General features: G+C 39.0%; 1 pseudogene across 1 annotated transcript; it reads right to left on the bottom strand.

Moving 5' to 3' along the window:
• Window positions 1–8,434: 8,434 nt before the first annotated feature.
• LOC308416106 (eukaryotic translation initiation factor 4E transporter-like) lies at window positions 8,435–48,585 on the bottom strand (annotated as a pseudogene). The gene is made up of 5 exons: window positions 48,403–48,585; window positions 14,136–14,238; window positions 10,657–11,806; window positions 9,109–10,451; window positions 8,435–8,526 (listed from the first exon to the last, which is right to left on the bottom strand). The product of its transcript is annotated as a eukaryotic translation initiation factor 4E transporter-like (transcript).
• Window positions 48,586–54,021: the final 5,436 nt, after the last annotated feature.

The raw sequence follows: 54,021 nt of genomic DNA, 5'->3' as shown, positions 1-54,021 counted from the left end.
GAGTAGATAACAACTAATTCAATAATAATTAGATAATTAAATAATAACTAATGAGACCCAGATAATAACTAATTTTTATGTTAGATTTTGATTTAATTATAAAAGGGTGTTTTGGATGTATTTCAATCAGAATTAAAAAATAGCTAAGAGTAGTCAATATTTAACAGTTCAGATTAATATACATATATTTTTCAAAAACATCAGAAATCACAGAATGTGATATTTAATGTTATTTAATCATTTGGCAATGAAAGATATCTGCTCCTGACACCTCCCCCTCCTTGGGTAAAACAAGATATTGAACATCTTCATTTTCAGGCAAGGTTGCTTTTTGTAGCAGGGTGGCAACTGGGCAGAAATTACCTACTTCATGTGCACACAGGATACTGTCCAGGAAAAGCTCACATTATGTAGAATAGTTGACTGTTGGCTCTGCCAAGACAGGGTAAGCAGTCATTAATATATCTGCTTTGCAAAGGTTTGTCAGATGAACCTGGGCCAGAATGCTGAAGATTGATGCTCCAACATTTTGAGGAATTAGAAGGTTGTCCAGGTAGCTAGCTCTCTACAGTTGTTTAAGATTGAGAACCTGCGTTTGGTGCTTTCTATATTTCTAGGAAATATTTAAGTAATTTTATGATTTCTGCCGGGGTTGAAGACTAGTTTTTTTCTTATAATCAAACTCAAGTTTTTTTAACATTGAGAGAGAGGTTATAAAATGGAGGACATGGTTTACAGATGGCATAAAAATCTAAACATAATCTAGGAATAGAATCATAATTCTTTCAGATAGAGATGATGGTACTTTATCTAGCTGATAAAATGTTTTGTTATTGTTGTTGTTTTTTCACAGAAAAGGTGAGGTGTAGGGGTGTTTTTTCATGCTAAGATCCGGTTTCCCAATTTGTTCTTGATCTATTAGGACAGCAAGTCACAGGCCAACTGCTGAGTATAAATTACAGGTAGGACTTCCTTGTCCCTGGAGAAAAAAAAGAGACACAGAAAGGAAAGAAGGAGTTTTTGCCATTCTTTGGAGGGAGAAAAACCCAGCAGCCCTGTGATGTCTTGTTAGGAGCTGGGGTCAGTGCCCTCTGCTACAGATGGGTGATCAGGGATGTTTGGCAGAAGCTAGATGGGACTTTCCACGAAGTTTAGGGCAGGTGGCAGGAGCAGAGCTATAAGTAATGATAAGGGCATGTTTTCCATGCCAAAGATAGCACAGACCAGCAATAGTGTCCAAAGGCAAGTTGAAAAGGAACAATTGTGTGTGTGTATTTTATCCATGGATTCAAGGGAAGCCAGTTAGGGATGGTAGTGCAGCTACTTTGTGGAGCAAAGGTGTGCAGTTCAAAAGTACACACAACAGCATGCTACATTGAATTTTTTCCTGGAAAAATCTATTCTACATTCATCTTCTGATGTCCAGACACTTCAGAGAACATTGTTACCTGCTTGAGGACAGGCCTAAGGATCCTGTTATACTCCACCAATCCCTAGCATAGAGCAGGCATTTGTTGCATACTATCAAGTTCCCATCACTGAATTTTGTTATAAACCCACTCATAAATTTCTCTTTTCAACATCAGTGTGTTACTTATGGTAATATTGATTTCCTACAAGATACTGTTATCAGGAATTCTTTATAAATGAAAAGTTTGAAAATTAAAAATATGCTAACACATAGCACTGAACTTCTTGGAAATTAGTGATAAGTGAAGGAACATGGTTGCTGTACTGTCCATCCTACAATTTAGTATTATATACTAGCTTTTCTCCTCCTATAGAAATTAGTAATGGTCCCAAAAATAGCTTATATGAATTTTTCCTCCGGGTGTTATTATAACTCTTGAAATACACTTTTTTCACAGCAATCATTTTAGTATGTAAGCTTGCTCAACATCCAGGAGTTCCCATGAGTGTGCCCACGGCCCTGCCTCTGGGTCCTGCTTCAGCACCTGACTCCATCCTCCAGCATTGGTGCGTCCAGGGCCATTCTTTTCCTGTGTGTTCATCTGCTCCTCAGCTTTTGCCATCACATGGGGTGGGTGAGACTAGAAAGAGGAACCAGCTGAATGTGTGTTCTGTTTTTTCTTCCCCTTCTGTATGCAGAACAGCCCCCCTCCTTTTCTGGTTGTTTATGCCATAAGCCTGTAACCCTTTATCCAAATAAAACACTATCAGTGGCCAATTAGCAAACTGTATTTCTCTGTTTTAGAGTCATCTTCAAAGTGTGTCTAGTACTATCAACCTTAATGACTAGAGAGTTACACTATTACTTCTCACCTGGCTTTATTCATTTTTTAATTATTTAAAATTTCTTTCCAAACATGATATATTTTGACCATGTTATTCCTGTCTGTCAATTCCTTCTGGATATCTCTACCTACTTACCTTATGTTCTTTCTTTCTCTTTAAATACACATGTAAATAAAACCACAAAAACCAACACACATACACAAATGGAAGTCAAAATAAACAAGCAAAACACCAATAAGACAAGGTTGCTCAAACAACTCAAAATGAAACCAAAAAGTCCACAAGAATACCATTAAATTAATTTTGTGTTGTCCAACTACTTTTGGGAATGGGGCATGCCCTGGAGAGAGATTCATATAATCACCTCAATTTACTTCTTTGGTTTCCATTTTCTATTGCTTTAATCCAGAATTTGTTCTACTTCTCTACAAGATCTATTCAATTAGTTACCTTGCACTGTCAAGTACTTCAGCCATTTCTAGTCTTTACTTTGAGTTAACTGTAGCATGTGACTCTGTTGGCCTTTCATCCTTTAAACATTACCTTCTATTGTACAACTGTGGTGCTTTTTTTTTTCTTCCTGTTATCTACTTCTCTGACAGTTCATCCTTCTAAGTCTGCTGATCCTTCATCATTTTGACAGCATCATTTGTACAGAGTGCTTCAAATTTCAGTGATCATATCTTTTTTCCTCTGTTATTCTTCAATAATCTTCTATTATTATTAATAATAACTTCTATTGACATTTATGTGACTTTAAGGATAATGTGCTGTCTGTCTAAAAATAGCCAGAACTCAGAGAACTCAGAACATAGCCTATAAATCTTGGTGGGTACAGAATCCTCAAAATTCATCTCTGTCATTCTTTGATATGGCATGAATAAAGATGTATCACCATTTGGTTATTTATCAAGCTAACTTAGAAAAAAAGACATTGTCTTTTACCTGCTCAAGCAAGGAACAAATTTCATCCTTAACTGTTCTGTGTGCCTTCCACATTCCATACAAATATCTCTTTTACTTTTTAAAGATTTGTTTGTTTATGTTATGTATGGGTATATTGTTGCTCTGAGGGTACTGAATCTTAGATGGATGTGCCCCATCATGTGGTTGCTGGGAATTGAACTCAGGGCCTCTGGAAGAACAGTCAGTGCTCTGAATAGATTCTTCTTCAGGGATGCTGAAATGACCAGTGTTCCAGCTTCCTGCCTAATCCTGCCTCAACTGATGCTGTTTCCAGAGACTTGTTTTGAGAACAGCTTTAGAAGGGGCTGCTAATCCATGCTGACTGCAGTTCATCTAGACTTTCAGATGCTCTAAACTTTTATATTTTTGAACTTATCCTGTGGAATGTCCCTTTCCTACATTTTATTATCTCTCATGACTACAGACAGAGTGAATTTCTAAACTTACTTTTATTGTTTAACCCTTTCATAGATTTGTCATCCGGAGCATAGAAAAAACAGACTTTACAGGACCTTCATTCTCGCATTCTCCATTTGCCTTCCCAGCTTCCTTTGTCTGGATATATTTGTCCCTACAGCCTATGCCACCCTCTGCTTCATGCTTCACAGTTCCTAAAGTGTTCTCTGACCTCCATTCTCTGCCCGTGCACATGTTGTTCTGGTGTCTCCAACTTAACAACTAATTATTTAGCCCATATTATTACTTCCTTGCCATGTTCCAGCTATGTGCCCCAAAGGTTTCCCTCAGATGGTAGCTCTGAACCTATCTTACAGCTGTTGACCCTTTCACCATACTAAATGCATGTTGAACACAGGAAGTCAATGTGTTTGTCCACTGTCACAAAAGATGTGGTACTGTAAGTTGTGGACAGAATATATGACTAATTATCGGGTTACAATAAATTTTGTGAACTGTGTTGGAACATGTACATGTTTTTAGTCTAAAAAAATAAGGTTTTGTCATTTTTCTTAGTAGAAATAACTGCGGTGTTGAGACAATTTTCAAAATAACATTTCTCCAAATCTTCAGTTTCTTTCTTTCTCTCTTGTTGTCTTCCCTGTGGCATTTCAGGACATGACCTGCTGGTGGTCTAGCTTGGAGCTCTTTCAGTAAGTCCTGAAATTAAGCTGGATCTCTTTTCAGTTGTGGGTCCAGAGAAACAAGAAACTTTCTAGTTAAAGGGATGGAATACCGAAGTTGAATTCATGAAGGAGAGCCAGAAAGAGGGATGATGAGAGCGATTTTATTTGAATATCTCCTGTCTTTCTTGGGGAAAGAAACCTCAGGTTTGTAAAGTTAGTTTTGAAAAGATTACAGATTAAGTTTTTGCAAACTTTTTAAATATCTAACGTGAAGGAACAAAAGTGTTGAACTTTGGGAGAAAGTTGTTGGCTTCATGTTTGAGTACTGCAACAATAAAGATAATAGAGTCTCAGATTGAATACCACAGAGGCCTCCTCTGCCAGCCAGCAATGTGTCACCAAGGCTATGCCACCCCAACTCTGGAAGATGGCGGGGCCGCAGTCACCTAGCTCTCTGAGATAGCAGCCCCTGTGCAGTGAGCCTGGTCACATGTTGGATGGGGGCAGGGCAAGCTAGAGGGAAGTGGAGGCGAGACGAGGGGTGGAGCCCGCTTGGAGGCAGGAAGCTGTTCCCTCTGCTGAGGAAGCTGGGGATGCTGAGCCTTGCTGTTCTGAGTCCAGCTGCCTGGCTACCTTTTCCCAGTTTCCTTCCGGCCTCGTTGAGAGTACTGAGTGGCGACGGCGAGACCCAGGTATGGTGTGTAAAGGCAGCCCGGAGGGTGAGGGACGCCTTGGCTGGCGGGTTTGGAAATGGCGCTGAGCCTGGAGGTCTCAGTCCGCTGCGCTTCCCTTTGTACCCCAGGCTCCCGAATTAAGTAATCCATGACCTCGGTTCCCCTTCCACCACTGCATGGCCATTCCTGCTCTCCCATCTGCACTCCGTCTTTCGCCGACCTGTGTGCCCACAGCCCTGTCTCTGAGTCCCGAGCCTGCGTAGCACCTCAGTCCTTCCTCAAGCTCAGGTTCAGGGCCATTCTTTCCCTGAGCATTGGAGCATCTGCTTCTCATTTTTGCAGATCACCGCAGGGGTTTCAGGGACCGGCTTCAAGGTTCTCCTGCCATGCTCTCAGCCATCAGGTGTTAGTATACCGAGGAAATGTTTTCCTCGCTCCTTTTCTTTTGCTACTTATCTGTCACTTTTGAATGCAGAGCACCTGTTCCCCTCCTTCTCCCCTTCCCCAACCTCCCCCCTTTTCTCAATATGTGCTGTGTTGAAACTTGTGTGTGCTGTAACAATAACAGTCAGGCAGATTCAGAGGGTCACTTGTCCCAGTTTGGAAGCACTTTCTTTCTGTGGTTGGTTGGAAAGCCCATATCATCCTGTAGGAATTTGTTGTTGTTGTTGTTCTTCTTCTTCTTCTTCTTCTTCAAATTCTTTTTCTTCTCTTCTTATTTTTCCTCCTCCTCCTCCTCCTCCTCCTCCTCTTCTTCTTCTTCTTTTTCCTCTTCTTCTTCTAATTCTAATTCTTCTTCTTCTTCTTCTTCTTCTTCTTCTTCTTCTTCTTCTTCTTCTTCTTCTTCTTCTTCTTCTTCTTCTCCATCTCCTTCTTTTTTTTTCTCCTTCGTCTTCTGCTTCTGCTTCTTCTGATTCTTCTTCTTCTTCATCTTCTTCTTCTCCTTCTCCTTCTCCTTCTTCTTCTCCTTCTTGTCCTTCTTCTTCTTCTTCTCCTTCTTCTTCTTCTTCTTCTTCTTCTTCTTCTTCTTCTTCTTCTTCTTCTTCTTCTTCTTCTTCTTCTTCTTCTTCTTCTTCTTCTTCTTCTTTTCTGTTCACATCATTGCAATGTGCAACTTTTAATAAAACATATGGAAATGTTTCAATATACAAGTGAAGAAAATTTAAACAGTTTATAGAGGCTTAACTGATAGTTACTTTATGTACAGCTTTGTAAGTTCAAATAATCTCTTCTATTTCTTTGTACAAAATTTTATACACAGGTCTTTTCATAAGGGTCTATACATTTTATCTTCTCAGAACCCTTAGGTGTCACTTCTAAAAGACACCAACCCTTCACTCACATTTTATAAAAGAAAAATTTCCAGGACTGACAATTTTGTATTTGAACCATGTAGGCTCTATTCGATTATTATTATTATTTCAAATAAAAGTTTTTTTTGGATAAAAACAGAACCACCTCACAAACATGGGAAAAGAGCACAAAACTTCAACTGATACAGAACAACTGAAATTTGTAACAATCCAATGTAGTTTGCTATTACTTTTCTGTTTCATAAACAATTTCCCTTAGTAAAACACCCTCAAGTTTTCAAGGAGTTAAGAATTTCGGAACAGGGACCTGCTTTCAAGATTAAGAAGGTGGTAATAAGAGCATCCTAGTAGGAACGAATCTACCTAAAAGTTATTTTAACAGTAACTAGTGAGTGGTGTAACAGTCTACATATCTCAGATCAAAAGGGATGTATCAGAACACTGGTGTTGATGGTCCAGTAAACATAACAGCCACATTTCTTGTCTGAAGAGTTCTTGTAAGAAAATTAGGGATAAACTGGAAAAAATATACGAAATAGCTGCTCAGAAAGAACTGGGAAGTTAATTCTAAATACTATACAAATCAAACAGTGTGCAAGTTGATGCATTAGAGAGAAATGGGCAACTTAAAAAAATACAGGTAGCTGGCCACAGGTCTTTGAGAATTCAAGAAAATGATAGTAGACATAGGAGGCCCCAAGTCTTCTAAGCTGAAGGCACCCTTAATTGCTCCGAAAAGACAAAGATAAATGCTAGTTGAGAAAGCACTGAAGTTCTAACTTAAAAAAAAAAAACACCAAGACAGCCTGCTTCTCTGCCACAATCAATTTCTTTCATGGAAAGAGAAACCAGAAAGCAAAGCAAACCCTTCTGGTGATGAAGAAGGTCTTTACTCACATTCTGAATTTGAAAAGCAGTATTTCTTTTTTTTTTTTTATTTTTTGTGTGTGACCATGTGTGTGACCAATTTGAAAGACACTTCCCTGAAAAGCAGGTCTCCTATGAATGGCTATGAGAACTCTTAAATTCAAGCTATTAAAGAAAAAAGAGGAACATAGAACTTGAAGTTTTCTAATAGGGAGTGTGTAAGGAAGACAAGAGAGAATCATATGTTGACTTTCTTCAAGTCAGGAGTAGCATGAGTGTAAAAAAAAAAAGTGAAAAAACCTGGAATGATAGAAAACCTCTGATAATTGACAATCCCCCCAAAATAAAGACAAAACAATCCAAACATCTAAAGACTGATGAAAAGCAGCTGGTACATTTTTACTCCTGTAATTCATAAAACTTGTTTGCTGATTTTGGTCTCCTGTAATTTTCATACTGTTCTCGGTTTTAATAAAAAGATCTTGGTTTTCCCCCTCTTACTATGTTCTTCTAGTACAAGATAATCAGCAATTTTTCTCTTTTATCTATTTTAATAAGTTCATGTTAAGCAGCACAGCGAATTTGGGGCTGTCTTGTGTATACATCCCAGAGTCATAATGGGAAACTTTTAGGATGTAAATACATAAGTTGTGATGGAAGGAACTGTCATCCTATCTGAAAAACTTGTTTCCCAATAAGGTCTTTCCCCTTCAGTGTAACAGAACAACACAACAATGAAAACTTATTTTTCTTTTCAAGGGAAACCACAAAATGGGTGAACTACTAAATCCAGGGTGGTTTTTCTACTTGATAAATACATCCAGAACTCTGTACAGTAATAAAATTTTCATGCAGTTTAAGTATCTTTAAATGACTTTTCGGCAAATAAACCATTTGCTTTATTGATGGTGTATAAGAATCACCCTCTCCTTTTAATGGCCGTAGGGATCTCTTACCCAGTTTCCAAAGGAATCTTGAAGACCCAGGTACTTTCTTAAAGAGTTTTCTGCACATCATACTAAATAACATGCATAGAGTTTCAACAACATTCTTGTTAAAGTTAAGTATTACTTTTTAAAATAGGTATGTTAACCACTGAGAAAAGTCCACGCAACTATTCCCATTACACTGCTTCATTTGGTCATCGGAAGTATAAAAGAAGTCAAATAACATGAGATTCAACAAGTTAGTTTATCCATTGGCTATGGCATGATGGCAACAAATGTTCCAAGGCCAACATTTATTTAACAGCCTTCAGTCATAATGTAGATCCAAACTATTTAGCGAGGCCCACAGGGATGCTGCCTCTTTGGTTGGTGCGATGGTCCAGCTGGAAGTGCATATGGGAAGGCCAGCTCCCAGGGTATGCTAATGAAATACTGGAGGGTGCACCAATCAGGAAGCGGTACGAGTCTTCTGGGCATATTTAAGCAGTGCACTTTTCTTCCTCGGCAGTCCCCTGCTCAAGAGTACTGCACAATAAAGGTTTTTGGCTGAAGAATCGTGTTGCCACGCATCGTTCTTGCTGGTGAGACTTAGAGTGCGCGACAAGTGGTGTTGAAAATCTCAGGAAGCCTTAACATCTCTGGCGCCAAGGGGAACCTTCAGTTCATTGAAGTGAAATCAGAATTGTGAAAATGTACATTAAATAGGTAAGCTCTGAGAGGCATGTTTCTCCTTGGATTCTCTCTGGCAGTAGAAGGGTTATTGCTTGCATTCGTGGTGACTGTTGTGACAATATTGCTGTGGAAGTTAGTTAGATCATGTTAGTGGGATCAGAAATGTGAGGCCATGATTAAGGCAGGACAGAAAGTTATCACACAGCACCAAGAGGGCATGTCAGAAACAGAGTGGAGTGAAATTGGGGGCGTGCAAGGAACAAAAATTAAAACAGGCAGGCCCCGAGAGGCATGTCTAGAGCATGTCAGAAATGCAGAAGAATCCTGTTGCCGCGTGTCGTTCTTGCTGGTAAGACGTAGGGCGGGCGACACTGCATCACTGCCAAATGCAGAGAGGTCCCAGGGTTTAAGAGAGGGTGACTAGCAGCAGAGACCAAAGGGTACAAGGGTTGACCCAGGAGTGGGCCAGATAGTCACTCTAAAGATGTGTATCCCAGGAGAAAGCACACCTTGAAGGAATCTTCAAGATGCTGTGGATGTACCTTTGGACTAATCCGAATAAAGCTGGTACACAGGTTGAACAATAGGAATGTGAGTGCCGAGGGGAACTTGGTGGGTAGGGCAGAGAATAGGTGTTCCTGGGATTGGGGATGCCAGGGTAGGTGTTTTCTGACCAGTTGCTTTAAGTCGGTAATCTTGTTTTTTGTTATAACAGTTGGTCTGGAACAGCGTAGTGGAGCATGAAGACCGTTGTAATGTGGAAAGTTTAAGATTTGTCATAGAAGAGTCTTGATCAGTATTGGGTATGGGATTGGATGACTGCAGGTTCTCTTCATTGCCCTCTGAGTATCCTCTTTACCATCACCAGGAACGACTGTTCCAAGAGCTATTTCCTTCTTGCTCTTCTCTCTGCTTTCATACATCTTGCGGATCACATGTAGGGGTGAAGGAAGGAGAAAGCGTGCTCATGATGGAGGCAGCAGGAGCAGGAGAAGAGGAATTTCTTCGGTGCATGGGTGCTGGTGACTTTCACATTCACTGTTGCGTTTCTGAGCCGAACTCTGGTTCTGTCCACTTGTGGTTTGCTTAAACCAGACTGGTAGGAGGGTGCTGTCTGTATTGGAAGGTCATGTGGAAGAGCCAGCCCCTTCAAAGCAACTTGCTGCAATTCTAGCTGACTCATCTGGGCTGAGACAGGACTCATGGGCTGACTCATGGGCTTGCACATGCCTTGGAATGGATCTCCAAGTAGTTGCTGGGGTCCTGATTGGTGATGATATCCTTGGATGAAGGTAGTCTTTTGAGGCGGCTTGAGTTTGAAACACCTGTAGGATGTTTTGAGAGACAAACTGGCCCAGAATCTAAGCAGGGGCTAACAAGTGACTGACTTTGGGCTGGCTAGGCAAAGTCTCACTTGCCTTCACTAGTTTGTTGAATACACTCGTATCACCATCTTTCTTCAGCTGTTGATTGCTAGTCACAGCATTCAGAGTCTCCTAAATGTTATGCCATGAAGGGAGTTGAATTCTTCATTTTCTGGTCCACCTTCAAGCCCTTCAGCTCAGCTTCTACCTCTTCCACTGAAAGTACAACCCCTGAATGTAAGCTCTGTTTAAGTTTTTCTTCATTTGTAGAAAGGCTAGAAATAAGAGGTTTAAAGTCCACTTTGGCTTTCTGTAGCATTCCTTTCTTAATGTTTTTTTTTTTTAAATTAATTTTATGTCTATGAGTACACTGTAGCTGTCTTCAGACACTAGAAGAAGGCATTGGATCCTATTACAGATGATTTTGAGACACCATGTGGTTATTGGTAATTGAACTCAGGACCTCTGGAGGAGCAGTCAGTCCTTTTAACCACTGAACCATCTCTCCAGCTCTTCTGTAGCATTTCTAAAATGTCTATATTATTTTCAGCATGGTCTTCTGATGGCATGGGAGCAAAATATATCCCCAAGTTCTATCCAGGAGAGAAGATGGCTTGCTCCAAACTGACCAGCCTCTCAAATTCTTCAAGGGGTGTGGGTTCCAGGCTGCTGGATTTTCCCTGACCAGCTTGGGTTAGAGATCCACCTACTGAAGTGCCTGGCATAGATTGTTCCTTCTCCCAGAACATCTTCTATCATTGAAGACATGCATGGCACTTTATCAAGGTTAAAGAATTTATTATAGTCAAATTTTTCTGGGGACTGCTCAGTTAGGTTTACATCCCTTGGAACTTCCACTTCATCCTTTTCAGCCACCCCTCCAATGCACTCCACTATGCCTTTTTTCACAGAGGCAGTCCATTGTTCTTTTTGTTCTTTGTGATCCTCCTCTACAATCTTATCATCAAAGCCAGGCAGCTCTATGGTTTCAGACTGACAGCTAAAAACCATTCTGCTTCTTCCTCAGTGTATGAATCATTTCTTCTATGCTCAGCAAAGACACACTTACTATCTCTAAACTCCCTCCTGAAACACTTGTCCTTGTCTCGGTCTCTCAAGTCACGCAGGTCCTTACCACTAAGATGCTGATCCTTCTCAAAGGCTGTAGCAAAAATTATCCTTGCCGATCCTTCGTCCACCAAGGAGGCGAAGCTCAGCACTGTTTTTCTCCAATGGACTGCCAGAGTGTTGGGAGCCACAGCAGTTGTCACATGGCAGCCACCTGCAAAGCTTTGTCTCTGTGGGCTGACAACAGCATCTAAGTCATCTTTTTTCACTCTCTCTTGTGGATCTGCTTTTCTTCTCACAAGAGACAGTCGGTCTGATTCTGGCTCTTTCTTCATGCTTTCCACTGGTGAGCTCTGCCCTGAAGCTGGGTCCCAGACACCATCTTTGACATATTTTTCAGAGGCATGGTGGATTCTGTTTGGAGTATGGATGGTCTTTTATATCCAAGAGCCCCTCTTTTGTATAGCGATACGGGGGATTTGGAGAGGGGTAGTTTCTTCAGGTCAAGGAAGGCATCTCTATTTTTTGTTTCATCCCCACTTCTCTTTCTCCATGGTGGTGGTGAAGTTTCCCGGAGTAGAGGTAGGACTGGTTGGGCTGCGGGTCCGGCAAGTCAGGCTGCTACAAAGTGCCTGTCACTGGTCAGTGGATGGCACCAACTGCTCCTTATTATCCTCGTGTAAGGGGCTGAGGAACAGGCCAGAGTGCACCTCCCAGCAGGCCACACTTGTGGCCATGTGAGGGGCCTCCACGGGGAGGGAGGGCCAGTGCGGGCCTCCTCTGGGAAACCCAGGTCCCCTCACCCAGATCCGGGACTACAGGCTCTTCCAGAATAAGAGCAGGGACAGTACTTATTGAGGTGGCAGACCTCAGGGAGCAGGGAGCAGGTCCACAAGTATGCTCCCTAGAGCTGGCGTCTGCTGTCTGCTCTATACTCACTTGCCTCCTGCCTCTGCCGCCCCCTGTGCCTGCCCTGCCACCTGATCTGCCACCTGCTCCTTGATCTCACAGTCAGGCCTGGTCCCGCGCTGGCCACTCTCTTGCTCTGAGTGGGCAGGGCCGGCTCTGCACCTGCTCCAGGCTGTCCCTGGCTTGGGCTTGGGGGGGAATCCCCCCCCCACAGGATGGTTCTCCTTAGACACAGTAACCTGCTCTGTACAAAGCTCTTAATTATTTACAAAATAGCACAAGTGATTGTCTAGGATTTTACCGTTTTTCTTGGGTCAGGTGTAACAGAATTACCATTCTTTGAGTCTGCTATCTCACACTGACCGGACATTGCCCAGGGAAATGCTGTCCAGGGCTACTTGTGCTAGACACTTGGAAGTTTATCTGAAGCTCTCCATCCAGGAATTGAGTCTACTAGAGTGCACTTGTCTTACTGATTAGCCTAGTTATTTGCCATTTTTCCTGATTTACTCTGTTTTCTTCTCTGTGTTTTTTAGGTCAGTGTGTACCACTTTGTGTATATGGTCTTGTAACTTTACACTGTTGTATGGTAACTAATGCATATTTATTCAGTTTTTAAGGAGTGGGATTCGCTTTGAAGATTAATTTCTATGTTGTCTCAAGTTGAAAAATACAACTTTTCAAAGTTAATGTGCTTAAATATATAAATTCATTCCCTTAACCCCAACTGAAAACTAACATTATAAATGGGGGGTGGGGTGGATCACTGTTTTTAACAATCAATCACTGCTAATAAATTCCAATGACTAAATATTCCTATAAAGTCAAACATACAGTTTTTAGTGGCTTTGAATTGGAAAGACAAAAGCCTTTAATATAGGTTTGGATTTATTTCTGCTGGTTGTATGACCTTGACTAAGCTTTTCTTTTATATATATTTTTGATTGATACAAGAGACTAAATCAAGCACATAAAAATACTCCTTTAAATTTCATATGCAAATCACTCTGTAAATATAAATATACAGAATGGTGCTCCCCTTAATGAGTATTTAGTGTTCAAATTTGAGCTACTCCTATGACACACCCATTCTTATTCAGACCCTCAAGCAGATTGTTTCTATTCCAGTGGGGAGAAGATCTGTTTCCAGGTGATGAACATAAGAAAATGTTATTTGACACAGTGGATATCTGTGCCATGTGGGAAGGATGTGAGCAGTTGGAAGAGGGACAACAGAGAAACGGAGGAAGGGAGATTCTTCAGGGTATGGGAGAATATAGGAATGTGCCTCTGAGTGTAGGCATTCTTTATTTTTACAGAGTATGTTATTGGAGTTCCTACAACACCCCTTCTTTAATTCATCTTTAACATTTCTCTGTTCCATTAACGTTAGCATCTCATGTAATCATATATCTTTGTTTGCCCATTTACAGGTGTAATGGCATCTCTACCTGAACCAGAGCAAGCTGTTGAACTACTGCAAGTCAAAGGACATTGTTCTAGTTGCCTACTGTGTTCTTGGTTCTCAACCATCTAAGCGATGATAAGAAGGACAGTAGGGAGTTTACTTCAAACACCAGTATTGGTGAAATCTTTTCAGCACTATAAACTCGATTTTCAGAAGCTCATTTCGAACTTTCACAGAGATGATAGAATTTGCATTTTCTAGGAGATCTCAGTGGTGGAAATATTGCTGGTTCTTTGATGACCCCTGATTTTGAGTAGGCACCATATGAGTTCAGAAGCCTCCTAAAGATTCTCAACGTTTGAAACTAAAGATTTCTGCCTTCTCTTCCAGGGTACCAAGTACCCCAGTTTTTTTTAATGATCCAGTTCTTTGTGACATGGTAAAAAAACTATCATCGAAGCCCAACTCAGATTGCCCTTCACTACCATCTTTAATGTGGAATTGAGGTTCTTGCCCAGAGTTACAAAGAAAATGAGATAAAAAAGAACTTACAGGTGAGCAGGGAGGCTGTGGACATCTGGGCTTCTATACGCTATCTCACTGTCTCACCACTATTTTGTTCTTTGTAATCTCTCAGGGCTTTTTTGTTTTCTGAGTCAATCTCCCTAGCATTTCCTAAACATGTGAAATTCCATTCACATTCAGAAGTGCTCTGAACGAAACACAAAAATCAAGTTAACTTGATAGAATTAGATTTAGAGACCACAAAGATTTAGGATCCAACATTAAGTCAGACCTGCACTGCACTGTGAACAAATCCTTTGCAATGGATCTCCTCATTATTTGCTGGAATGAGAATGTAAGTCTGGATAGTTATTTTGATATGATAATCATTGTTACTTTATTTTGCACTTGGCCTGCATAGTTACATATTTTAGTTTGTTTTATTTTTTCTTATTCATTTAAGTTTATGTGTATAAATGTTTTGGCTGCACATATGTCTGTGTACATGTGCATGCCTGGTGCTGGCAGAAGCCAGAAAATGGTATCATATGCCCTAGAACTAGAGTTGTGGATGGTGGTGAGCTGTCCTATGGGTACTGGGAATTGAACTTGCCCAGAAAGAGCAGCTAATACTCTTAACTACTGAGCCTTCTCTCCAGGTTTGCGCTCATACATTTTACACTTGATTGTAGCCAATAATCTGAGAAGTGATGTGCTCACACATTTTAATCTGGATATTTATATTTCGAGTTGCTTCACTGGCTAAGTGCATATTCTTTTTTTGAAGACTTGCCTGTGCAGATCATCTTTTATTTTCAACAACAAGAACTTTGTTTTACTGTTACCAAAAGTAGTTGCAAAATGAATGAGTCCCAACATAGAGCTTTAACACAAAGAGTCTTATTTGGGTTATTAGTTTATGATTTAAAATTCTGCTTCAGTTTGGCCTGAACTCTGAGGCATCTCTAGCCTGAGTTCACTCAAATGTGTTCATAGAATTGTTGCATATGTTTGCAAGTTGATGAGGTCCACCATGAAGTCCAGGATTCAGTTTGTCTCTTAACTGTTGTTCTTCAGCTTCAAAAGATTTCATTCACTAGCCAACTGGCATAGGCTTTAGCTCCTCATGTTTTCTCTTTCACGGCACTGAATAGAAATCTGCAAAGACTTTAAAATTTTGGAGTCCAATTCCTCAAGAATGGTCAGCAGCAGCTTTTAATGGGAGTCCAAGAGTCTAGCAGTTGTTTCGTCCCACAAGGCAAACAGGTGAAGAAAAGAGTTAACTAAGTTTTTCATTCATACTTTGAAGACATCATTTTCTGGTTTTGGGTAGCTGACTAATAAATTAGTTCTTCAGTGAAAAATGTTTACTAAGAATGTGAATCTACAGGTACTATGTGTTTTCTGTGTCATACTCTTGTAGCTGTGTACTGACCAGGGCCTGGTATGCTAGAGAGAATATCACGAGAAGAAAACAAGTCAAGGGGGACCTAAGGAACCTGCTCCTGAAGGCTGGTGTGATTCTTATTGTTTTATTACAATATATGGGATTGTCAATCATAGTATAAACAGCGCTTGGTTATTCTCAGCGCTAGAAGACAGAGGCAGAAGGATCTCTGATCTACACAGTGAGGTGCCAAACAGTTAGGGGTTGTTTAGTTAGACCCATCATAAATGAAGACCAAAATAAATCATATGGTAAGTTTTACAGGATATCGAACCACAAACAACCAAAAATACTTTTTACTTCTTTTTTAGTAACAATAGTGCCAACTGGAACATTAATATAGATATTAATGGATATTTTAAAAATTAATATTTTTTGAACAGAGCTTGAGAGCATGAGAAGAGTGATAATTGAGAGACAAGTGCAGGTTCTTTAAGTACCTCATCTCCTTGTAAACTGTGCTCAGATGCAAGTGTTAAGTTCTAGTGTTATCCTCCTTAGACTGTTTGATTATTGTCCTCGCAGGTGTCCTTATTTTGCTTGCTGTTCCTCATATAACAATCAAAATAATCTTTTGAGAAAGAACTTGGTTTGAACCTTTTGTTCTCAACATCCTCAAATAGCTCTGGATTGCATGCAGAACTGAACCTAAGCTCCTTCTCCCTGTCGTCAGAGCAGCTGCCAACTTAACCTTAGCCTTCCCCATGACTCTCACTACTGGGCTTCAGGATCCTACCCAGACAGATGTGCTGGACACCTCTTCTGATTGATGGTAGTTGTTCTTCTATTACTGTTCTGTATTTGAGAGAATTTCTCCTGGTTCCTAAAATAGAAGCAGGTCTCTCTATTCCTGTTGTTTGACTCTTTTATTTGGCATTAAATTAAATATTTTTCCTTTACTCTTTTGTGTTTATTATGATACACTTTTTACTTGTCAATTATTCTCATTGGACTTTTTGGCTCTTCCTAACTACAGGGTAGAGGTCGTATTAGCTTTCTTCATAATTTTATCTGTAGTACTTAGAACTGTGCCTGGAACATTATAAACTCTTTGTATAAATTGTGAACTAAGTGTATGCTGTAGTTAATTTGAACATTTGATTTCTTAAGTCCAGGTCCTGCCTGCTACTGTTTACTGTTTGCACGATTCTGAACTTGTCAGTGATTTCTGGTGCTTCATTTCATTCAACTGTATATGATGACTATAGTATTACCCACGTTGTAGCATTACAGTGGGTAATTGAGTTAATGCATGCTAAAGAACATAGGTCTGAGTTTTCTATGCTTTGTGTAGAGGCCAGAGGTCTGTTTGATGTCTTCTAGTTGCTCTTTTCTTTAGTTCTTGTGTCAAAATTTATCACTGAACTTGGAGCTTGCCATTATGGCTGGACTGTTTGACTCTTAGAATCTGTCTCTTGTGAGGCAAAGTGTTTCGAGTTAGAGAGGAAGGTTTAGCACTGCACAGATCTTATGTGTATATGGATCTGAACCTAGGTCCTCATGCTTGTGGAGCAGGTACTTTACCTATTGAGCATCTGCCTGACCCTTACCAACCAACCGACAAACAAACCAAACTGTAAAAATTGTGTTTTCCCTTCCTACTTTTTTTTGGAGGCCGAGTTTTCTTTGAATCCCCGGATTTTTCTGAGTAGCCTATAGATCAGTCTGGTTTTAAAGTCAAGTGATCTGCCTACCTACCTCTCTCCAGAGTGCTGGGATTAAAGGTGTATTGCCATTGCTAGTCTTCTGACAACATTTTGATTTGTCATTAGATAAAAAAGGAATTTGTTCTTATTTGGATTTTTTTTGAGTGAAATATTGTTGTCTATCAAAATTTGACTTTCGAAGTAGTTTGTGTGTCTAGAATAAAATAAAAATAAATTGCTGAGAATGAGAAAGGCACCCGAATGGCTTTCCTAGGTTTTGCTTTGATGTTCTACGGGAAATATGATTGTGGTAATGGAAGAAATTACTGGGGCTTCTTGTTCCATACATGCACAATTTAGGTTTCAGGGCCATCTATTTTTTGAAATGTTTGGGAAGGAGAGTCATCTTGTAATCTTTAGTGTGATGTTTTCTACCATTTTGTACAAGGAGTTTTTTCTACATGTTGCATTTTAGTTCTCAGGTTGGAGCACAAAGCAACCTAGAAATATTCAACATATGCATTTTTGCTTTCTTTTTTCGAATGTGTTGTTTCTTCCTTTATCGTTTATGAAAACGAAACCATATCTTTGTAATAATAAAAACTGTGAAGTAATGAGTCAAGTTAGTCTCATAATCTTAAGACTCTGTTTATGGTAATTATATTTTGGTAATACAAGGTATTTTTACTTAGCATTTGTCCTTGACAAAATGGCTTTTTGTAATTCCTCTTATACCTTCATCTCAACTTTAAGTAATAGGATTCTAAGCCTTGTGCCTGACACTTAAAAATGAACATGAAACACTGCTTGTGTTTTTAACATTTATTCCAAAATTTAATCATTATTGGTAAATTACTCCATATGGACTACATTCAAGGACTCTTTGCTAAGTGATTTTGCATTTAATATTTAAAAGCACCACTTAAATTAGACACACTGAGAAAGAAACATATTTGTAGAGATAATAGTATTTGGTTAGGTCACATGGTACATAAGGAACAGTGATTTTTACTTACTTCCCTTAGATTCATGACCCAGGTCCTAGCTCTTCTGTGAGCTACATTTTAAAAGGACAAAGATTTCCATTTTTTGCCATATGTTTGTACATGTATGTTCCTCCAAATTACTGGCTGTTTTTCATCATTTGTGTCTAAAAAGATGTTGTCTGAGTCCTGGAAGCTGTAGTCACTGCTGTTTTCAGGATGCTGGGATTTGGACTGCAGGCCTCATGATTGCATAGCAAGTTTGTTTTACCCTGGGGACTATCTGTCTGGTCCCCAGAACTGTAGCTTATAAAGAGTTTAGTATAGATTTAAACATGAATATTAAAGGAGGAGAAACACACTTGCAAGCATGACAGACGTGAGAGGAGGAGAGGTAGATGTGAGAAAGGGTGCTAAGTAAAACAAAGAAAAAAGTGGGTCTGGGCCAAAAAGTGATGATGTGAAAAAAAATATATATTTACACTAATTTACTCTGTATGTGTGTGTGTGTGTGTGTATTAGTGTGTATATATGGAAGTTAGAGGACAGTGAGTGGGGAGGTCATACTCCTACAACATATGTTCTGTTGATAAAACTTAGATACTAATTTTTGATGGCAAGTGCTTTAACCAACTTTAAAAAAATTATGTTTATTAGTTTTGTGTGTGGGGGTGGAGTTGTATATATGTATGTTGTAAAAATTATTTTATCTCAACTTGGGATTTCAAACCTGCCTTTGACCATTTACTTTCAAGATAAAAGACACACACAACCTTCATATTTACAATAAGCCTTAATTAGCACAAGAGCTGGACAGATATTGATCCTCTGACTATTATGTCTATTTCCCAGCCAATAATCTCACTATATAATTTCCGTTGTTTTGTCTGAGCTGCTCTTAACTCCAATTAACCAGTCCACATGGTTATTATTTCATGAATAACGTAACCTACAGTGGCATCCTTCTCCCTTCATTTTCCTCCCCCCTTGTGGTTCTTCTCTGATGCTGGAAGTCACAGCTAAGAGATAGACTGCTGACAGATGTCTCAGTCTGCAGGAGGTTTGGGTCACTTTGAACCAAGATATGCTATTATTAGGGAAACAGCAGCTGGCAAGAACTAGAAACTGCAAGTTTTTATTCCGTTTCGCCTTTAAAAGTTGAATCTCTGAATAAACTGTGCATTGGCTGGCTGGGCTGTGTACACCCCATGTCCAGGTTCATGGGAACCTCACTTTGGACCTCATTATACCAGATTGTAGCCGTGAATCAGTTAAACTGCTTTGGCTTTTGTAGTGCAGTCGTGGTACCCACCCAAGAGTTCTGTGGATTTGCGAGTGAAACTCACACGTGCTCTCACTTGCCCGAGCTCGAATACGCACCAACTAATTCTGATATGTCTTGATTAAGCTCAATGGCTGGACAATTCTTATCCTCCCAACAGCCAGCATACATTTTCCTCTGGTATCCCTGGTCAAACACCTTTTAAATCTGTATTATCTTCTGCAAAAACCCCCACTCCTCCAATAGGGTCCTCTTCCCTTCTACCTACATTGCAGGATGCTTTCTTTCCTACAGCTCCTAAATCCAGTTCTTCTAACTCCGGGTCATGGTGATTCTCTTCTTCCTCCACTCTCTCCCAGTCCCTTTCCCTGTCTTTCTGTCTTTCTGCCAGCCATTGGGCCATTGGCTGCAAGGCAACTCTTATCAGTTGAAGCCCTCAGGAACCCTCAGATCTGGAAGCATGGCTTTCTGGGAGCCAAAATAAGACAATTTACAACACTAGGCATTTACACTTTACAAATTCATTCTTGATATTTAATAAGCAATTTTCTTTAAAAATATAGGAATTTGATTCTCAGTACTAGAAGGGAAAAAATAAAGATATGGCAGATATTTTGCCTGTGGTCTTTGTTCTATGTTACTGGCCACAACTTAGTCACATGAATATTGTTAAATTAAGCGGCACCTAGGAAATATAATTTACAGTTGCCAACTCTGTACCCTATTAAAGATGTAGGAAATGTGAAGAAAAGAAAAAATAACAGGACAGACAGTCTCAGTATCAGGCCTGTGGGTTTGTACTCCATTTATTTAACCATTCCTGAGTGCCAAACATGCCTTTGTAAATTGCTTTTGTGTAATTTTTATAAATTGCTTTATTAAATTACACTCCTCAAAAAGTGTAAGTTTCCTATTCTAATCTGAGTGTCTGTTTGACTGAGCTGTAACACATGGAAAAGAGTTTTCTCTCCAGGATCCTTCATCAGAATCTTTTTTCACTGTACTTTGGACTGTCCTGTAAGTCAGGCTCATGTCATCAGCAAAGCTTGCTGCTGCTGCGTCTGCCACTGGCATAGGTGCTGCCATGGTAGCAGATGAGACCCAAAACCCCGGCTACCAGTCCTGTATTATCAACCCAAACCTTCCTGTTTCCCTTATAAGAGCGGTTAGCACTTTGTCCATTTCCTTCCAGACCAGAGACCCGGGGAACCAATTCGACACATTTTCACGGAGAACCACATCTACCTTGAATTTGGGTATGTACTCATTAGTGGACTTAGATAATGTAATGCTGCTGTAATGCTTTGGATTTCTACCATGCTCTTTCCCACAGTAGAAGTATGTTCTCACCTATTTTCTCTCTTGGGAGATGAAAGCAGAAGATCAGGAACTCTTGGATATCTGGGTTACATAGACTCTGACTCAAGGAAACCAAGGGCTGAAGATTTAGCTAAGTTGTAGAGCACTTGCCTACGGTACACATGACCCTGGATTCAATACTTAGACTCTCTCCGACACCCTGAACCCTTGTGGCCATTCATTTGGGATGAGGCATCTCCTTGGGGTTTTGTATGATTGGTAACTGACAGCTTGTTTTCATGATCCATACATCACATCTGTCTTAATTAGATTACTTTTTTATTAATGATAAAATTTGTTTTTAGTAGTTTATATTTAATCTCTTATGGAATATATGATTTCACAATTTTCTTCCATTTTGTAAGTTATCTTTTCGCTACTATGTGATTTGATGCAGTTTTAACGTAAATTTTTCATGTGTATGAGTGTTGTGGATTGGTTGTAATACTGTTTGTGTTAATTTGTCTCCTAAAATCACATGGGAACTGCACACCTGCCTGTAAGTCTCTTAGATTCCCTACCCCTAGTTGGCTCTAATTGGTAAATAAAGTTGTTAGCATCTAATGGCTGGACAGGGAAACAGAGGCAGGATTTTAGGTTTTCCAGGCAAGGGAACCACAGGAGAAGGGAATCAACATTGCCAGGGAAAGAGAAGGTCCTGGCCTGTGAAGTGTAGGACAGAGAGGCAGAGATGCAGCAAACATGTAAGAGTCCGAAAGCATGGCGCAGGAGGGCTGCAGGCCTGTGTCCATGACTGCCAGGATGGGATATAGGTTTTAATAAGTAATAATTCAGGAATATTGGAGGGGACACTGTTAGTTTTTAGGAGGTTTGGATGTGCCTTGCCATTGTCCTGTTTAAAGAATATTAAATAGAAGGCTGTGTGTGTGTGTGTGTGTGTGTGTGTGTGTGTGTGTGTTTAATTCGTGAATCCAGAGCATTTTGGTGGGTGGTGAAGATTGTGTGCTGTTGCCACTGGCAGGGTGATTTGAGTAGTGATACCTATTAATTCAGCATATGAGTGTTTGGCTACATATATGTATGTTTACAGTGTGCACATAGATGGCAGAAAATGTTACTGGATGTCCTAAAATTGGAGTTGCTGATGGGTCCAAATTGCCTTGTGGATGCTGGATACTAAACCTTGGTCTTGGGCAAGAGAAGCAAGTGTTCTTAACTGCTGAACCATCTCTTCAGCTCTAGTTTCCCTTTTTCTCCCAAAGTTTAATTAAGAATCATGGGATTTATTATAGAATTTTCATGCACTTATATCATTAGTTCACGTCACAGTCCATCGCCTACTCCTTTGCTCCAGTTGATACCTGTCATGGACTCTGTTCTGCTTTCACAGTATTAAATCTGAATATTTTCTAGTTTATCTACTTTGTTGTTATTATTCTTTCATATCATATCCAAGAAATTATTGCCAAATCCACTGTCAAAATATTCACTTATTTTCTCTTTTTAGAGTTTAATAGTTTTGGTCTTATGTTTAAGTTCATTTAAAAATCGATTTTGTCTTTTTTCTTTTTGTCTTTTTCTTTTCAGGGCTGTAGACCGAACCTAGGGTTTTCTAGGCAAGCACCTTACTACGGAGCTAAATTTCCAACCCCTTAAAATCTAGTTCAAATTAATATTTAGTATGGTGTAAGCTAATGGTCCACCTTCTTTTGCAAGTGATATCACAGTGTCACAAGCTCTTGTCATTCAAACCAATAGAATGTCCCATTGGTTTCTTATGGAGAAACCCCTTTAAATACAGATGTCCCTGGATTCCACTTTTACTATGGTCTTTAGTTGTAAGTAAAAGCCTGAGGAGAAAACTGATGGCTTAGGTAAGGGAAAAGCTACTGAGAAGAGAGCTAGAAATGGGCCTGAACCAAGTTCATTTTACCTTATCCTAGAGCAGGCACAGGCTGCTTTCCCTGCATTCGTGTCACATTGTGAGTTATATCATATGACTAAAATGTGCACCACCAGTTAACTCACTGTATATTTGTTTTACCTAACAAATATTCTTATAACTATTAAGTGAAGGTAAGGTAGCACTTTACATCTGGATATGACTACCGTGATGAGACTGATTAAAAGTCTGTCAAAGGCAGTTGCACTTGCTTGTTTTGGCTACTGGTTATTTTGGGATAGGGTCTGGCTACATAACTAGGTAGCCTCTGTTGGCTTGTACTCAAAATCTTCTTGCCTTAGCTTCCTGAGTGCTGTGATTACAGGTATGACTTACTGTACCTGGCTTGCTCTTCCTATGTCTCATCCCCACCCCATCACCATTACTACTACTCGGTAGCCCAAACTGGTTATAATCCTTCAGCTGCAGTCTTCTGAGTGTAGAAATTACAGGTGTATACCATCAAGCTTCGGTTTCATTTATTAATAGTCCATATATTTAGAAGTTACAGATGTCATATTGATTAGGAATTACTGTGTTTGGGAGAGTTCTGCCAGTGTGTGATGTACTGTTTATAATTTATGGTATTTGTAATTTTTTTATAAATTTTTGAAATGCCAATTTTGTACAAACTGATTGATCCTAATGAAGATTGCTTATTTGATAAATATTAAAATTAAGAATCATATGTGGTTGTCAATGCCAGGACTCAGGCTGAGTCAGTAGGCTAGCTGTGAGGTTTAGGCCATCCTCGGCTATAGAGACACTATGTCCGAAAACTAAACAAAAGTAAGCAAAAGTAAGTAGAACTTACCAGTAACCACAGAAAGCAAACAGAGGGAAGATTTTTAATGGGGTGTGAGCAGCTCCTTAACATGAAAATTGAAGTCCAGAATGAGCTGCTACTGCTGTAGCAAGCATGGAGGACACGTGCTTTAGTCATGCTGTAAGAAGCCTACTGTAAACATTTGAAATCCATGCTGCTATATACCTGGCTACCTGTTATGCTGCGTTGAATGGGACAGTCCATAGTTATATTTTAGAGTCACTGATTTGGCTGGCCTTTAATATTTTTACCTGAATATGTCCATATAGTTTTCGCTTATAGAACCTTTCAGTAGTTGAGACATTTCTGTTCCCTTTATAGAGTCACATGGGAACCAGAAGTAAGAACTGAGGAATCTAAGACTTATTTTTAGCTGATTAGTATAAGACAGTAATTTTTTCAAAATGTTTTATTTTTAAATCCTTGAGGAGACTCTTTATTCAGAACTTAAATAAGAAAAAGGACTGTTAAAGATAGGTTTGAAGAATGAAACCCTACTCGCTTGCCAGATTTAACTCCAGGTCTCTGTACTCTGGTCACATCTCTACTTCAGATCCATGTATGGCCCCATATGGGAATTGTCTGAGGACTAGTCAGTCACATTCCTTGTGAAGATACAGATGAAGAGATGTGAGGCCCACTGCTCTTGAACATACCCTGTATCAGAATTAATGTGTTAGTTCTTTAACTGGGATTTGAGCTGAGAACTTTCATTAGTAAATTCTTGCCATGATGTTTTTACCTAGAGGTTGGATGCTTGCTTCAAGTAACATTATGTTTTGTATAATTTTCAAAGGGATTCTAAGTGTCATCCAATTTGGTTTTTCACACTTAACTGGCAGGGTAGAATACTGTGATAAATCAGAAAAAATTTTAAGGACATTCTCCAAATAATGGGCATAAGTGTGTTTAGATTTATGAGTTCATGCCTTATTCATTTTTAAACTTCAGTTTTTTAAATCATTATTGATAGTTTTTCTGTTAATGTTGCAGAATACAGTGAAGCTGTAGGTTGATTAATTCTGTATACTGAGTTTAAGAAACTGTTTCTCACTTTACCTGAGATGAGCAAGCACCATGGAATCAGCTTATTAAACCAAGTCACCTCAAAACAAGTTCGCTTTTGCTTACAATCTAACTTTATAATTGACGACTTGTCAATGCAGAGACATTGCTTCCTAATGAGTCAACATAGTAAAGAGGACACATTCTAATTGCAAAGGCTGCTTGGAACAGGAAGCAAACGGCTCATTATTTTTTGGACTATTCTGTCAGGTTATTGCCCTCCTCCTGTGAGATAGTTTTATTTAAATAAACAGACCAGTCTCTTTGAATGGAACACCTTTCTGCAGATAAGACCACAGAGACATTGGTAAACTGTTTCTTTTTTGGTGATTGTTATGGATTTTCAGAAATTTAAGCTTTTATGTCGTGATGCATTATAGATTATAAAAATAGAGTTTTACTTGGCTTCTTATTTAACACCATATTACTGATCTTACAAATGTTTTGTAGTTAATTCCAATATACTTCATGGTTCTTGTTGCTATCAGTGTGGTAAAATGATGGTTTTGTCTTTGAGAATTTTGTCATCCTTATGTTCCGAGTTTGATTCTGAATTTTCAGAATTTTTTCTGTTAAATATTTTTCTTTTTATTCTAATAATATGCATGTGTATGTGGCAGCTGTTTGATGGTGATGGGTATGCACACATGAGAATCAAGGCGCTGGCATGTAGACAGTGTGCCTGAGCTGTGGAGCTGGTGTTAGAGGTGGCCATGAGCTGCTAGACCTGTTTGCTTTGGTCAAACTCTGGTCGTCTGCAAGAGTATTATGTTCTCTTTGCTCTGAAGTATTTCAGTCTTTGACTCCCCCCTCATTTTTTTTTATTTTGCTTGTTTGTTGTTTTTGTTTTTTAATTTGAAACAGGTTCTCTCTGTGTTAGACCTGGGTGCTTGAAACACTTGTGACTACCCAATTACATGTACAGTTAATGGAAATTTAATATATTTCACTTATAACATTTGAGTATGTGAAGCCAGATTCTTGTTTGTCTCAGTGAAATATGAATGTGTATATCTGAGTGTGATATCCAGGTTTATGTCACCTCAACATAAGCTATGATCATCATCCAGAACAGACCTCGGTTGAGAAAATGTCTCCTTATAAGTTCAGAGTGCAATCAAGCTTTTAGGGTATTTTTTTTAGTGACTGATAACAGGAGGGCTCAGGCTGTTTGGGTGTGGCCACCCCAGCCTGCTGGTCCTGGGCTGTTTAAAAAAACAAGCTGAGGAAGCCAGTAAGCAGAAGTACTCACTGACCTCTGCATCAGCTCCTGCTTCTAGCTTGCTGTCCTGTTTGACTTCTTGTCCCAAGTTCCTTCAATGGTGGACTATGAAGTGGAAGTATAAGGCAAATAAGCTCTTTTCTCTGCAACTTGATTCTAGTCAGTGTTTCATCACAGTGATAATAACCCTGATTAGGGCAACGAGTATCAATGCAAGTGCTGATAAATGTGTTTAGTGTTTGTCTCTATCACTTGCCTTGTATTTGGCCTTACAGTAGAAGTTGTCAAGTAGCAGGGACACATGTTGATAGCTCTGTGCTTAAGGAAGCCCCATTGCTTATGTAGCTGAAAATCTTCACCTTGAGTTCATTTGCATTGCTCTCCTCTCTCATAAAAAAGATAATTTCTTATTCTGTGGCCTTTGCTGGCCTTGAACTGGACCCCCCGCCCCATGTAGCCTAACCTTGCCTCGAACTTTTGGCTCTCCTCCAGTCTCAGTTTTCTGGACAACAGGCATGATCCACCATATTTGTATTGTGTTTTGAGGCTAAAGACAGATTGCTCTCAGAGGGAACAGACTCCCATTTGGCAAGAAGTAGCAGATCTTTGTAAATTTTGTTCTCTTCTGATACTTCACTAACTTCCACTACTTGGGAGGTGTCTTCTTCACCTTTGGACAATTTGGGTTTGCGTAGTATTGTGTTGTTCCTTCAGCACTGACACCAAACCCACAGCCTTTTGAATGATAGGCGAGTGCTGCACTTCTGATCTATATCCATATTTTTTGCCTCTTTCTCAGTGTCGTACTTGTCTACCCTCTTCATTACACCATCAGTAAGGATTTTCTTATTGGCTCTTCACTGCAGAAACCATGGTAAGTATAAGGTGCTCTTAAATGAGTAGTCAAATGAATTACTATTGTTTAATTTCTCACCTATTTTCTATTTATTAAATTTTTTGAATATTTCTTATATTTACATTTCATTTTTATTGGATATTTTCTTTACTTATATTTCAAATATTATCCCCTTTCCCAGTTTCCCCCCTGCAATCCCCATTTCCCACCTCCCATCCACTTTCCCCCATTAAAGTGTTTCCCACAACCACCAACTCCCAGGCATTTCCCTATCCTGGCATTCCCCTACACTGGCATATTGAAAGTTCACAGGCCAAATACCACTCATCTCCTTGATGCCTGATAAGGGCATCCTGTGCTACATATATTGCTGCAACCATGGTTCCCTCCATGTGAATTCTTTGGTAGGGGGTTTAGTCTCTGGGAGCTCTAGGGGTTCTGGTTGATTGATAGTATTGTTCTTCCTGTGGGGTTGCAAACCCCTTCAGCTCCTTCACTCTTTTTTTTAACTCCTTCATTGGGGACACCATTCTCAGCCCAGTGGTTGGTTGAGAGCACCTCATGTCTGTATTTCTCAGGCTCTGGCAGAGCCTCTCAGGAGACAGCTATATCAGGGACCTGTCAGCATGCACTTCTTGGCATTCACATTATTGTGTGAGTTTGGTGACAGTATATAGGATGGATCCCCTCAGTCTCTGGATGGCGTTTCCTTCAGTCTCTGCTCCAAATTTGGTCTCTGGATTTCCTCTTGTGGGTATTTTGTTCACCCTTCTAAGAAGAACTGAAGCATCACTTTTTGGTCTCCCAACTTCTTGAGCTTCATGTGGTCTGTGAACTGTTTCTTGTGTAATCTGAGTGTTTGGGTTAATATCCATTTTTAAGTGAGTGCATACCATGTGTGTTCTGTTGTGGATGGGTTACCTCACTCAGGATGATATTTTTTAGTTCCATCCACTTACCTAAGAATTACATAAAGTCATTGTTTTTAATAACTGAGTAGTACTCTATTGGGTAAATGTATCACATTTTCTGTATCCATTCCTATGTTGAAGGACATATGGGTTTTTTCCACCTTCTGGCTATTACAAACAAGGCTGCTATGAACATAGTGGGGTATGTATCTCTGTTATATGTTGGAGTATCTTTTCCTTATATGCCTAGGAGTGGTATATCTGGGTCCTTGAGTAGTACTGTGTCCATCAAGTGATCAAGTGACAATAGGTGTGTGGGTTTATTTCTGGGTCTTCAATTCTGTTCTATAGATCTGCCCGCCTGTCTCTGTAAAAATACCATGGTGTCACGAGCCCATGCTCCCCGCTGCTAGGAATAGGCGTGCAACAAACAAACAGATTCTTTTGTGGATAACCTTTATTGTACAGCACTTTGAGCAGGGGACTTCTTGAGCAGGAAACTTCTCTTTGAACTGGGGACTCCCTACCGGGTTCTACTGTCTAGGTGACCTCTCATGCGCAGTCCCCCACATGCAATCTCTCTGTCCAGTCTCTGTCTACTCGGGATCTCCCGCAATCTCCTTTACTGAGTCTCTCTCCACGTGGGATCTTCCGCAACCTCTCTTACCGGGTTTCTCTCCACGTGTTATCTCTCCGCCATTCCTCCACATGGGGTCTCCCGCAATCTCTCCTCTATCTTCCTCTCCCACGTGGGGGAGAAAATGCACTGCTATATATGTCTAAGAGGCTTGTGTTGCTACCTGATTGGTGCGCCCTCCAGTAACTCAATAGTATGCCCCGAGAGTGGGCTATGATGTATGTGGCGCATGCGCATTAAGTCTCTTGGCTGGGAAACAGCTCTGTTTGCTTAATTCTCGGCGGGAAGCCGTCGCCATGTTTGCCTGTGGCACAAACGGCTCCCTATACCATGGGTTTTTTTTTAAATCATAATTGATCTGTAATACAGCTTGAAGTTAGTGATGGAGATTCCTCTGGAAGTTCTTTTATTGTTGAGAATAGTTTTCACTATCATGGTGTTTTTGTCATTACAAATAAATTTGCAAATTACTCTTTCTAACTCTGTGAAGAATTGAGTTGGAATTTTGATAGGGATTGCATTGAATATGTAGATTACTTTGGAAAGATGGCCATTTTTACTATGTTAATTTTTCTAATCCATGAGCATGAAACATCTTTCCATCTACTGAGATCTTCTTTAATTTCTTTCTTCAGAAACTTGAAGTTCTTGTCATACAGATTTTTCACTTGCTTGGATAGGGTCACACCAAGGTATTTCTTATTGTTTGTGACTATTGAGAAGGTTGTCTGACCCGTCCAGCAGGTCCAGTTATTCAGAGTCCGGAAGAGGCGCTACCTGAGTGACAAAGGGGTGGAGAGAGAAAGGAGACCAAGCAAGGTTCTGGTGTCCAAGTCTCATTTAATTGACACAGGTTTTTTCTTTTATACAAGGGGATGTAATGTGGGGTGAGCACACAGATGGAGGTATCTTGTCAGTTGTTAGCTAGAAGATTTAGGGCTTAACTGCCTTCACGGGATATCTGGGCACCACCAATTGTGAAGCCGCGGAATTCACAGTCATTAGCGGAGTTGTAACTTATCTTGTGTAGGCACCAAGGCCCTGTGAAAAGTCCATGCTCTCACTTAGGGGGAATGGGGTGAGGAGATCATCTGGCAGGGATATCTGGTGCTTGCTCAGGCTAGAGCAGTTTGTGATTGAGGGGAGGGCGACATTCCATGATTGTTCTCAGAGTCTTCCTGTGCCGCCAACATATCGGGAGAGGCCTTTGTCAAACAATCTCATGACTTTATGGCAGTCATCCTAGAGCTGAGTATCTATGGCTATACAGCCCAGAGTCATCTAGCTACTCTGAGCTATACAGTCACAAGAATGGCCAAGCACAAATACAATACGGCTCACTACATCTCCTCCTTTTTTCTTTTTTTAAAAGGCCGCTAGGGCCTCTGGGGAGAAACTGGGCAGAGGAGTATTTGACCAGCCTGTAATACAGGATATAGCCCATCTCTGTCTTAGGACTGAACTCTCGAACCCAAGCCTTACCCATCATAGGATTACCTTGTCGTCCTCAAGGCTCCGTGTCTTAGGTTGGTCAGGGGCTATAGGAAGTTGCCCGTCAGTGAGTATGACTACCTTGGGTCAGTTTATCATTCCTCCCAAGAACCCAGGGAATAAAGGGTATATGCCGGATGACAATACTTTAGGAGATTATGGAAGTTGAGCCTCTACTGATATGTGACTATCCTTGTAAAGCTTAGAAGTAACACAACTCTATTGGTCCTTAGCATGACTGGAAATGGTTACTTACTCTTAGACTTTGAAGCACTTCTCTAATAACTTGAATAGCATAAGGAATATCAATCCATTGTTCTAAATGCCTATCTAAATCCCCTTGAGTATTCAGGACCTTAGTAACCTTTTAACAAAAGTAGTTGTCTAAACTCCTGTCAAGACAATAGCAGAAGCAGATAATATTAGCTATTAATACAATTAAGGCTACTATGCCTACAATAATCAAGCCCAGGACTCTCTTGCTTCAGTATAAAGCCTGACTAACTTTTAGTATCTGCAAACCTTCTTTTAGAATATCATGATTTTGTAATATTCACTAGCAATAGAACAAAAGCTGGTTGATAAACCACCATTACCGACATATAACAAGTCAACATTAACACAATTGGAAAGTGTACAATACAACTTACAATAAGTATTAATATAATATTTAGCATGAACAAATAATAAAAGATTAGCAGCTTAAATACATGTCCAAACATTTAAAGTCTGGATCTAGTCCCAATTTTATCTAATGTAAATATGGCTTCACAAGGCAATTATTAATTTTTAAATGTCTTTAAAAATGTCCAGAATCTGTCCTCCCAATGAAGACTATTATTTCTACTATTAGGTTAATTTCAAAACCAGTCCATTCTTGAGTCAGAATAACTGGACTCATTAAAGTTAAGAGAAAAGTCATTATAACCTTTTTTGGTAATTGACTTATTTTTTTTAAATCAGTTTTTACAGTCCCCATGTTTTCTGTCCCACAAGGTCTAAAACTTGAGGCAAAGCTGCTTGTCCAATCCGGGTTAAAGGCAAGCAAAGGTGGGTCAGGAACAGATGTCCAATGCAGCTTCTTGGTCACCATTGTCAGGGCACTCAGGAAGCTCACAGGTCAGGATGATTCTTTGTGTCAGCATCAGCATGTCTCACCAACCACCCTGGCAGCTAGCATGCTCTTGCAGCATCCTGTGGGAAAAAAGAAACACAACCTATTTTTCATATTAATTGGTCCCCTTGACAAGGACAAATCCATATGCCAGTATGGGGATCATTTTATTTCACCTGGGCATAAGTTTGTCCAGTTACAACTTATGAGGATGCCATAGACATTTTTTGACATCTAAATTTAAAAATTATTTAAAATACAAAGGTGTATGATTCAAATATATGGGGGTGTAACTCTCCTCTTTTAATTTATGAAAATATTGTTTTAATATTTTACAGTATTTGTATAATGAATTATTAGGAATTTTAATAATATAGGTAATATTAACTTGTCAACAAAGATCTCAAATGCCTGACTGTAATAGCTAGTTCCATTATCTGTTATAGTCTGATTTGGAGCACCAACAATAGGAATATAACATAGGCCATGAAAAATTATATCTTTAGTTGTTTTTTCTGTTAAAGTAATTGTAACTAGAAAGCTTAAAGTGGTGTTAATATTTAAATAAATATTTGCCATAGTTGGTTAGAATTAAGTTTTTGAGGGTTAACATAAGAGACTGAGGATATTTAGGACAAATCTTTATAATTTGCCATGTACATTTTCTAGAAATATTAAAATTAATGTCTCAGGCCATTACTATTTTGATGGTAAAAAATCAGATTATAATCTACCTGGTATACAAATTTGTGGTGGCATTGCCCTTGTTAAGGGATCCAGGCAACCTAGTATATCTTAAATATCTAAGTATGGGATATTATGTTCTTTTAAATTAAGTTGTATTTGTATAAGCAATTGTAAAACTCAAGAATTAGCAGTATCTAAAAATGAAACAATTTTAAGCATTTGCAAACTATAAGCTATGTATATATTGGCTATCAGTATATAAATTTAAAGTTTAACTAATTTTTTAACATTTAAAAACAATGGCTACAGCACATAATCCAACAATCTGCTGTAGCAGGGGGAAACTCAATAGAATGAACATGTGATCCAATTATATATATTATTTTTTATAGATGAACCATCTATAAATATAGCAATTGCATTGTCTATGGGCTGCACACATAAATTTACAGGAAAATAAAAAAGCACATATTAGGGATAGGATTAACAACTGGTCTTTTGGATAGTGATTATCAGTTGTCAATTTTGCCTGACAAAGTTTGTACATGCAATAGGCCAAATATCAGTACTTAGGAATAACCTATTTAATTGTTTGGAATAAGGAATAGATATTCTTTTAGGTTAAGACATTATCTTTTATATATATATATATATCTTTAATATTTTATCGTGCAATTCTGTTTTAACACAGCAAAGGTTATATAACAGGAGGCTAAAACTTTTCTTGAAGAGGAAAAAAGATGAATTTACATTAATGGTTTCTTTTGCCAAAAGGACTGCTGTAGGTATGATGCAAAAAATACAGACAGCCAATAATTGGTTATACTCTATATAATATCTGCTGTTAACTAACTGCTTTCTCTATATTCTCTGCAAAACTTTTCACCTCTCAGTTAACTGCAGAGAGACTAGAATTTGCATTTATGGAGAACAGCAGACTAAGGTTTGGTATCTCATGTGGTGAGCTTAAGAAGAGGTTTTAGTCAGCCAACATCTGATAATTTTTGAAAAGTACATTATCTTTATGAACTTTCTGTGCCACAATCTGGCTAGGAAGACTGATAACCCAATTATTTGGCAGGTAAACATTGAGGGTTTTAAGTTTCAGCCCCTTGCCATTTATATAGCAGTAAAATAATGAAAGACCATCAGCCATTCTCTGAGACAAAGGTTTCCAAAGACACCCATTGTCTCAAGGGGCTCTTCAAAACCACAAGCAGACAAGCCAGATGCAAAGGAATAATATGGAAATGATCTTTGAAAATCTATGATAACTCTTTGGAATGGCAACTGAAGCAATAAACCCTTTTGTAAATTCCACAGCCTTCACAAAGCTGAAGCTATTCTTACCGGTTTGATTCTTACTTAATGTGGCCAGCTTGCAATTGCTCCTGCACTAGCTATTGAGTGGCCAACATTTTTTCAGAAGCTGATTAATCTATATAGGGACATTGCATTTTAAAGTATTTTTTTCTGAATGGTGTGCAGGCTTGCCAATTAAAAATATCTTAGATCTGTTTTTCCTTTTCTAGGGGTAACTGCAGTGAACTCTAATTTAGTCCTGATTTTGCTTTCCCAGACCTTGATTAGGCAGGTAACCACAGTAAAACATTTGTTGTGTAACGCAGTTACCCAGTCTATATAAAAGGACTCTCATAAGGCTAACTCAGCTTTTATAGCTTGCACCCAATATAAGCATCTGAAAGGCCAAATCTTCTTCCAGTAGGAAGAGCCTGCATTCCCATTTTTACCAAAAGCATTTTAACATTAGCAGTTCTGAACACTCTCAGACATTTTAATTAGTCTATCAACGAACTCTTGAAAAAGTTTAGAAAGCAAAACTTATCCCCTAAACAATCTAGTCTCTCCAAAATCAACACATAGTGTGCATCAGAACACATCAACTTCATGCTACGAAGTTTGGCTGCTAGTTTCCCGCACACAAAAACACTACAATGCAGCAATACTATCTTAAATCATATTTTATTACATATAATATAACCCAATTTAGAGGTATTTTAGAAACCTGTTTTCCTGGGATGGTTTATGCCACGTGTTGTTTGTTGTTTAGAGTGACATTAACCAAGTTACTAGTTTTTAAAAAAAAATTTTGTTACTAATATTGCAATTTTTGAATCATACCCAATTACTTATAAGCAAATAATTTACCACCAAGAAATGCAGAGCATATTTATGCCTTTTAAAATCAGTCAAAAGCAGACATGAAGTAACCACACATCTTATATATTTAAACTAGACAAATTTTTTTGCTTTTTTAAGATGTAATTTTAAGAGATGGGAACTTTGTCACCTGTTGTGCTCCACAAACACAGATTTTTCTAGGAGAAGCAATAGAACAGCTCCAAGTGAATAAGCTGCCTGCACCCTTTTCTAGGAGCAGCCTAAAAATCAGCTTCCAGCAAGTCTTTAACTGAGCTAAACTATTAACTTTAGGTGTAGGGCCCTAAATGCCGGTTTTTTTTTTTTTTTTTTTTTTATCTTTAATTTTATCCTCTTAGACTCTAGTTAAAGCTGAATCAAGAGACAAGCACTTAACGTTCTCTTTTGAACAAGAAACACGAGTAACATTTAAACAAAGAAAACATGGACATAAACTGACACTCATTGATGGACAGATAGCTTGGCGTGCCAAGAGACAAACACACAAGAGAAGAGAACTACATGTGTTGAAGGGACCCTGATATTCTTTCGAAGGGACCCAGAACCAGAACTAGACATTTTTCCAGTGTGAACTATAAAAACAGGACGTCTCCTGAAACAGTTTACCTTTTTTTTTTGTCAAGGTGATAAAGGAGGGCCAGCAGGGGCAGACTGGCAGGACTAGTGCTGTGTGAGTCTCTGAGGGCAGGCAGATGGTGCTACCTCTCTCCAGGCAGTAGCAACAGCAGCAGACTCCTGTGAGAGTCTCTGAGTGCAGGCAGGTGGCAAAGGGCTGGCTGTGGCTGCCCCTCCCCTGGTGGCCCCAGTGTTGACAGCCTCCTCAAAAACACTCTCCAATGAAGATTCTTTGTCACATTTTCTTTTTAGAAGTGGGAAAGCCAAAAGGGGTCCTGCAGTGCCTCTAAAGAGCAGGGAACCTCTGCTGTTCAGGGAAGGGAAAGGTACAAAGATCGAGCTGTGTCTTGGGGGCAAACATCATCGAGCATGGGAATCACCATGAAGGGCCAGGGCGAGGTACGGACTCAGGGTCCTGTTTTTGCAAACTATTGAATTCTCATTTCACCTTATTCCATGTTGTGGGATGCATATATGGTCCATGGCTTACGACCCACGGACAAACTTCTTACACGAACTGAAAAAACTTAAATCTTTTTTTCTTAACTCTTATTCCTCTCTTCCTGAGTGAACGCTTGATTTCTCCTATGAAACAAGCTTCCTGAAACAATACCTTCCCCATGACAATGGGACGACAGTTTTTTGGGGGGCCCTGTCTTACCTCCCTCTCCAGTGACGCATGAGCTATGCGGCCTGAAGAGTCCTCAATTTTTCGGCGGATCTTCTGTCTTTGTAGTGTTGTAGTTGGCCGTGCTTCGGGGGGATTGCCTGTTCAGGCACCACTTGACCCGTCCCGCAGGTCCAGTTATTCAGAGTCCCGAAGAGGCGCTACCTGAGGATCAAGAGGGTGGAGAGAGAAAGGAGACCAAGCAAGGTTCTGTTGTCAAGGTCTCATTTAATTGACACAGGTTCTTTCTTTTATACAAGGGGATGGAACACAGGGTGAGCACACAGACAGAGGTATCTTGTCAGTTGTTAGCTAGAAGATTTAGGGTTTAACTGCTTTCACGGGACATCTGGGCACCACCAATTGCGGAGCCCTGGAATTTACAGTAATTAGTGGAGTTGTAACTTATCTTGTGTAGGCACCAAGGCCCTGGGAAAAGTCCATGCTCTCACTTAGGGGGAATGGGGTGAGAAGGTCATCTGGCAGGGATATCTGGTGCTTGCTCAGGCTAGAGCAGTTTGTGATTTAGGGGAAGGGGGACATTCCATTGTTGTTCTCGGAGTCTTCCTGTGCCACCAACATATCGGGAGAGGCTTTTGTCAAACAATCTCATGACTTTATGGCAGTCATCGTAGAGCTGAGTATCTGTGGCTCTACAGCCCACAGTCACGTAGCCACTCTGAGCTATACAGTCACAAGAACGGCCAGGCCCAAATCCAATATGGCTCCCTACAGTTATTATTTTCCTAATTTTTTTCTCAGGCTTTTTATCCTTTGAATAGAGGAAGGCTACCGATTTCTTGTTAATTTCATGTCCAGCCACTTTGATGAAGGTGTTTATCAGCTATAGGAATTCTCTGGTGTTATTTTGGGGTCACTTAAGTATACTATCATATCATCTGCAAATAGTGATATTTTGACTTCTTCCTTTCTAATTTTATCCCTTTGATTTCCTATTGCTGTCTAATTGTTCTGGCCAGGATTTCCTGCACTCTATTGAACAGGTATGGGGAGAGTAGGCACCCTTGTTTAGTTTCTGATTTTAGTGGAATTGCTTCAAGTTTCTCTCCATTTAGTTTGATGTTGGCTACTGGTTTGCTGTATATTGCTTTTACTAAGTTGAGGTATGGGCCTTAGATTCCTGATGTTTCCAAAACTTTTAACATGATGGGGATTGAATTTTGTCAAATGCTTTCTCAGTATCAAATGAAATGATCATGTGGTTTTTTTCCTTTGAGTTTGTTCATATAGTAGATTACTTTGAAGGATTTCCATATATCGAACCATCCCTGCATTAATGAATGATTATTTTGGTGTGTTTTGGGATTCGGTTTGCAAGAATTGTATTGAGTATTTACTTCGATGTTAGCCATTTGGCTTGTGTCACAGAAAAGACACCGAAGTTTATGTTCTTCAGTATTTTTAAGAATTTAAAATTAAAGGTAGCCACAGTGGTACCTAATCCCAGCCTTTGGGAGATGCACCAGGAGAATAGTATTTTCGAGGGAAGGGTAGAGAGCAGGGAAAACCTGATTTTTAGAAGGACGCAACCTCTATTGGGACCAGAATCTAAATGCCAGGATTATGAAATGCCTCATTTGAGTGAACTTGTTTCTTAAAGGAAGTATTTTCATAGCTGTCTTAGAAAACCAGTCTTTTTATAATAGTAAGATCTTCATCTCTTTTTACTACACTGCATTACAATTCCAAAGAAATTTGCAAGTCTTTCTCATTGGTTTCCTGTGGAATAAATTATAAAACCACAAGCATTTTTTTAAAAAAACATTATTTAGAAAAACATTAACTAAATGAAAGACATATAGTCCAGTAGGAAGGATCTAGAGTTTGAATTTACCCCAGGTACTTCTGTTCCCTGTTTTGTCAGATATAAAAGACTGGGATTATTTTACAAAAGACTCTGATGAGGCAAAACAGAGTCTAGTCATCTGGATTTCTTTTCTGGAATTATTCTTTCTTGGTTACAATCATCTGCTTACACAGTATGCATTAGGAAGGGTAATTGTAGACAAACATTTATATTTTATAAGTATATAGTTTTTTAAGTTTTCTAGGGCTTTTATTACCTGTTCAATGTTTTCAGAAAAATTTGAGACTTAGTGATTTTTGTCAGTAGATCATAGGGTAAATTCCGGAACTTGTTGAATCATTGTTTCATTGTCTATGGTTAGTTTCTTAAACATACCTTTGTAGCAGGTTGCTTTTTTGTTCTGTATTTGTATTACTAAAATGATAGAAGATTAAAAAATTTCTAGAAAGCAAGAAATGTATGGCTGAAGGAAGTATACAGTACTTCTCACATGTTGAACACTAAGCAAATACTTAGTGAACATCTGACAAAATTGAAAAAAAATCCAGATGTGCATGTTTGGTAGTGTTTTTAAGTCCCTTTGTTGTTCAGTCTGGTGGGTAGAGTCTATGTCAGCTGCTTGTTTTAGCAGTCTGTGTCTAAATTTTAACCTTGGTCAGCACTTGTTCTTTGTAAGAAGCAGGAAACTAATTTCCTTTCTTTCCATCACTGTCTGGTCATACATGGTTTTTCAACAGAGTATTTTCTTTGTTTACATAATTATCTGCATCTTTGTAGCCACTGGATTTATATAATATTTAATATCTTTTTATAATTCATATCTTCTTCATTTTAGTTCTGGTGTACCAAAAGCCAAATATTAGAGGAAATGATTAAGTTACACTTGTTACTGAAAACTAACAAAACGTGATTTTCCTTTCCTTAGAAACAGTGGTTATAATACCTTGATACTATATTATTGCCTTAACTTTATGACATTCATTTTTATATATAACTTAAGATTTTTTTTTTTACCCATTTGGAGCCTGGAAGAATATTTGCTATACATTAAATGACTAGGTCATTTTTTAGTAAGTTTATAGCCAATCCTGTGTTTAGAAATTGTTTTCCCATGCCTTTCTTCTACATTTCCCAATATCTCATTCTCTGGATCATTATTAGACATAGCACCAAAATTAAATGTCGTACTAAGAATCAGTTTACAAGTTAGTATCTTTGACTTCTACATACTAGCTTTATAAAAATCAGATCTAATATTTTGACTTTTAATGTTAGATGAGGCATCTTTAGTGCTTTTTGGAAACTGATTTTTTGTTCCTTATATTCAAAAATGAGGTCAATGTAACCAGGGCATCTGATCCATCTGTGACTTGCTTTGTGAGCTGTTTCCTGAATCATCTCTTTGATGATTTCATTCAGACTTATTTGACCTCTGCACGTGGTTGGGGCCTTCTACTCCTTCCTGGTTTACCAGGATGCAGATGTTTTCTATCCTGTTAGCAACTTTAGTTTTCATGCCAAAGAGCAACAGTTTAAAAACTGTATTAGTCATAGACTTATTCTCAATGATTCCTTTTTCGCTGTCTCTGATTTCTAACCATTCCTTCACACTCTCTCTTTATGTGCCTGTCTCATTTATCCCCCAGCGAGGACAGTGTATCCCTGCATTTCCATGAATCTCACATGGAGTAGGTCACTCCTCTGGTGGAGAACCCCTCCACCGTGGAACACAGCTAGCCCAGTGAAGAGGAAAATTATGTTGTTGCCTCTCAGGGGAGGGCACTGGAGTTACATGGACCATGCTCAGTTAATTTACTTTCAAGGTGAACTTTGTGTAATTTCCAAATGAGACTCTTACTTTAAAAGTCCTTTAAATATAAAGGTCATGTGACTTCCTTTTAAAGCTTAATTCATGGTTGTAACTTTGGAATATAGTATATTTTGACCCTTGATATTGTTTAGTGGTATTCTCTGTTGGTCTGTTACTGACAGTCCTTAAATTGTTACAGATTAGATGTGGACTGTTGCAGAAACATTGGCTAATCTGCTCACTTTCTGTCTTGAGTTTTTAAGAATGTGACATATACATTGTACCAAAAGCCACAGCTATGGGTGCTAGGATCTGAAAATAATTGTACAGGTTGTACATTACGTAAAGATGTCAATGTTTATTGGTCAGAAAGGGAACAGTTGTTGTCTGGTGTTGCTTGTATTTAAATGCTACCCACATACCAGCTTCCCAAGGTTTCAAGAGTTTCCCCTGAGAAGCAGACCCTCAAGTATCCCAGGTGACGCTGTGTGAACCTTGCTGATAAAACTGGTCAGTACATGAATAGAGCGTGTGATTGGGCAGTAGAGGGAGAAAGGTGGGAATTGAGCATAGAGTGTAGGGTCTCAGGAGAGAGGAAAGGGGGAACAAGGGAGGAGGAAGCCACCATGTGAGGAGATGGACCCTGAGCACGTGGCCTGGAAAAACAGTATGTAACAAGGGACATTATGGCTGGGAAATAGGTTAGTAAGCTCTAAACCTGCCCAATCTAGGCTTATAGCTTGTTAGTAAAATGCCTGGATTGTGCGTGTTCTATATGGGCTACCCGAAGTGTTTAATTCCTTTTACAATTAGTGCCCATGACCCTGAGAATAATAGTCTCATGCTCAACTGACTGAAGCTAGATATTGTATTGTGTTTTTCTGGTGGTGCAGTATTAACTTGGCTGTTTTTCATAGAGCATTGAGGCTCTTAAGTGAAAAAGAGGTAGTGTGTAGTTTGTTTGTTTTTTTTTTTTTTTTTTTTTTTTTTTTTTTTTTTTTTTTTTTTTTTTTTTTAGCTGTATGCTATTGCAGTGTACTCAGAATAGCTTTGTTTGGAATCAGCTAAAGTGATAGGTTTGGGTCTTGTTTAACTAACAGTGTTGTTTGTAGAGACATGACTGAGATTGTGTTTTAGGAATGTAGTATGTTTTTAAATGTAGTAGGAAAAGTTGTATAAAAGCACACATTATCTTTAACCTAATAGTATTATTCAAAGACAATGACTAAAATTTTGCTTTAATATACTTTTCAATTATTAGTCGACCTCTTTGTGGTTCAGGTGTCATGTACCAGTTGACTCTGTAGGCCGGGCACTTTTATACATCTGTGTGAGATTGCAAATTTGGTTTGGATATTATAAATGTCGGTAAGCTGTTTTTCTATTGATACAGGGATTGTGTTCTGTAAAGCACTTAGTACTGATTATAATTGAACTCATGTTTTTAGCTGAAGGTGCAAGTCTTTCATGACAGGTACAAAATAATTCTGTTAGACTGTTTTTTACCTGTGTATAAAAGAAAAACCTTGAGTTTTAAGATGAAGTGTCATGGTATATAAAAATATTTACATAATGTGCATATATGTGTGTGCATGTATAGATGGATATGGTGTCTAGATGAGATTATCTAGTTACACCAGCTTAATTTCTGGATATGAAGAACAGAAAAATAAAGTTTCTAAAGGTGATCAATAAGATATTGTTTAATCAAATGGCTGGCAGAAACTTGAAATTTCTTTAACATATTAGTTTTAAGTTCTATAGAAAGTTTCTTAGGAAATAAAAATAAATTATATTAAGAAACTTCTTTCCTGTTTTTCCTATTACAGTGAGCTGCATAGTTCTCCTACGTTCAGTTCTCTCACCACTTTCATTCTTGCCTACACCAGGTACTGTGTTACAAAGCCATAGGATGGTTTACATTTATTAGAAAAGGATAGTTTTTGAGTTTTTGACATGTTTTTATCTGACTATTGCTGAAGAGTAAAAGGCAATTTTATTAGTTTTTTGTACAAAATATAAAAGTAATGGCAATTCATAAGGTGTTTGGAACATAAACATTTGCTAATGAAAATAATAGAAACTGCATTTCTTTGATAAAATTTAAGGATATAACAATGATCACATCTTATTTTAATGCAGACATACCAGATTCATCAGTAAGGGAGAATCCAGATTCTAGACAAAACATTTGAATTGAATCCTTCAAAAGCTGAAATTGCTTTTTGTAGTTATGAAGGTAGGTATAGAGAAGCTAAGTGAATTCTAATTCTTAATGGATAGTCAATTTTAATATATTTTTAGAAAGATTAAGTCTTGCAGGTCAATTCTATGATTTTCACATATTAAATGCATATTATGAAAGAAAATATATTTAGCCTGAGTCCTTCATTTATACTACCATGTACATAATTTTAAGTAACATAATAGTTCTTAATGGTAGATCTTCCAGTTAAAATGCAATTAATAATAATAACAATAATGATGATAATAATAGGCATTGTCATTTTAATATATTTCAGGTATAAAAAGAAATTAAAAGCTCTATTTTCTCTTGTTAATTGGATGTTTTTTTGTATTTACATTTCAGGTTATCCCATTTCCCTTTATTCCATCTCCCCTCCCCCTCCCATTACCTCCATGTAGGTGATCTCTCTCCCAACTACCCTCTCCACCCTTCAATGACTTCGCTTTTCCTTACACTGGGAAAATGAGCCTTTGCTAGAAGAAAGGTCTCTCCTCCCATTGATGCCAGACAATGCTCTCCTCTTCTGCATATGCACCTGGGGCCATGAGTCTCTTGATGCAAGCTCATTTGTTGGTGCTTTAGTCCATGGGAGTTGTGATGGTTTTTGTTAGTTAATAATTTTGTTCTTTTCATGAGGTTGCAAATAGTTTAAGCTCTTTCAGTTTTTTCTCTAGCTCCTTCATCGACCTTCATCGGGGTCCCCATCTTCAGTCTAATGGTTAGCTGCAAGCATTTTCCTCTCGATCAGTATGGCTCAGGCAGAACCTCTGGGGAGGCATCCATATCAGATTCCTGCCAGTAAGCACTACTTGGCATCAGCAATAGTGCATGGGTTTAATGGCTGCATATGGGATGGATTTCCAGGTGAGGCAGTCTCTGGACGATCTTTTCTCCAATCCCTGCTCCTCGATTTGTCCCATTACTTCTTCCCATGAGTATTTTGTTCTCCCTTTTAGGAGGACCGAGGCATCCACCTTCTGCTCTTTTTCTGTTTGAACTTCATAATTTCTTTAAATTGTTTCATTGGTATTTTGAGGCCTTTGGGCTAGTATCCACATACCTTGAAATGTTTTTTGTGACTGAGTTATCTCACTCAGCATGATAGCTTCAAGTTCATTCAATTTGCCTAGGGATTTCATAAAGTCATTGTTTCTAATAGCTGAGTAATACTCCATTGTGAAAATGTACCACAATATATGTATCCTTTTCTCTGTGGAAGAACATCTGAATTCTTTCCAGCTTCTGGCTATTATAAATAAGGATGCAACGAACATGTTGGAACATATGGCCTTGTGAGATGTTGGAGCATTTATTGGGTATATAACCAGGAGTGGTATAGCTGGGTCCTCAGGTGGTACTATGTACAAGTTTATGAGGAACCACCAGACTGATTTCCAGAGTGGTTGTACCAGTGTACAACTCCACCCACAGTGGAGCAGTGTTCTTTATTCTCCACATCCTCACCAGCCTCTGCTATCACCTGAGTTTTTGATCTTAGCCATTTTGACTGGTGTGAGTTGTTTTGATTTGCATTTCCCTGATGACTAGAGATGTTGAGCATTTCTTTAGGTGCTTCTCAGCCATTTGATATTCCTCAGTTGAAAGTTAATTTTTTAGCTTTGTACCCAATTTTTAATAGGTTTCTTTGATTCTCTAGAGTCCAACTTCATGAGTTTTATATATATATATATATATATATATATATATATATATATATATATATATATATATGTATATATATATATGATACTAGCTCTCTATCAGATGTAGGACTTGTAAAGATCTTTTCCCAATCTGTTGGTTGCCGTTTTGTCCTCTTGACAGTGTCTTTAGCCTTACAGAAACTTTGCAATTGCATGGGGTCCCATTTATTGATTCTTTATCTTAGAGAATAAGCTATTGGTGTTTTGTTTAGGAAGTTTTTCCCTGTGCCTATATGTTCTAAGCTCTTCCCTACTTTCTCTTCTAATAATTTCAGTGTAGCTGGTTTTATGTGTAGGTCTTTAATCCACTTGGACTTGAGCTTTGTACACGGAGTGAAGAAAGGATCAGTTTTATTTTTTTGCAGGCTGACTCTCACTTGAACCAGCACCATTTGTTGAAGAGGCTGTCTTTTTTTCTTTGAATTTTTTTTAGCTCCTTTGTCAAAGAACAAGTGACCATAGGTGTTTGGGTTCATTTCTTGGGTCTTCAATTCTATTCCATTGACCTACCTTTTGGTCTCTGTACAAATACCATGCAGTTTTTAATCACAATCGATCTGTAATACACTTTGAGGTCAGTAATGGTGATTCAGCAGGAAGATTTTTTATTGATGAGAATAGTTTTTGCTATCCTGTTTTTTTTTTTTTATTTTCTTGTTATTCCATGTGAATTTGCAAATTGCTGTTTCCAACTCTATGAAGAATTGAGATGAAATTTTGATGGGGATTGCATTGAAACTGGAGATTGCTTTAGGCAAGATGGCCATTTTTACACTGTTGATTTTTCCAATCCATGAGCATGGGAGATCTTTTCATCTTCTGAGGTCTTCTTCAACTTCCCTCTTCAGAGACTTGAAATTCTTGTTGTACATATCATTTGTCTTTGTTACTTTTGGGAAGGGTGTAGATTGTCTAATTTCTTTCTCAGCCTTTTTATCCTTTGAGTAGAGGAAGGCTACTGATTTGTTTGAGTTAATTTTATATCCAGATACTTTGCTGAATTGTTTATCAGCTGTAGGAGTTATCTGGTGGAATTTTTGGGGTCACTTAAGTATACTGTTTATAATATAGTGATATTTTGACTTCTTCCTTTTTGATTTGTATCCCTTTGACTTGGGGGTCTTACATTTTTGGTGCATTGGCAGGGAATAGCGCTTCCCCCAGACCCACAATTGGCGAGATCAGAGGTTTGCTTGAGCAGGTCTGTTTATTTTCTATATTTGTGTATTTTCTGTTTTCTGTTGTCTCTGTTCTTTGTTGTCTGCTTCCACTGTCTGTTTGGGAGACCAAGGTTTGAGGGGTTTGAGTCCCTTTGTGATAGTATCTACTATCAAGAGGTGAGAGTCCCTTCGTGAGAGGTATTAGGGTCTCAGAGAGACCGTAGGTGGTTGTTGTGATGTACAGACGTGCTGGGACTTCACAGGCCATGGGAATCTGGAGGATGCTCCAGAATCCAGCTGGGACACAGGATTGAGCATGGTCCTTCTTAACCCAGCGGCAGCTTGGATTGAGCTGCCACCTGGTATGGGAAGTATCAGTCTTTTGTGGAAATAACATGTAGGACATTTTGTTTTGGTCTTATTTGTTTTGTTTGTTTTCTGTGGACTTGGGTGGTCATGGCAGGGACACCTAAGGTTTTTGTTTCGGTACGTGTTGTGTCTGTGTGGACTTGGGAATTCTTTACCGGGATGCATCAGTATTTTACTTTCTGTTTTCCTTCTTCTGTCTGTACTTGGACTGACGTTATTTTTTGGACATAAATTTTATTTTGGAAATAACTTTCAAGCCAGGGCAGCAGAGCCTGGCTGAGTCTAAGAACCTTGTAGACATATCAGAGGACCCAGTACCTTCTCCTTCAGCAGAATGGTTGCTGCAACAAGCCAGTCTTCTTTCTGGCATTTCGGGGTAATGGAGGGATTGTGTGGCTGTGTCTCTCTGTGTGTCTTGTTTTTGCTGTTTGTGCTTTTATTTGTGGTGTGTTCTCATGTATTTCTGTGGTTCTATGTGTGTGGGTGTTAGTCTCCCTCGTTGTGTGTTTATATACATGTGAATATGCTTGTGTGTGTATACATGCCTGCGTGCCTGACATGTGTGTAGGTCTTTGTACAATATGCTTTGTGTGTATAAATGCACATGCATGCACATACATGCTTAAGTGCAGGTGTGGGAGAGCATGTGTGTACCCATGTTAAGTATGTGTAGATATGTGTGCCTATGTGGGGTTTTGTGGGTGTGGATACTTTTATGAGAGATTGTGAGTCTGTGTCTCTTCTTTTGCTTCTCTGTATGCTCATATACACAACTGTATGTTTTTTTGCATGTGTGTGTGTGTGTGTGTTCAATTTTAGCCACATGAGGTCCAGGACAGTTTAGTGCACTGTACCTGGAGCACTCAGTCACTGGTTTTATTCCATATGGGTTCACATTGAGTTAAAATTGGCTTCATGACAATTTGGGCCTTAGATTTTGCTGGTGGTAGTAAGTGATACAGCCCTGTGAGAAGTCCTGTACAATTCTTCAGAAAGTTGAATTTCAGTCTCCAGGTGACCCAGTGACTCCAGAGTAAGAAGCTGGTTTCCACATAGAGACTAGGAGACATTAGGTTTTAGTCCCATGTCTGGGTAGATCATTATATTTTTTTTTAGTTAATGACTACAAGAAAAAGAACATCCCATGAATTTATAGAAGGAAGAATGGATAGGCCAGGAATTTGACTAGATCAGATCATACCATAGACACATTAGAATTTATTCTGATGACATCATCCAACCCATATTGCCTTCCAAAAGCTTCATCTGTAACATCATAGATTGTTTCCACTCTCTTGCTACCTCAAAATTAGGCTTAAATTTCAACTAGGGGTCTTGTGGTAGATGAGGGTGACTTAGTTGAGATGATAACAACCAGGCAGAAAAGCAAGACAGTGTCATGACAGCTGAAAATAAGAACCCCTGAGAAAATCTGCCACCATGACACACAGTAGCAGAGTGAGAAGTGCTAGGGGTAAAAGGCATGTAAGCAACTTAATCAAGTGCAGTTGTTCCTACAATATAATGGAGAGTTTAAAGATGACAGCTCAGTGTGTGCTCTCCCCCTTTTCTGTATGAGCAAAGGCTGACTTCAAGATCTGACAAACTACCACTATTCCCTTCTATTTTCTTATCCCACCATTCGTCTCTGGATAGTTTATTGACTCCCCTGCTTCAGGATGGACTCGATTTGTTTCCTCTTTGTTAGTATTCTAAGTTGTTTCACAATTAGACTCTGTGATAATAGCCCTTGTACTATGTCTCATATCACACTCAGATTCTTAGGGATTTTCCAGGTCTTTTTTTTTTTTTTTGTCAAAGAATCCATGTTCTTAAACTTTTTCCTTGTTATTTTATTTCAGTGTTCTCTGGAGATCATCTGCAGTCGTTAAAATGATAATCCCATTCAATCTGATATAAATGCAGTAGGATGCATGGTCCTGAAGCTGCGTAAACAGTTATACAACATCCTGTAAGAAGACAAAGCACATGATTAAATACAGATAATAAGGGACAATTTACTCTAGAAGGGAGCGCAGAAAATTTGAGACTTCTCTGAAAGAGAATGCCTATGAATTGAAGGACCTCAACTAGAAGGAATGAGGAGACTGAGGGGCCAAACAAGAGAGAATTTAGGGTTAAAAATGTGAAGTGCGTTTTTATTAACTGCAAAGTTTTATTTAATCTTAAAATAGTACCCTTTTATGCGGGATGTTAAAGCGAGATTACCCCTTTTTTTAATTAAATTTTTTTCATCTTCAGAAAGTACCCCGAGAGTTTGAAGGATGCTGGGACATATCTGGCATTTGTGGTTTGTAAAGCATTAGTTACTTTTACATTGCCATAAATGATGACCAGAAAGATTCCTATTTTAATTGCAATCATATACAGAGTGTATATACTGTGTTTCTACTCAGTGAGTAAAAGTTGATGTCTTTAATTTCATTTTTTCAAACACAAAAATCTAATTTGATTGTTGTACTTTTATTAATGTTATTAATGTATGTGATAATGTATATATATTACATAAGAAAATCTATAAATATTGTCTTCCTAATTTTATTGTTTTGATGTGTTTTATATTGCTCTTATTGTAACTTTGTTATATATTTGACATTTCCACATTTTATTTCTACTGTTTCTGTATACTTTATACAATTATTCAAGGATACTCTGGACATCTTGAGGTGCATTCTGTTATGGTGCTAACTTTTGGTACTAAAACGTTAAGCAGTCTTATGATTGGGGCCTCCTTGTTAATCCCTCTCCATTTCACCTGCACTCACTCTCTTTTGCTGTTTTCATCATCAGAATTCTTGATGGGTTTCAAGAAACATGATTCTCGAGGTTTTCTTTACTTCTTTTTTACATCTCACCTTACCCTCTACTTCTGGAGAGTCATACATACTTCCTGTACTACTAATCTTTTATGAAATGATAATTACCTTAAACTGGGGTCTTACAAATAATCAGTGGCTGTCTCATGTCACAAACCAAGAATTTTTTTCAGATCTCCTTTGCCTGATCACTCTGGAAGACCTGAGTTATTTGTATTTAACCCTTCTCTTGACATTACTCACTTTCCCGCTGCTACTGTAAGTCTACCAATCTGCTCAGCTTACATACTCCTGCCAGCAGATACCTCCACTCTGTCTATAACAGGCAAGAAATTTTGCTATTCTGTCTGTCCTGTGAAATATGATCATGGCAGCTTTGAACTTCCACATGAGTTTTCTTCTTTCTACACATGAATGTGTTCAGTTTTGTGGTTTCACTGCACACTCACTCAGAGATCCCTAAGTTTGAATCAACCTGCTGTCAAGACTGTAAAGGAGATTCAGTATGAGCATGAGGAATCACAGTTTGTACATCACAAGGAAGTCATCTTAAAAAATTCAAAGTAAAAATGAAGTGCTGAAAAAAAAAAACTGAAAATAATGTTTGCCCCAAGAAGGAACAACTACTTCATATCTTAAAGAAAAAACAAAAATAAAGGTAATTCTGATTTTACAAACAGTATATGTCATCTGAATGCAAAGATGCATTTGTGAGCCCATATCTGCAGTGCCTAAGAAATGCCTAGACAATAGGATCCCAGCTTTGTAAATGCCCTGCTCCTTCTCCATCCCCTCAGTACCCGCTGTATCCTTCTCATTGGTCATTAAAATTCTAAGGGAAAATAAACTATGAATATAACAAACCTGAAATTAACAACCTGCTTACACAAGTAAGAGTTCTTAAAAAATAGTAACTATAATTAATAATAATAATTGGGATGATGCTAAAAGACTTAAAGTAGATACAGCAGAAAGATAAGAAAATAACTTACCTTTTGTTCTCCATCTGCAACCATAGCTAGAAATGTCCCACTATCATTTGGACCCACAACATGCCCCCAGAGAACTGAGCACCCAGGAGCACTCTAACTCCTAAGCCCAAAGGCCCACAGGAGGGACAAGCTTCAGAGACAAGGCCAACTCTCCAGTAGCATTCAAGATAACAAGACTAACAAGCTGCTACTCAGGCTCTGTCAGAGTGACTTAAGATACACAAAGCATCTTGACATACAGAGAAAAGAGGGGAGAAAGAACAAACCCACCAAATGAGGACAATGAGAACCATTTATTTGGCATTTTCATTAGCTCTCATCCTTGCAAGCTACTTTCTTCCTGAACTTGCATGATCCCTGTAAAAAAAATTTACTTTACTTCATCCTTCAAAGCTCTGTGCTATTCTAAAGAGGAGCTCCCACATAGGCTTCAAACTTAATGTAGTGTTGGGTGAGACATAGGTCAATGCAGTGGATTTATGTATGTTTATGGTTAGACATGAGGTTAGCAATCCCCTGATATATAATCCTACCTGCTGCTGCTTGGCAGTTGGGACAGAGGTGTTCTTTCTGGCCTCCTCACAGAACCTCCTTGCCTCCTCAATGGCTGCTTGCAGTTCACTCTGCTCCAGCAGCAGTTTTCTGATCTCGTTCAGCAAGGTTCTTACTTTGTACTTCACTTGAGTACATTTACGTAGGAGGTGGCAGTGTCTCATGCTGAACAACAAATAAATCCCAGCCAGCATTTATTTGCCTGATAATCTTCCAAGTACCATTATCCCTGCAAGGGACATGATCCCCAGACATCCCCAATTAGAGACACAGCACCAATTAGAGGCTGGTCAAATCCAGAGACCAACCCCATTACACATGAATCAAAGTATTTATAAAAATCCTGACACTAAGAGGGTTTATGTGCATGAAGGAAAAGGAAATAGACTGTATGGGAGCACATGATCCTGGTATACTAAAACCATCAGCAAATCCCATCTGAGAGATGAGAGAAAACTCAAAAGTTATAATCTTTCCATGTGTTTCTCATGGATCACAAAATTTTAAATCTCCTGTCATAGCCCTAGAAGTTCAGGGTTGATTGATATTCCCATCATGATGCATAACTTTTCTGTCCAGAGGATCCTAAATTTTGAAGAATAAATATTGTTCTTATACACTCTTCACACGTAAGTCAACTGAGTACAAGAGGTAAAAATGAAAGGCCTGAGCCTCCAGGCAGGTTTCCTGTTAAGAGGCAGACAGTATAGATATATGTTCATAGGTCTAACAGGACAGAAGTATTCCCTCCCTAGTACTGGGGTCTCAACTCTGTAGGACTCACTGGTAGAAATTGTTCTCTTCTGTTATCTCCTTGAACTACTTTATGGCATTAATTATCAAGTGGGTCATTTTCTCCATGTCCATTATTTTCATCTCAGGTTGTGATTTAAGCAAGTGAAATTCAGTGTTCAGCATATATTAGAGCATGGCCCGAAGGAACAAATAACTCTCTGAACTCAGGATTCAAGAACTATGTGAAATCAGGCTGTATCCTCTACTAACCCGGCCCAGTATATGCCACACCCTTGTTCCATCAAACTGAGTCTTATTAGTGCTGATTAAACTTATTATCTTGGACACAGGACAGCAGAGCCAGGGGACCAAATGGAAGGAGCTAAAGTTCAAGAACTCCTCAGGTAATCCTGAAGGAAGAGACTAATTCTGTAAGAAGGTTCTACCATTCTGTACCACTGGCTTTGGTCCAACAGATAGTTCTGATGACATTTCTCTTGTTTTTATTGCAGGATGTCTTTATCCTTGGTTCCTATTATTCCATGAATTTCTAGAGGACATAGCTAGTCTTACAGGGAAGAGGCTTTATAATACCTTATCCTCTAGAAGACTTCTATGTGCCACTAAGGTAAACACATGGAGAAAGCTCTCTGTTGATCAGTGTAGGCCTCCATGGACTCATCACTATCATGACTTGCCATCTGTGCATCAGACAAATCCACAGGCCCCAACTAAAGCCAGGCCCCAGGATGCTGAACAAAACACACACAAATATATTCACATACTTACACACCAACACATGCACAAATATAAAAAAAAATAACAATGCCAAAAAATCCAGGGAGGTGCCATAAAATGAACAAAATCAGCATAAAGCGGTCATGACCCACAGGCACTGAGAGGCAGCAAGTGTGACCAGGCCCTTCCAGCTGGTGACAGACCCAACCAGACTGCTATTCTCACACTGAGAGGCAGCAAGTGTGACCAGGTCCTTCCAGCTGGTGACAGACCCAACCAGACTGCTATTCTCACACTGAGAGGCAGCAAGTGTGACCAGGGCCTTCCAGCTGGTAACAGACCCAACCAGACTCCAAGCACTTCAAGGCTGAATGTAAAAGAGTTTGAACATAGCACCTAGTTTATTTCACAAGTCATCACCTTCCAAGGCTTCTTAAAATCCTAGATGAGAGGTGACACACTCCTTTGATGTGAGGAAATCTTGTTTTAATAGAGAGGGTACAATACAGTCAACACTACTGGGCACAAATGAATACCTGTAGTTCAAATCATTATAATTGTAGAGGCTAAGGATTTGACAAAGTTCATCCCTCTCACAAGTCATCTTCTGAATGGCTACTTTCAGTTCTTCCAATTTTCTCAACTGCTCCTTTTTACTGGTGTAATTTTGGGATGATGCCTTCCTTGCAGACACTGTAGATAGATAAACACAAGTGAATTTGCACATTTGATGGCCCAGGGGCAGAGGAGACCATTCTGAGCTCTAAGAACAGGGCAGAGGAAGAAAAAGAGCTAAAATTAGGGTGAATCCCTGAATTTGGAATAAAACGTATCTTCAAGCTGGGCTGCTAAGCTATGTCTCTCTTCCCTGCCACCATCTCCATATGTATGCAACTGTCCCTATTACAGCCCCCTTGCCCTGAAATCCATAAGCTGCCTCAGACATAAAGATTTGCGGATATTGTCATCTCATATCAAATGTGGTGTAGGTAAATCCTGGGGTTCATAGTGCTTAGTACCATCAAGCACTAATCATGTGTGTTCAAACCCAAGGTGTTTGAGACATCCATATATGACCAGGGGAGCATCCTTTTCTGTTCTCATCATCAGAACTTACTCATGTAACCTACAGTAATCTAAAGGATGAAGTGCTTCAGCTCCCTACTATGAAGGGACACGTTGTTATTATCACATTGCCTCCTCCTAGCATTCTCTGCCACTCAAAAGGAAATTAAAGAGCTCCTAGAAAAGTAGCTGCAGGCTTGTCACTTTCTGGGTCTCTGTCAAACTAATTATCAGAAATTCTTGACACTTGGTCTGCCATGGAGAAATTCCAAGGCTCCATCCTGTAAGGACTACTCCTGGAAAGCTCAGCTTAAGCCTAACTCTTCCAGGAAGTTCCCCACCTCTGCCCAGGACTCACTGTGCCTTCCTCAGAATGATTTCTTTTTTCTTTTTCTTTTTTTTTGTTTTTGTTTTTGCAATAAGACAGGAGGCCAGCTTCCTTCTGCCTCTGTCTGTTCTCTCCTTGATCTTCCTTCGGAACTAGCCTGTGCAGCTAGAAAAACATGCCTGCTCGTGAACACAAAAGACACTGAAGGAATATTCCACAGGCTGTTGGTGTCACCACAACATTGGTGACAGCACAGAAGATTCTAGTTCTCTCTTAGATACAAGAGAATGTCTAAGAAAGGGGTTACTGATGATGTAACTGGGAACTGCTATGGCCTACCTGCTAAATAGCTCTCCTTGAATTGATCAATTTTTGTGGGACCCTTTTCTACAACCTCACAAGTGACCCAGGGAATACCCTTTGGCAACCTTTCCTTCCAAAGCTAGAGATTCCTCTCCGCTTCATTGGAAGTCATGAATGCTTTACATGGGGAGAGTTGGCTAGGGCCCTGACGTGAGTAAGAGACTTTTTTAGCACCCAAATTTCTAGGGACCATAGATGAGGACAACTTTTCTCAATAATAAGTTCACACAAGACAATGCATGTGACATAGAGTGCAATTTCCCAGGTTTTCCCTCTTTCCTAGAGGCCAATATTTTTCTCCTATAAATTTAATTGTATAAAACATGGATAATATTTACTTACTGTGTATTCCTTGTTTCCATATACACATTCATGTATTTTAGAAAAATCTATGGTTTATTTTTTGCAATGAAAACTTTTTCTTGAACACATAGGGGATCAACCACAGGAAAAATATAAAATTATAAACTTTCTGTTCCTTCTTTAAAATATCATCTTGGACAACCTTCTGTTCTCAACTATAAACAGTCAATTAAAAAGTGGGCATCAGTGAGCAAAGGTCATCCTGGACTGTGTGTTACTACAAGGAACCCACATAGCCATCTCTTCTACAGTATCTATCTTTATGAGCTTACAAGTCCAGACATGAGGATGTTGGAGTTGTCCCAAGATACTCTCCTCATAGCAAACATAAGAATCAGGAGAAAGGGCAGGGAGTGGAGTGGCCTGAGCTTAGTTTTAACCTCAATTTTAATGGGTCCATAACTTCAAGAGGGAGTACATTTGGCATTGCCATCTATGGCTTCTGCATCCTTATACTGGGTGGGTTGAATCTGTGCTATAATGCCACCTACCTCACAGATGTAAGATTGAAAAATCATGTATGTTTTTTTTCTGGGAAGAACTCTGCTTTTGACTACCACCTGGAGTTGCAAGTATCACTATGCAAAGCTCAAAAATTAGAGGTGGAGATTGCTGATATCTTAGAAGTTGAGGTCTTTCTTTTCAATTAGGGCACATATTTTTCAATGTGACTTTTCCTTTCCTCTTTTACTAATGTTAGCTGGCTTATTTCTTAGTCTGAAAGGTTCTGGATGTATCACCAAGGGGCCTACTCCATAGAGGCTCCTTTTAATTTAGTAAAAGGTTGCTGCAGAATCATGGCATGGCATCAGGAAGATCAACTAGGCTTCCCTTAGTTTCATCTCACTTGGTACAGGCCGGAAGCCTCAGAGTTTCTGGTGAAAGGAAGTAGCATACAGTACTTCAAAACTCTGTTACAACTGTTAGAACTGTTACAAGATTTTTGTTTGTTCATTAGAAATACCAATGAAGCTGGTCAGAGTTGGCACACACCTTTAATGTCAGCATTCAGAAATTTTCGTTTTTTCCCCAATTTTATTGGTTATTCTCTGTATTTACATTTTAAACATTATACCCTCTCCCTCCCACTCCTCTTCCTCCTCCCCCTCAATTTTCTTGTATGAAGGTGCTTCTCTCCCAATCATTCTCTCCACCTCAGTGCCTCTACTGTTGATGATGTTGTTCTTTCCATGAGGGTGCAAAACCTTCAGCTCTTTCAGTACTTTCTCTAGCTCTTTCATTGAGGTCCCCATGTTCAGTCTGATGTTTAGCTGCAAGCATCCCCATCTATATCTATATGTCTCTGAGAGAGCCTCTGAGGAAACATTTGTGTCTGGTTCCTGCCAGTAAACACTTCTTGGCATCAGCAATAGTGCTTGGGTTTGATGGCTGCATATGGGGTGGTTCTCCAGGTGAGGCAGTCTCCGTAGATCTTCAGTCCCTGCTCCTCTATTTGACCTTGTATTTTCTCCTGTTTTGTTCTCCCTTCTAAAAAGGACTGAGGCATCCACATTTTGGTCTTCCTTCTTTTTGAGCTTCATAACTTCTATGGATGGTTTCTTGGGTATTCTGAGCTTTATTTTTTTTGGGGGGGTGGTATCTGCTTATGAGTGAGTGCATACCATGAGTGTTCTTTTGTGACTGGGCTACCTCACTCAGGATGATATCTTCAAGTTTCATCCATTTGCCTAGGAATTTAATTGGACTCATTTTTAATAGCCAAGTAGTACTCCAATGTGTATATGTGCCACAATTTCTGTATCCATTCCTCTGTTGAGGGATGTTTGGGTTCTTTCAAGCTTCTGGCTATGATAAATAAGGATGCTATGAACATTGTTGAGAATGTGTTCTTGTTAGATGTTGTAGCTACTTTGGGGTATATGCCCAGGAGTGGTATATCTGGGTTCTCAAGTATCATTATGTTCAGTTTTCTGAGGAACTTCCAGACTGATTTCCAGAGTGGTTGTACCAGTTAATAATACCACCAACAGTGGAGGAATGTTGCTCT

This window comes from Micromys minutus, assembly GCF_963924665.1.
Source record: "Micromys minutus genome assembly, contig: SCAFFOLD_112, whole genome shotgun sequence".
NCBI classification, from domain to species: domain Eukaryota; kingdom Metazoa; phylum Chordata; class Mammalia; order Rodentia; family Muridae; genus Micromys; species Micromys minutus.
This window is presented reverse-complemented; position numbering and strand designations above follow the sequence as displayed.